The sequence below is a fragment of the Myiozetetes cayanensis genome, unplaced genomic scaffold, assembly GCF_022539395.1.
Source record: "Myiozetetes cayanensis isolate MyiCay16 unplaced genomic scaffold, myiCay2020 scf4, whole genome shotgun sequence".
NCBI classification, from domain to species: Eukaryota; Metazoa; Chordata; class Aves; order Passeriformes; family Tyrannidae; genus Myiozetetes; species Myiozetetes cayanensis.
In genome coordinates this window covers 26938472-27010560 of record NW_026087631.1, presented here as the reverse complement: position 1 = coordinate 27010560, position 72089 = coordinate 26938472, and the positions used below count along the sequence as shown (strand labels likewise).

The following is a 72089-nucleotide window of genomic DNA, read 5'->3' as shown; positions in this document are numbered from 1 at the left end:
ATTATATATATTTTATATAATATATAAAATCCCTATAATAGGGAAATTTGTAACTTTTAGCAATATAAAGGCTTTGAATTTACATGGAAAGAAAAACGAGGCTATTAAAATGTCTGGGACACATGTATGAGGAAAGCTAGCTCTGTGAAAAAATAAATGAGAAAACTTCATTTTGGAAAGTGATGAGGATATTTACTTCCTTAAAAAAAAACAAAACAAAAAAACTGAAGAGGGTGAAATGTGTATGTTTTGCTTTAAACCAGCCTGTTTAATCTGTCATTGAGATGCTCCCAGGTAACAAGTCTGATAGAATGAGTACATCAAATACTTAAACCTGTCTAATTAACTTAATTGTTATAAACATTTCGTAAAAGGGCAGTGCTTCTTAGCCTTATACTAACAGAGAAAGGCATCTCTCACTTATATTGTTCCTTCTCTTTCTCTTTTTGTTTCTCTGTCTTCCTGTAAATCTGTTCTCTAGCACAGCTGCTGACAATATGTCTCTTTAGGTGCTTTTAAGCAGCACTCTGTTGTCTGCTGATGATTTTATTTCTTAAAGGGATAAAGGGAGAAGTTTATAGTGTGAAAATAATAATAATAATCCCCAAAAACCTAAGGCACTCGAATATTTTCCTTTTCTTTACTTCCATTATCTTTTCAGCTAAAACTAACAACACACAGAACAAACAAACAAACAAATGAAATAACCCTTTTCAAGCCCCCAAAACTTAAGTGTAGTTTAAAATTACCTATTGAGTTTTGAAAACATTGAATTCAACTCTAATCATTATCTGATTTATTTCCACAGTTGTCTGACTGACAATATCTGCTTGGTCTAACACATGTTTAGTAATAGTCACATTCAATTAATTGAGTACACATCAAGTAGAGAATCATATTGACCAATGATTTGGTAAAACCAAGAAATGGCTTGATTGCAGTCTGTTGAAAAAAGAAGGGAAACACTCATGAAGAGCAGAAATAACTAATTTCTGCTCTTCAGATAGAAAAAGGAAACATACCTTGATTATCATTGCCTTTTTCACTGTTTTTTCCCACTTCATTTTGGAATTACCTCCACTCACTTAATTTTCTCTGATCAAAAAGCAGGCAGCAGAAATGGTAACTAAAAGCATGAAGAAAAGAGGCAGAAAAGGGCAATTGATTAAAATATGGGGAGAAATGAAGGCAGTTTCTGTATATATTTTCACATTTGATAGAAAATCAGCTAGGAAAGCTTTAGAAGGAACTTTTTGCTGGAAAGAGAGTTTCATTCAAAATCCTGCAGCTACCCATCCAATGGCAGAATGCAACAGATAGGTCTGTGAAGCTGTAATTTGATAAGGCAATCTTAACTGACTACCATCTGTCTTCCTTGTGAACTTTTTTGAACTGCTAATTCATTTGATGAAATATCAGCACTCCATGCAGAGCAGGGTTTGTTAATGTGGGCTCCCCTCTGTTGCACAGTTAGGAAGATATTTATTATTGTTAAATCTCACATAAGCAATTGGCTGTTAGTTGCTAACAAAATCTTGTTTGCAAAGTGATGGATTGGGAAAAAAGGTCTCAAATTTAAGGACGTGACAGCACTGAACAGGAATACATTCAGCACATTCAGGTAACCCTGTTCAATTATGTTTCCTGGGCTATGAACTTTGTATGATCCAATGAGAAAATGCGCTGTTGTTGTTAGCATGATTGCTAGAAGTAGGTATATCTATTTTCAAGTGTGTCCAAGCACTTTTTAGTCATACAAATAGGTGGTATGTATGGTTCAGCAATGCTTTCAAATGCAATGAGGTCTAACTTAATTGCCTTGCAGCCAAAACTCTAAACACAGTCTTCCACAGTGAGCTGATATTAACTCATCTCAGAAAAATGCAGTAGTTGCTAGATTGTCTCTCAGCTCTACATGACCTGTACCTTTAATTGATTTGGGAAATGAAAGGTGGTTGTGCACCCACTAAAAGGGGAAATCCACAGAGATCACAAAATGCCTATGCTTTGGGGCCTGCACTGCTAGCAGATGGCTGGGAAGTCCTGTGTGTAAATTGCCTTTCTTAATAGATTTGCCATAATCAGAATTCCACTAGTGCAACTAGGAAGGGGTAGTAGGCAGAGCTCTGTAAGTGCCCCAGGACTTCCTAATGCCCTCCATCCCTGCCCTGAAACAGTTTTGGTTTAATATCAGGGCATGCCAATGGGTAGGTGTCTTCACATAACTTACTCTTCCTGAAAAGGGGAAAGTAAGATGAAAAACTGACAATCACCTAATTTTTGCTTTTATGAATGTTTCTTGGAGGAAAAAGAATGAAGATGAGATGAGACTTCCATTCCATTCTGTAATCCTGGTTAGGTGGCAGATACTGAGAGACTTAATTTTCTTTTTCTGAACTCAGACAAATTTAACAAAGACAATAAAAACAAGCTGAAGATCAGATTGGATGCCTAAGTTTGTGTCTCATCTAGTTTTATTGATATGTAATGGTGGTGAGTTGACTTTGGCTGGCTATCAGATGCCCCCAATCAGCTGGTCTCTACCTGCCATTCCTCAATAGGACAGGGCAGAGGCAGTAAGATGAAAAAACTTTTTTGTAGAGTTAAAGTCAGGGAGATCATTCACCAATTGCTGTCATGGGCAAACCAAACTACACTTGGAGAAAATTAATTTTATTTATTACTGATTAAAAGAGTTTTAGATGGTGATAAACAAAGGGGATAGGGAATGCAGGCTGGGGTCAGCTACTTGGTGCTCCTTTTTCCTCTATGTTGTTTCTCTGCTTCAACATGGGTCCTCTCCATGGAGTGCAGGGAAATCTCTCCCTGGAGCACCTCATCTCCTCCTTCTTGCCTGACCTTAGTGTTTGCAGGGCTGTTTCTCACACTTGTTTTCTGTCCCCCCTCTTGTGTGCTGACAGCACTTTTTCCCTTTTCTTACATGCGCTTTCCCAGAGGCAGCATCACCTTGGCTGCTCAGCTGTGCCCTACAGTGGATCACTTGGAGCTGGCTGGAATTAACTGGGTCCAGGACAGGGCAGCCTGGCCTCTCCTCTCAAAGATGCCTCTGCAATCAATCCTGTACCTGGGCACGTGCAACCGGTACAGTAATACTGTAATAATGTATATCAGGTTTGCATTGAAATACACTGGCCCTGGAGTATAAATATTGTTGCTTGAATTAATGACAATGACCAAAACCCCCAAACTGGAAAAATACATTTAGTCATTGATAAAATTGCTTTCTGAAGGGTGAACAAATGAGCTTTTTTCAAGAGGTACATAGGCAATTCTGTGTAAGTCGAAGTGTTCTTTCACACAGCAGAGAAACATATTGTGCTGAGATACTGGGAAGCATGAAGTAACTTAGAGAAAAAAAGCTGCAAAGGATGATGCACTTTACAGCTGAGCAAGGACAAAGGGTTGGAGTTCTGTCCTGGAGTTCTGGGGAAAGAAAACAAATTTTTTGAAAAACAGTATTTTCTGTGAAGAGTGATTGAAAAATTGGAATTGTGTGCCTACTTAGAATCTTAATGTGCCATTAGAGCTAAGGTTGAAAAAAGGGAAATTAGGACTTTCAGTATATTTAGTAGTGGATCAGAAAGAAATCAGTTATGTTGCATTTTACTGCTTGCTAGCAAATCAGACATTTTCTTTCTAATTAGAAACCTATGAATAAATTTTGTTAGTGACAAAAGCAGGAAATTTACAAGCAGAATCAGCATTTTGGTTTATATTCTTGGTTTTATCTTGTTCTTCTACATATATAAGAAGGGAAGTAGTTGCACTGTTTCCAATGACATATACAAATGAGTATTGTTTGCAAACTGAGTTGATGGTCATATGTTCTTTGTATTCCTTCCAGCCATAGTTTTATCCCCTTTAGACACAGTGGTTTTTCATAAGAAGATGGAGTAGACTGCATGCCAGATTAGCATTTTTACAATCTTTGACTCTTCCCCTGCTTCAGCTGCTGCCATTGGCAAAATGTTTGGTGAATGAAATGAGACTAGTATCTGAATTTTTTTTTTGATTGATTTGTGAACATTATGCCCTTAACAGATTGCTTTTCTTTAAAGTCTTTGCTAGGAGGAGTTAAGGGGAAGAAATTACAGGGAGAATGATATTGTTTCTGCCTCAGAAGGACCAGAAGGCCACCTTCCAGCTCCACAGAGTACACAGGTAAACTAAACCATTCATATATTGTGGTTCATGTTTTCATCAGCTCACTGTTCCTTGTGAGTTCATGTATTTTGACGGCAGAGTTAACATCAAAAACATTCCAGTGCAGTTGAGCCTTTGGACTGCTTCCCTGCTGCCATGTGAGAGACAGCACAGTTTAAAAATGGAGCTATAGAAAAAAAAAATAAATATGGGAGGGTTTAGATTTTATAAAGATCTCTAAGAAAGAGATATGTTTATAATTTCAGTAATCCTTTATTTGGAGGGGCAAATGCTTCATTCTCTGTCAGATACATCATCTATCACAATTTAGAAAAAACCCAAAACAAACCAGTGTAATGAACTGGTAAGATATTTCTAAAATAAAATATCGTTCATGAATAGAAATTATGGTTTGTATAATTTAAAATATACTTTTACATATTCCACTTCATGCATGATTTGTAGGAGCTGCCATACGTCAGGTAATGGTCAAATGACATGCAAATATGAAAGTATCAAAACAGATCTTGGCTTTGCTTGTAGCTTGTGCCAGTATTTTTTTCCTTTCTTTCTCTGGAAAGGAATTATCCTGTTGTGCCTTCTGGGAATTATAATATACTGGTGCAGCAGAACTGGAAGAATTACTACTGTAATTTCTACTGGAATTACTACTGTAATCTATATTACCTTGTATTTGCTGGTATTGCTCATGATGTGTCAGGTACTGTACAACATAAAGGTACTTTTTTCACCCACTACAAAAGAAATACGAACACTGTGGAAATGCATAATTAAAAGCACAGTAACGACACAATCTTATATGTCTTGTCAGATTGTATATATTTTCATGTAGCTGCAATATTTAGGTAGAAGGACAGGTAGGCAAATCAAGACAAAGAACAAAAATATTGTTGTTAGGTAGTGCTTTAGAACTATGAGATATGAATGTCTTAGAGAGGTCACCCTGCAGAAGTTCAAAACAAAAGTTGTTCACTTATTGAACCAGAAATTTCATATACCAGTCCTGAAAGATGGAAGAAAAGGGGAGTGGATTTCCAGACTTCCCCTTAAACTTTTCAGCAGAACTACTTTCCATAAGCTCACAGATGGTAAAAAAAATATTTTGCCATTGTTACTGATAGGCATTAATCGCTTGGAAATATGTATTTAAATAGCTCATATTTTAGAACAGTTGAGAGATCAGAGGACTTTAAACAGCTTCCACTTCAGATTAAGATGGCAGCAGTAGCAAGGCTAGCAAAGTGTGATGTGAAATATTCCATATGTTAGACTGAAATAATCACAATTGAAAGCCATTACATAATCAGAGCTGCTTTGGCTGAGGTTGACTGACAGTGCTTACTATTCAATTAAGAAGCATGTTATTGGGCTCAAATGCTGATGCAAATCTAAAAGAAAGCTTAATTTGTTTGACCTTTGTAACCCACCAGCTTTGATTTTATTTGAGGCTATGCCTAATGCATTTTATGTATCCAAGGAACACATTATTTCATCATAAGAAGGAGATTTCCAATTGCTATTCTAAAATCCGACTTAAGTTTTGTTAGCATAATGATTTATTAATAATAATAAAAAAAAAAGGAAACAGGCTTAGAGAACCTTTAACCTTCATTTAATCTTTTTTTTATTTGCTAACCTAAACAGGAACTAATCATTGGTGCAAAGGATTAACAGACACAGGAGACCAGATTATACATTTTTAAGTTTTGCTTTCATGTCTTGAGGGAATCCTATAGTGTGGAATTGGATTAACCTTTCTGACACTTTTTATAATAACCCAAAAGCTACAGTATAAGGCTTATTCTCCTGACGATCAGCATGGTTGCTTTGCTTACTGTGTAGAGTCTATATTCAGGTGTGTGAAGATGTATACTATCAAATACAATGCGAAAAATGAGAAATATTTGGAGTTTGCAGTGAATATTCATCCTCTATAAATTAGTCACAGTATTTGTAATTGATGTTCAGGTACAAAAAGATGCTAGTAATAACAATATTGATAGGATTTGAGTGATCTCTCATGCTTTGATAATGACCTTTGTTTTATCAGCTCTGTGACTGACCTATCTGAGTGAATATGGTTGCCTATAAATTTCATTATTTCTCTTGGGGGTCCAGTGTCCTCAGTTTCTCTCAAAGCAAATGACACTTATTTATCCTGAACTCACTTTTAAATATATTCTTTTTTAATTTTAAAAGGTACATAAATTTTAAAAAGATACATCAGAGCAGTCACATACATCAGAGCAGTCACACTTCTGATGAATCTGAAGTCTGAGACATGAGTTTACAGAGACTGTGTGAAAAGTCATACCCTTGTTATGATACCTTTATCCATTAAATTAGTAGAAAAGTAAGAGCTGAGGATTGTTTTCCCCAGTGCAAACAAATATTGCTACTGTAATTAAAACTGCTGTATATAAAATTTACCCTAGGTATGTCTCCTCCTTTTCCTTCTGGAAATCACATCTGGGTAAAAAAAAAAAAACAACCCACAACAAAAGAGTGGAATTATGTTGTTCTTGAAATCTGCACAAATCTGGCAGTCTGTAGCTTTCATGGCTGTCACCATCAGGCTTTGGGCATAATCCATCTTGTTCTGAGTGGGAGATATCAAAGAGGCTTGCAAGTAAGCTGCTTATGCTCAGATAGGTTGAGACTATTTTCCAGCCCTCGCTGTAATAGAGTGCTGTGAAGAGTTTAGAACATAGCCCTATTCTCCTTGAGTATTCACCTTCCGTTTAAATCAATATGAGGAGCTCCTAGCTACAATATCTTCTTTAAAACAGTAGCAATCCTGTATGAAAGGAAAAAAAAAAATATTTGTGTGTATAATTGTAGCATATTTATATATTTGCACAGTTGAAAAAATCTGATGGGAATTCTTCTGCATAGAGCAGTACTGTAAATTTTCAGGATACCTTTTTATATTTAGAGTGTTATTTTTGTTATGCATGACCAGTCTAGAAGAGTTAGACTAGACTCTCCCTATAGATCGTCTTAGGCATTAATGCGTTTGAAATGCTGAAATATAAATATTTGCCCCAGGGATGGAAAGAGGTCCATATGATGTTTCTCACTTGTTTTTTTTTTGTCATTCATTCGCCATTTGTTTTTCATGTTTTCTTTTACTCTGTTGCTCTTCTCTCTACCTAAGACACTGTAAAGTTTTGTAGGGTGTTGTGGCAAAAAAAAGTACTGCCTAAAAGCGACTGTTGCACAACCTTTAATCTAATCTTTGGGGATAGTCAATAGCTTTGGTTGAAATAGTTATAGCAGCACATCCTAAAGATTTTTCCTCTTCCATTTCATCCTGCCCACAACAAATCATTCAAGCCAGAACTTGCAGACTTGGGAGGTGGGAGAAGACCTCCTAAAGGTCTGGATATTACTCTTTTATCTTTCCTTGTCACTGTGCATCTTTGTGTTATATTTTTTAGTTACTGCTTAATTAACATATTTCTAGCTTTTTCACATGATTTCTAAATTTTTTCAACTTTTGGGTGGGTGACATTATTTCTTATGTTTGGTAAGGACCATATATCTTAGAGGTAGATGAAAAATGATATAAAAAGAGCAATGGACTGTCATAATAGTGAAACTAATATTTTAAACTATTTTCAGAAATCTCCTGTGTTGTAGACAAAGGGAATGATTACAGGAGAACTAATGACAGTTAACTAGGTAATCCCTAGGATTTCTTTTATTTGCCAAATCTCTCAATACAAAGCATAACCATTCCCATATGTATGTGCTAATAAAGGCATTTTAAGGAGTTTTATGCTTCCTGGTGATATTTTATAAATTCACAATTTGTAAAGAAATTTAAAAAACCTCTTTACCCTAAAATAATGTTTGTTTGCCTGTGAGATGAAGAAATGCTTTCAAATGACAAAAACCTGTTTATAATTTTATTTCTATGTGGCATTAATTGCATAGTGTTTGGTGGAAAGCTGCAATACTAGCCCTGGAAAGCTGTATAGCCATTCTTATTCTAAGGCAGACATTTCAAATGACGTTTAATGGAATCTCCTAGTACACTCACAAACTCAGTTAGATAGCATGCTTAACGTATTATGTTTTTGTATAAGGAAACAAGGAGAAGTGTTTCATTTTAGTAAAATATGAAAGAATGACTACTTTATTCTGTCAAAAAGAGGGTAGAAATGTACATAGCTTGACATTTCAACACACAAGTTACACTTAAACTAGCAGCTGTTTCTAGTCTACCATATCTTCCATGTAGTGACAGCGTCAAGATAAACCACAGCATTTGCTTCCCAAAGGAGATTCTACCTTCAGATTGCTCTTGAAGTGACACAAGAAATATGTACAAGAAAGCCCTACCAAGACCAGCAAGATCCTAACAAAAGTGTTGCATAATGTTATATGTACAAATTCTAAGTTCAGTGAGTTTTGTTTATAAAAAATTTATGAAGAAATGAAAGAAGAAAAAGCACTAGCAGCTTCCAAGGGGAGTTTATTCAGGCAGAGCTCCCACAGTTTTCAGTGGGGATTTTCCCTGCTTGTGGCCTTATTTAATAACCATTGATATTAATGGCAGTAATTCCTTTGATTCTAATGGGCTTTGGATCATGGATTTTGGTTCTAATAGGGTCTGGTCTGTATTTAGAAATAGTCATATGTGTTTTAAATAGGAAAAAATGCTCAGCCAAATTTGTTTACCAACTTATTTTCAAATATCAGTCTTCATAAAAGCTGCCTGTGCTTGAGCACACTGTTCAGGTAAATGAAAGGACTTTTCACCTCCATATCTTGTCAGTTCTGGGAAAAATAAGGGAAAAAGGTGCATTAGCATTTTGTAGGTATCTCTTTCTGGAAATTTTTTTTGCTAATTTTATCTAATTCACTAGAGTTTACACAGAGCTAACTGTAACGCGGTTTGGTGGGATTTACTGTAGCTTTAATGAGTTAGGGGTGGATCAAAAGCTCCCCTGACCTGTTATATAATCTACTGACTACTGCTTTATAAAGATTTCCATTACCTTCTCAGCTAATCCACTAAGTTGACTATCCATTCAAGCAGAATCCAGGTGGATTTGTGCCCATAACAAAGCTTTCTGAACACACCAAAGTATTCAAATATTGCATTGGCTGATACCTGAGGAGAAATTAAATCTAAAGTCCTCCCAGCCCAACACCAACAATGGATTCAATTAGTAAAAATCCTGCACCAATACTGTTTAAAAAGGAAAGCTTTCAGAGGTTTTGTTTCAGTTTGGGAGTTTAGAAAATTTTAACACTTTTCATACTAATTTGAAATATTTGACCACATCACTAGCTCAGCTGAATTAGCCATGAGTAGGGTTTCATGAATATATGCAAGGATATTTTAATAGCCTGTGTCCATAAAATTGTTCAGCATTGGTCTCTGGCAATTTCATTTGCTTTGTGGCATTCAGCCGTGAACTAAAAAAAAAAAAGGCAGCTAATATTACTATATTGTTATGATTTGGTGGCTAAGTCAGGTTTCTAGTTGTTTGAAAATTATCTTCTCCAATGGAAAATAGAAGCAGTTAAGGATAGATACATTTTAAGGAGGAATCTTCTGTTAGCTTGCTTATGAATTTCATTATTTGCAATGTTTGCCTAGTGCTGGATCATCCACATACTTAAAAACATTTAATATCCTTTTTCATATGCTTTTATATTTGTATCAAGATGGTAAATCATCAACATCACAATATAATAGACATAGTAACACCAGAGAAAGTTTGTTCTTCTGAGATGAAGTGGGTAAGGATTAGTACACGGTAATTCATAGAATTATAGAGTCATAGAGTCATAGAATCATAGAATCAGCCTAGTTGGAAAGGACCTCTGAGATCATCAAGTCCAACCTTTGATCCACTACCACTGTTGTTACTAGATCATGGTACTAAGTGCCTTAACCAGTCTCAACTTAAATGCCTCCAGAGATGGAGAATCCACCACTTACCTGGACAGCCCATTCCAATTTCTGATTATCCTCTCTGTGAAGAATTTCTTCCTCATATCTAACCTAAACCTGCCCAGGCAGAGCTTAAGACCGTGCCCTCTTGTCTTACTGGTAGTTGCCTGGGAGAAGAGACCACTCCCCACCTGGCTACAACCTCCTTTCAGCTACAACCTCCTTTCAGGGAGTTGTAGAGAGTGATGAGGTCTCCCCTGAGCCTCCTCCAGGCTAAACAACCCCAGTCTCTCCTCACAGGACTTGTGCTCAAGTCCCTTCACCAGCCTGGTTGCTCTTCTCTGGACCTGCTCCAGCACCTCAATATCCTTCCTGAACTGAGGGGCCCAGAACTGGACACAGCACTCTGGGTGTAGCCTCACCAGCGCTGAGTACAGGGGAAGAATCACTTCCCTGCTCCTGCTGGCCACAGTCTTCCAGGCCAGGATGGCACTGGCTTTCTTGGCCACCTGGGCACACTGCTGGCTCATGTTCAGCTTCCTGTCAATCCAGACTCCCAGATCTCTTTCTGCCCAGCACTTGGCCTTGTTGAACCTCATCCTACCAGAATCAGACCATCTCTGCAGCTTGTCCAGGTCCCTCTGCAGAGCCCTCCTGCCTTCCAGCTGATCAACACTCCCCTCCAGAATCCTCCAGAAATGGACACTCACTTTCTCGTGAAAGTTGGTGCATTGACAAGTTCCTTTGCTTGAGTGCTTTCAAGAGCTACAGGAGTTTTGGACAAATGTATTTTAAATGTATTTTAAATGTATTTAGTAATGAAATAAAATTGCAATGACAGAGTTTATCTCCCCTGAGACATTCTCTACAGAAGAGGACATTCTTTTACCTCTCTAGCACATTGAAAACTGTGCCAAAAATGCTGTATAGTATGAAGGCCTAGGCAAAGTGACCATGTCAGCTACTATCCCACAAAGGTCTGCTGAGACACAGAACAGAATTGAAAAAACAGGCTAACTGGGACCTTAGAAAAATACTGACACTGTGTCCCAGAGTTCTCAGTTTGACTGGTGAAGTGGATAAATCAATGAAATACATGTGCTGAGATTTTCTACTTAGTTGTCAATTAAAATCCCTATTACAGATGAAAATTCAGCTTATTTTGAGCAAAGCTGGGACTGGACTTTTTTTGTATTGGCAGAAATAGCGTGGAGGAAAGATGATTATGTGGTTATGACTCAAATGAGAGTTGACTACTGTTTGCAGTTCTCAATGTCAAACGAGGACAGTGCTATGTGGGTTCATTCTAATCAGAAAAAAGAAACAATAAAATTGATGTATCTTCCTATTCCCCTAACTTCACTGATCTGCAAGGAAATCTCTGTGGGGTATCTGGGAAGAATCTCATTTCAACCAAAATTTTTTTTTGCTTCTCTTGGACGGTTCAGGCTTGCACATGACACAGAAACTGATCCTTAGCCTGCCTGTATTTTAATTTCCTTATGTATAAAATGCAAATAATAACTGTGTAAAATGTTCTGAGATGAAAGAGACTGTATAAAGGAAAATACAGGAAAAATATTATGTTGATGTTGTTAATTGACAAGAAACTTGTGTAAAGAAGTGGAGAACTTGATTTTCCTTGCAAAAAAATGGATTGAGTATATATTAGCAGAAATCAAAAGAATCTGGGAGTTTTCTTTCATCATTCAGACCTTGCTGGTTACCATCTCCTGTTCATAGCTGTGCTAAAAGCCTATTCAACAGCTACAGTGATGGAGTAAATTCATTTTGGCAGCTGAAAACCTCATTTGAATTTGTGAATCTGACTTTCTTCTCTCCCTCAAAACTGTTGAAGTGAAGGAAAGAAATTGATGCTCATTGTGAATCTTGCCCAGTATCTCTCAGTCTCCTTGATGAATCCTATTATCTGGAAAGCAACCTTTACAGTTCATATCTCTTTTGTGGCTAATGCAGTTATTCTCCATTCTGTTATAATGAAAGTATTACATGGATAACTATTGAGCATTATCTTCCAGAAGAGAACTAATTTGGGAAAGAAATTACGTACTTTGACATGAAACCCAATTTTTTTTTTTTTAACCTTGTAGATACTTGAGAGCACACAGTGAGTACACAGACATGGTAAATACACTGAACAACTTACTTACCGTAAGAGATATTTTCCATTTCATAATTTATAGACAGCTAAATCAATTCCTGTTCTTCAATTACAGTACTTGGATGAATAGTTTGTGCTGCTGTCTGAAGACAGACATATTTGACTTTTTGAAGTACTTAACTGCAGTTTATATCTGTATACACATTTTCCTCAGCTGTATACCCCTTTACAAACCATTTCTGAACATCATCAAAGAAATTAGTCCTGGCTATAATTAGCAATTTTATACCTGTTTTAGTTTCAGATGTCTTTGAAGTAGCTGTACCGTACAGTGTAATTTGGAGCTGTGACTCAGGTAAAACTTGTGCTGTGCAGGTTTGTGCTAGTAGAGCTGCTAAGTTTTAATTTGACTTCAGCTGGTTGTCTTTGGACAGAGTGTCTGTCTTCCCATAGGATTTACTCATCTGTGATGATAATTAATAATGTCCAGTAATTTCTAGGGAGGGATGAGCCATTTCCAATTGAGATAAATATGTATGATAGCATGAGTACTACACAGAATGTGTAATTATGCAAAGTCAGATGGCATGAGATCCTCTAAAGCAGTGAATGACTTGGGTCATACTTTGCTAAATAATCATTTACTCATTATTTTTCTCTTGGAATAGAGCTCTGAAAAAGGAAAAAAAAAAAACAAACCCTGAGTCAGATTTTAGCATTTGATACAAAAATGTAGTTTATGCATCTCCTACAATTTTCTCATCTTAAGCACAATATATTTGCTGTTAATTGCTAAAATGGTAGCATTACCCATCCAAAAATTTGGATTTCTCAGAAGGTGATGAAAGAAGTCAAGAAATAGATGTCAATGGGTAATAAGTCAGTGTGGAGTCTGCTTTTATTTTTCTGCTAATATGGTAAAATAAATAAGGAAACAAAAATAACAGTGGTTCATATTTAATGGAAATAGATGAAAGAAAAAAATGCAGACAGCCACTCAGTAGGAGACAAGGTTGTGTAAGATTCTACTTTCTGGAAAAGTTTTATTTCACTGCAGTTTGTAAAAGGCAGTAGCATAACCAAATTCCATATACTGACATGTCTGCTTGGAAAAAATGCTGAAATTATCACGTTTCTCCCTATGATCTTCTGCAGAGAATCACTTGTTTGTTCATGAACTGTGTTGAATCTTCCAATCTACTGCTATACCTAATTTCAAAAGCTGGAAAAAAGTTTCACCAATCCTTCTGTGAGACCGTCAAACTTTTGCTTCCAGTAACAAAACCATACAAGAAAAGAAACAATACATCAAGTTGGTATTAAGTCCCTATAATTGGTATTTTCTGAATTGTAAGGCTCTGTAAATAATGGTTTTGGTTTTTTTTGGCAATCAAACAAGAATTAAACCAAAACTATTTGTGTTTGCCTGATCAAAATGTTAATTTAATTTGTAGACATTTGGAAAGAAAAAGAGATAAAATTGTAATTTTAAAATACTGCTAGAAAATTCAGGACCATTTCTTCTGGAAACCCTGTCTTTAGGGCTCTTGGCCAGGTTGCAGGAAAGCCAAGTTCCTTCTACCTGAGCAGACTTGAACCCCCCAAAGTGCTCTAGCAGTCAGGTCACTGCATAATCTGTGCCAGGGATGCTCTCCATCTCTTGTTGATTTTCTCTTTGGTATAAACAATAAACCTGTGAGAGACCAGAAATCCTCTCTGGAGTGATATGTTCCCCACTGGAAAAGCAGAAGGAGAAGAGTAGTGACTGAACGAGATGTTCTCCCGGTGGTAAATTATTGTCTGAGAAGGGCTTGCGCTTCAGGAAGAGGAGAGAAGAGCTGAGAGTTACTCTGGCAGCTCAGGCACTTTCCAGCACAGCAGGAAGCTTGGATTAAGTCACCACAGCTCAGTGACGGGAATGAATTTTGGTAGTGCCTCACTGGCAAAGGTCTATACCCCTGAATTACTCTGTCAGTGAAACATTATGGTTTTTTCTTCTGGGTGCTTTTTTCACTGCTCATTTCTTTGTCTCAGTTAGAACAGGTTGATGAATTTACAAAGACAATGTTATGTCCAAGATATTTTTTTAGTACCTAAGTGACTCAGCAGAAAAATAAAATATTATCTTGCTCTACCATACCAACTTATTAGGGGCCAGAGGAGACCATATGTTGTTTTGCAGTGACTGTGTGTTCTGTTTCCATACAGGAATTTTGCAGATTCTCCATATTGTCTCGCAGTCTCCCTGAGGGACCACCCTTACTCCCTAACAAGGAATGTGTGACAAACGAGAGCTGAGAACTGCAAATATTTTCATCTCTGCAACCTTCTGCTACATGCTACCCTGCCATGGGATATGACTTTCCCCCCTCCCATTATTAAGGTGAGAGATAGGAAGAGGATGACAATAGCTACCTTCTTTCCACTCCCATTAGACTTACATCTTCCTCTCATGTATTGTTACATTCCCAGATTTTTATAGTGCCAGAGCTCTGAGCAGCATAAGAAGAAATATGCTGTGTTTTCCAGTTGGTACAGCAATTTTCAGGCACTGCAGGACATGTGTTTTCATTGAAGGTAAATTGACCCTTAAGTGTAACTCAGTCACATAAAAAGAATTATAATTAGCTTTAATTCTACTCTTAAATTTGGTTAAATTTTGGTTAGTTCTAGCATATAATTTGCCTTTTTTTCTATTTCATATATAAAATTAGGGGAAGGAATGAAAGTTTTCTTTGATGGATAGTTTTAGTGGAGCATGGATACTTTTTGTTTTCTACATTTAATTGACTTCCACATCTTCACCAACCCTGAATAATTTAATGATCCTAAGAATATTTTGAAAAGGATCTTATCTCTTCTATGATAACCTTTTATTCCTTTCCGTTTGCATTCACGTTCTCATTCTTCTCTTGCTCTTATATTCCTCAGGGATAAAACTGTATTTTTTGCAATTTTCAGGGAGAAATCCTCTTCCAATCAGTACAAAGGATGCATGCACTATCTTCTACATGTAGTTAGGAGTCAGCTGTTAAGTTCACTCAAGTGCCTACTGGTAGCCTTGGTACAACTGTTATTCCCTCTGCACCACCTCTACTTTGTTTTCTCCAAAGCAACTTAATCCACTAGGAAGTAAAGTGTTTGAAATATATATAAAATAGAGGTTTTCCTGCTGCACTGGTTAAATTTCTCATGTTAGCGTATAGTATTCTGTGACCTTGTCAATCATTTCTCGTGCATTCTCTTGACTCTGTGTATTCTCTTCTCCTCAAAGATTTATTTTGCCTTTTTCCTGAAGAATTTGCTTGTACATCTCTTTTGTCTTTCTACTCTTAAGATTCTTCATGCTTAAGGAAAGCAAGCAGGTTCTGTTTCACTGTCTATTTCTCATTTGATCAAAATTTACATTATGTGAGTGGTTTCAGATTAACTTTGATTTTAATCCATTTTTTCCATTCAAAAAGTGAGAGTTTTAAGAAGCAGAGTAGTAGCTATCTGGGAAAAAGTTGGGGTACTGACATCATACTTTGATGAAGTCAAGAAGAGATTGTACAAACTTAATAAAAATAGGAAAATGTCTCTATAATAGGAATTAGGCCTGATACTATGCACAAAAGGATATCGGAAGTTATGGCAGTGGCAATCTCTTTCTTTTAAATTTTTTTCTTTTTTTTTTCTTTTCTTTTTTTTTTTTTTTTTGTCTTTTTCAGGGCATAGACATTTTTAAAATTGTTTAGGATAAACAACTAGTGAACTTTCTCACAAATTATGCTATTAAGTTATTAAGCTATTAAGCTAATGCAGATATTGACCTAAAGAGTTTAATACGAAATTGAAATCTATCTGAAGTGTGGTTTAATGCATATAGCAACCTGATACTTTTGAAAAGAAAATGATCTGATACTGTACTTTGTCTTGTTTACGTAGTTTAATACTTCATAGAAAAGGTTCCTCTATTTTTATTGTGGTGAACCTAGTGCTAAATTTTCCCATTTACAAGAGCATAGGGAAGTTTCTTAGATGGAGAGAAGCATTTTAACTCTGTTTTACTCAATACATGTGACAACTTGCAGAAATTAAGGTGTTGGACCAGTAAATTAATCAGGTTTTCAGAAGAAAGAGATAACTAACTCAAAATTTGGTCAAAAGATTACCTTTTAAAGGATCTTTACATTAAAGGTGGACAAAATGAACTGAGAGACTTATGAAACCTTCAATTGCATCTAAAATAGACCCTAGAAAAGCAAATGGTTGGAAAGAAATGAGCTGATAGGTGAGTTATCTAAATGATCTCTAAATGAATTTTAAATGAGGCCTAGGGCTTCTAGCTTGGAATTAGAATGAATGATCTGACCTATGTATCTGTTTGCATGTCATAAACTAGAAGAAGCTTGTGCTGAGGAATCATGGTTATTAAATGCCATGAGACTGTGTAGATTTTTCAGAATTAAAACTGTTTAAACTCAAGATACCAAACTTGACACACACCAGTGATCACCAAATGTACAGTACTCATCATTTTGAGTGTAATATGTATAAGCAGAGTTGATGTTGCCCAAGGATATATGAAGTATATACCAAAGGGAAAAGAGAACGTTCGATTTTTATGTAGAGGAACTTACAAGGTAAACTAGACATGACACAGCTGGTAGTGTAACACAGAGGTAAGATTTACATTACCTGTGGCAAGATTTGTGGTATAACATGAGAAAGCTTTTTCTTGCGGCTTTTTTCAAAGGCTAGATCAAATAGATACTCTAGTTTCTAAATGTGCTAAAATTCTAGCAGGAATCATTTTTAAAATGAAATTAAATCACTTTAGGAAGTGTATTCCTTGAATATGTTTAAATTTCTTGAATTGAAAGAAGGTACACAAACTCTTTGCTGCTTCTGCTGCAACTGGGAGAAAAAGGCCAGAAGCTTGAGAAACCAGTGAGACATGAATACGACAAGACATAAAGTGAATACAGAAAAGTAGAAGTACATTGAAACTTGCTAGCAAAAATCCTTCCTCTCCAGGTACCTGATGATATTTTCTGAAGTTGGAAGATCTATGATGACATAATGTAGTCACTGAACTCCATATCTGAATTGTCTCCGGACTTGCTTGATAAAGTTAGTTTGGAGCTCTTTGTTTTATGGAAAAAAGTTTGAAAAAGTCATTCTTAGGTAGAATGAAGTTTGAAGCTAAGTAAAAGCTGTTGCAGAGTTCATCCCAGCAGAATTTATCTGAAAGCTAGTTCATCAGCTGGAAAAGGCAACTCTGAGGAACAAGGACCTTAGCTTTTGAGTGTCAGATAGATAAGACTCAAGATTTATGCCTAATATTTATTGCTATTTGGTGTCTGTAATAAGGAAGTGAATAGTACAGAGTAGGTTTAATAAGAAATAACAATAAGTTTAGTAAGGAGTGGAAAGACAAACTGTATAAAAGAGATAGAGTGACACATCTCACCAATTTTTACATACTCCCCACTTCCAACCTGTTCTTCTGTTTATTGAAGTGAAATAGTCAGTCCAGACACTAAAAGTCAAAAATGGAGACTGAAGAGGAGGTAGGAGCATGGTACAAAGATATTTTAATGCTTACAACAAGGAGAACTGTTTTCTAAGTCTCATTGGAGAACACAGCTGTTTGAAGTCTGGCATTCTGTTCCTTTGGTCCATATCATTCTCACTTTGAAGACCAGAACTTTGTGTTTCTTTCTTTTTTAAAATTTGTTTTGTTTGTTTGTTTTCATTTTTATTAGCAAATAACTTAATTTTAGAAAGAGTCAAACTATCCAAATAATGTGGTTTTAATTTGTTTTTACCAGTGCAGCTTGAATTCAATGTATTTATAAAGTGTTTCATGTAGGGCAAACTGTTTTTAAGCAAAAAGACAGAAGAAATCATTGATTCTACCAGTGAAGGCAAAATTGTTATTTTTTAATGCCCTTTTCATCCAAAAGGTTTGGGTTCCTCTTGGCTGGAGGATCAAAGTAATTGCAGCATGATGGGTAGGGTAAAGGTTAGGAGAACATATGTGAATGAAAGCAAACTCTGGAAGTGCTAGTGGGATTTATTCTTGCTAATATAAAAACTAAGACACCTGTACACTTGCAGCTGCACTATGTATTTCTTCTGAAAATGATTGAATTATTTGAGCATTAATATCCTTAAAATTTTTCTCATTCTACTGCAGTAATTGTGGGTGCAGTATTTTCTAACTATAAGCAAGAAGCAATATTAATTGTAGCTTTATATAACGGGGACACGACTGGAACTCAGAACTCCTAAATTCCTTTGCCCCATTGATTTATGAAACTGCTGTACAGAAATTTGCATCTTATTGACTTTTCTGGGCTAACCATGAACTCTCATTATGGGAGATGCAGTCAGAAGGACCCAGGAAAAAATAATTTTTTTTAGTTGTTTTTGAAATAATTGTCTAAATATCTACATGATAAATATTTTAAAATCTGGCATCTGAAGCTATATGATGAAAAACAAAGATTCGAAGAAACTTTTGCAAAAAACAAAGCTCTTTCAAAACCACAATTTTGCTATAAATTGATATATCTTTGCACCTGAGAATTTACATTTGTCACTGCATGATTGATTTAAAAACATGGGAAAAGTAGTAGTGAGTTAATATTTCCTTTGTAGGGCAAGAGAATTCAAAACATTTTTTAATACTGGTAGCATACTGACTATTGTGTAATTAAACATGCATCCTGAGTGCTTTAATTAAAAAATGCAGTTCCTTTGTGCCGTATAGCAATAGTACAGACATCCAGAGTCCAGCTGTAGAGAAAGAAACTACTATAAAATTCATGGCAAATAACTGGGTCTTATTACTCAGAAAAAGTTATGAAGAAGTACAAAATTATGAGATGCAAGCTTGAAAAGGTACCCAAAAACCACTGTAAAGATTTCAACACTCCAAAAGTTAAGCCTGTTTCCTATTTGTTATAGTAAAATTGCTTTCAATACCCTTACAAGTTTAGTCCTGACAATGACCTCCTTGAAATATTTCCTGGATATGAAACTCTATCACAATTAATTCTGCTCCTGTAACAGTTCTGCAGCAGACAGCTGAGCTGGCCTGGAGAATAATATCACTGATTGCTTTGAAAACACCAAGAATCCTTGTTATGAGCGCTGGCTTGCTTGTTAATAGTTGAAGCTGTACTTGCATGAGCATTTCTAACCTTATATATATATATCCATCAATTTACTAGGCTGGTGTTCTGGAAGGGTAAGATTTCTTTATCTGTATAGAACAGGTTTCTGTCTTTGGAAAGAGATTTTGGGTATTTGTGCATGTGTGGAAGAGGTGAGAGCCTTAAGGTGTTCTGGAGTTTGCTGAAAATCCATACCAGAGAAATAAGTTACTCTCATTAGGTGCAGTCTCACTCCTTCCTTTGCTGTCCTTGGCCCATGTCTGCAAACACTTAATTTCATACTGGCTTTTTTTGGACTCTTCCACCAACATCAACCTTCTCTTCAAAGAGGATGTAACATTCGACCTAACTCTTAAAAAGCTGGCAAATAAAAACATTTTATGTCCAACTGCTGAAGTAGGTGACAGAGTTAAAGTGGTTTTTAGAGTCATCCAAATATTTAACTCGGTAGTGGCCCAGGCTGAGAAACCCAAAGGAGAAACTGTGCAAAAGGTCTATTTAGTGCCAAGAAGCTTTCAGAAGTTTTGAACCTCTGGCCCAGATCTCCACCTGGTGTTAATTCCACTGAAATCAAAGGAGTTATGCAAGGATCTGGGACTGCATGTGAGAAAGGTTTATAATTGTATTTTTGAAAATGAGCATGAGTTCACAGAAATAGAGCATGTCTAGACAAATAGATAACTATAAGCAGCTAGCTATTGTGCTGTACTATAGTGTTTAGTGTTGCTTGATGTTGTCAAGGTAACTGCTTTAATTACCTCTGAATTCCCTCTAATCTTTACCTTATTCTCTCCTAGATGGAGATAAACCTTCCATTATTGTGTATGTGTCAATCCTTGGAGGTATACAAGAGAAGAAACTGCTACCTAAATCACCTGTGAGTGTATCAGGAGTTTCACTGTATATTAGAGCTATGCTAGGTCTTTGCAAGTGGCTATTAATTTATCCAAGGGAACATGTGGAAATTAATACATGAAACTGATGACTAATATGAACAAAAATATGCAACTGAACTTTCCCAGATTTGTGTTATTTACTGAATATTTTAAATTTTTTGTTGTATTTTTTCTCTCTTGTTGGCTTTTCTTAGAATGTATAGCAAAGAGAACACACCCTGTTACCTTTATAACAAGAATTTGTACTGGTATTGTTATACTCTACAAACAACTTAGGTGGTCGGTTGTTTCTATTGTGGTCTAATCCCTGTTGCAGCTAATTAATTAAATAAATGGTGTTTTCCACACTATTCACATTACAGTTTGACAAGTCCATTCTGTGAATGCCTTCTATAACTTGTTTTGAATCTTGACTTCGTCTTGCCTATTACTGGGTCTTTTTGTATGCTCTTTCTCTTTTTCTACACTGTGTGTAATACGTTCAAATGCATTCTAGATTAATACTATACAAGTTAAAATGTTTATATACACGAAAACTTCACCTTCTAGTGTAGGTGAAATTTGTTTACTAAGAATGTCATAATTGAATTCTGCTGATGTGTTTTTCTAAATTCTTTTGATTCTTGATAGTAAGAAAGTTGTAAATAGAAACACTATCATTAAATTTTTGTAAAGGCCTGTTTTCTCCAGGCTGGAATGCTATCAGAAATCATGCTATACTTCCAGCGTGATTGTCAACCTTAATCATTCCATTAACTTATTGCTAATAGATGAGTCATATCTCCATTCTTCTCATCTTGTATCACACAGAAACAATGAGACAAGGCCTGTGCTACAGTCAGAAAATGGGAAAATTTGACTAAACTGAAAATTGACCTAACTGCTCAACTCTTTGATAAAGCTGGGAAATAAAAAACGGGATTTAAATTCCCAAGCCTGATGCAGTATTGAAATATTCTTCTGCTTTAGGCATCTCTAGTGTTTGTGATGAAATTATGTGTTATTACTGCTGAGCAAACAAGCACTCACTATATTTGTTTTATCTACACTTTTAAACTTTTGCAGAGTGAGTGATTCAAGTGTCAGTCAGAGATGTTTAAGTGCTGCTTCTGACAGCTGATAATAGCAGAAACTCCTATGATGCTTATTTGTGTATGTAAAAAACAGAAGTTATGTGGTCCTTCAAGGAAGCAGGGGCTGGGACAGATACATGGATTTCCTAGGGGCTTCCAGATAAACAGACAGACTTGACTAAAAATCTGGATTGAAGCAGCATACCTGGTTGTGATTCTTGTGATCATGCCAGGGCTGCATCGTGGAGGTGGTGGAAAGACAGGTGCTGTGTGAGCAGCAGAGCGGGTCCCTGAAGGATGTGTGTTGCTTGTTGCAAAAGTTTTAAGCATCTCTATAAGCAGCAGACAACTTTTTATACTCTACAACAACAGTATTTTTGTTGTTGCATCTTGGAATGCCAGTTCACATAGGTCAGAATGCAGATAATCAGTCTAGGCTGTCATTCTTTGAACAGAAGGTAGTCAGGCTTCGATTTTTAGGACATAAACGCTGGAGAATTTCACCTTTGGCACTGTGGAGCCAAAGGGGAAACATTTCAACTACATGTGTAACTATATTGCTAGCTCTTCTATCTGCTGATGTCTCTCATTCTTAGCACTGCAGTTTGATAAAAGCTCAAATATTATAACAGCTGCGGGAATTGAAGAAAAGTGCGATGAACTGTGCACAGTTTAAAAGAAGAAGAACAGAGCATATTTATAATATGTTCTGTCAGAATAATATCAGTCCATATTTATATGTTTTGTTCTTTTTTGGATTTTGTGTAAATTAAACCTTATAAATAAAAAAGTGATTTTAAAAGTTAAGTGGGAAAATAATGGAGCTCTTTGAGATTAGAAAGATCCCTCTTCTCTATATAATCATGCACTTTATTTATTTGGTCATCTTCAGTAAGACCTGTTTTTTAGATCTTTAGAACTAGTGTCATTATTGTTTCACTGGACAGGGTACAAGATACCATGTCTTGCAAATAATTTGCAGGAGAGTTAATATATGGCTACATATAATTTATCTTCTTGTGCTAAAAACATACAGTGCTCCCACCAATACTGAACTTATCTATATTAGAAGATAATTTTCTGAAGGTCAGTATCTCTACATGCACGTTTGTGTGCATATAAATACGTACTGTGACTGGAGGTTTTGGAATACTCAGCTGAGAATTAATCCTTCATGTCTAGAACACCAAACTGAGGTAAAAAATGAAAACTTTTAATTGTTTCAGCTTGAGATTATACAAGTTAACCTTGCTATAGAAGACCAAGACGCTGTCTGACTATCTGAGGCATTGTATTATTATAGGTGAAAACCCCTAAATAAATGTGTAAAAGTCATTATCTAGCTAGAAAGACCAGCTGTTTTCTATGTCCTTTTCCCATCAGCAGCAATGGACAAGCTCTGGAGAAAAGACTCACACTATAACCTGTACTCTTCCTTCTCAAAAAACTCTGAAATTTATAATTTTGAAGACCTTGTTGTTATAACCTGAAGGACTTGCATTACCAAAATGTAAAAGATATCTGAAGGCTCAGCAAAGTGGCATTAAGATTTTTCTGTAAAGTAGGAATTTAAAATTACAGAAGTCAATGTTTCAAGGAGCTGGGCATGTTTAAAAACAGCCACCCTTTAGTGCAGTGTTGGATATTCTAAGTATGTAAACCTGTCAAGGTTTGTGTTTGTGTTGGTGTTTTACATAAGTCTTCTAAAGTATCCCAAGGTTTGGACCATGCACAAAACACATTTTCTCAGGCACTGCCAAACAAAGAAATAGGTTGCTGACTTTTCTACTGTATATCACAATACTTGACAATATTTTTTAATGGAAGTTACTTTAGAATGTAACAAACCCCAATGTAACAAACCATGAAAGTTTGATATAAGACATTTCTTTCTGAGACATTACTAAAACGGTAAAAGTTTACATAACTTTCTCCAAGTGCAGAGTCATCCTAAAAGAAGCACCATCACAGGGTAAATTCAGAAAGCCAACACAGAACACTCTAGAGGCGGTCTTTATAATAAACTTTGTAGAAGGTTGCAAATCTCAGCAAAAATATTGCACAACTTTTGACAGTTTGACTTTCCCTGACCCTTTCCCTTTCTGTCAACTAATATTTGCAAAGAATGTACTCTGGAATTATTCTTGCTGTTCAGTTTTGCACCCTCTAGGGAATTAGAAGTGCTATTAAAAACAAAGGTAAAGGACTGGGTAGTCTTCTTATTGGGTAAAATTTAGCTAGGTTTCATTAGAACAAGATGATCTATCCTGATGATGGCGTACCACTAAAAATATAAAGGCATGTGTTAGTGAATATGATCTTCCACAAGTATTTTCTTTCATAAGCCATTGCTTAGTCTGGAGTAGTTCTTCGGTATATTCATATACACTACAGAACTGTGTTTGGAAATGAAATAGTACAACCAATATGACTGTGGGTAGAGATGTGGGGAAATGCTGATTCTGAGGGCATTGAGACCATTCTGTTTTTCTGTGCTTACTCTTTGCAGCCTCTGGATGTTATTTTTCCAGCACCCATTCTCTTGTTTTGGTTCCTGCTACGGACTTGCAGCTCCTTCTTCCAGAATAATAGAAAGGTGTGTTTGCAGCTGTTGAGTATGTCTTGCTTTCCACTAGTTATAAGGCTATCTGAAAAGTCGACCTTACAAGAACAAATCAGATGAATTATGGTTTTCAAGTGTAGTGACAGTGTGTACACAGGTGAAAGGAGAGTTGGAATGGGCAGAGGAAAGAGGAAGGGCAGGGAGTGAACATGGGACAGCAATTGCAATGAAAGCTGCACTGGCTGTGATAATAATTGGTATTGACACAGAAAGGGGAACACTGGCACTGTGTAAGTTTATGCTGGAAATGGATATAAAGGTTCCATAATTAAGATTAAGCTCCTTGAATGGTGTTCTGATAAAAATATCTGGGCAATAGGTAAGTTCTAAGATGACGCTTAGTAAGTGTATGAAAGGGATTAGGTGATAATGGGAGAGTGGAGTTGATGACCCAAGAGATTAATTCATTCCCATTGCCCCTCACGCTTTTTTCCAAGGGACAGTTTGACAGATTTAGTGCATCGCTGAATCTCATTTTGTTTTGAAGAGTAAATGTCCTGTTCAGCCAATGGCACAGTAGATTATCTTAAAAATACTCTTGGAAGGGAGAAGTGGTTTAAATGCCTTAAAATACTCTTGCTATAGTGCAGATTAATCTGATATTGATTAATCACATGCTTTGTACTCCCTAGAAAGTTATCAGAGAGAAGGCAAACATAGATAAATTGAAAGAGCCATTTTCACCACTAATTTCCCATGTATATAGAGAAATTAGTGGTACCTACCGGCCTCAGTAAGGAGGTCAGTTATAAAACAATAGAACATACTTTTATTTTCTTTTTGAGGCATCATTCTGAACAAGAATAAACTGTTTCATGCCAGCAACTGAGATAGCAGGATTCCTTTCATGTAATGTTATTTCATTTCTAGTGTTGGACATTCCACTAGTAAAACATAGGAGTCTGCTCATGCAACTTTTCAAGGAGCAAAACTCCTTGTGTCTCAAGCTGTTTTGACAACTTAGGAAAGAGAGCAAAGTATGTTTAAACAGCTTGCAATGATTATGATACTTGCAATTGTCAGGAATAATGGGAAAACTTTGATAATTTTTCATTTATTCTGTGCATCTTGCGAAGATTATATAAGCCAACTACCCCACCTTATTCCTTATGGCTCTTCACATGTATCTGCAATGTCTTGAGATCAAATGCAGTTCTTTTTTAGTCAAATCAGAATGTAACCCTTTCATACCATTCAACTCCACAGTGGAGAGATGCAGAGTAAGGAGGTTTCTAAACAAAGCACCAAAATATGTAGTAACAAATTCTCAGATTAATCGAATACATAAGTCTCTGTGGCTGGAGCAATGACATATTTGTGTTTGATTGGAAGCTGAAGACATGTATCACAGTCTGCATTGTAAAACCAAATAATATTCCCGACTCAGTGGGGTGTTCAGTAGTAAGAATATACGTAAGAAATATAAAAACATAAACTCCCTTATTATGTAAAAGCCTTCATATCTTCTGCCTACACCTTTTTACTCTATGGTTACCCTCTCTTTGAGCATACTGAATTAAGATAGGAATCCCGTGTGTCACTGTTTTATATTTTCATTGTATGGTAATCTACTTATCTGTTATTTGCAGTTAACTGAAATCTGCTGGGAGTTAGACACACATACCCAACTTTTGGAGTGGAATATGGATTTTTTTCCAAGTCCATATATTTTTACTCTGATTGTTAGACAGGGAAGACAATGAGCAGGGTTGGATGAAAGGATCACTTTTAAAAGTGCTTACAACACAGAAGATGAATACATTGTAACTAAATGGATGCATATCTAACAAACTAAAATAGCATGTTTTTTCAACAAACTTTTTTTCCATGATGATTTATTCACAAAAATACACATACAGTTGAAGGGGGTGGGAATTAATGGAGTTACAACCGCCCTCTATTTGTTAGAAATTACTAACTTGATTTACATTAATGGAGAGAAAGTTCCAGAAGTATCTGTCTGCTTGACTGAAACTGTATAATTTAGATTCTCTCTAATTGTTTCTGCCAACTGTTTATGGGGTAATATTTTTTTCATTTTGAAGAACTGACTTTGTACAGACTACCTTTTTGAGAACTTCAAGGTCTTCAGTCTTTGCAACAGCTCAGTTTATGCCATAAAGATAATTTATTTTGTTTTTCTTTTTAACACGCGCACACACAAACACACACACACACACACACACTGCTTTGCACATCATAGCTATAAAACGTTTCTGATAAGAACTATTTCACAAGAAGATCTTCAGGATTATGAATCTTCCTTGACATTCTGCTGATTCTTTTTCAAGTTTTTTTCAGCTCTTACATTCAAAATTTGATTTACTGTCATGTTATGTGTGTCACTATGGGCTATAGTATTTCTGTTTATGTTGTGTGTATCACTGTACTGTATTTCTGTTTAAGGATGTTGACCTCGCTGAGCTGTCTATGAATGAGCTACTTCTGGATATTGTTTAACCAGAGCACTGAAGAGCTTGGTCCAAGCCGGTGAACCTTAATTTCTTTGATTATACACACTACATCTCCTTTGAATGCTTCAGTGAACAGATATCATAATTTCTTATTATTGTAACATAAAGCAGTGACAGCTAGAAGATGTTACAGAGTTATAGAGGAATTTTGAACACTTTTGATTAGCTTACCTCTCCTCCTTACCTGCTTGTAAGTAACAAGCCTGAAAAGCTTGTGAGAAGTCCAAACATTTCCTTGTACTGATGTTTAGAGGCCTGCAAGCCTTGCCCTTCTTATATGACATGCATTGAGGAGGGTGCTGAAGAACAGGCATCACTCATGGTCTCTCTGCACCTGGAGACAGCCCAGATGGGACTGACCATCTGGATTGTGGAAACAGCATGGCTGTGTTAGTGCAGTTCTCTACAAGACTTACTAACACAGCCTGCTTGCAGCACCTTATTGTCTGTTATCTCTAACTCTGCTTTAACAGAGAAATGTGTGGGGTTTATTCTGGGTTTGCCTGGAGATGCACTGGTAGATTCATTTTAGCCCTTTGAGGTACAGAATCCACTTTGTTTGTGGATTTATATAGGGCCTGATCCAACAGCCCAAAGAAGGTAAGGCTGCTTCAGCTCTGTTCCCTGGTTCAAGTAGTAGTGTGGCTGAAAATACCTTCGCACTGGGTGCATGCACACAGAATAATGTACACAACACACATATACAGATATAGATGTCTGGCCACATGTGTCACAGACGTGCACACTCAGCACCCACATGAACTCAAACAGCATCATTGCCCTCTCAGGCTGAGCAGGATGAAGGACCCTTGGTGAGAATATATATAGATTCAGTGTGGACCTCTCCACAAGCTGACCCTGGATCCCAGTCTTCCCAGCTGCTGGCACCCAGGCACACAAGACTGAGGCCACAGACCCATTCCTGTTGCTGACACAGATCATCTGATTCACTCACTGCCTTGTCCCACCATGACCAGGACTCCCTTTGTTTACCCATGAGTGAGTTCCTCTCCTGGAACAATCCTGGAGGGATCTGGCCAAGGTGTCCTTTCTTCAGGGAACTTTGGGTTCCCACCTGTCTTTGTGTCTCTGCGTTCCCTTGGGCTTCTGCAGAGAGACCTTTCAGGGGCTGATGGCTCCTGTGCAGATGGGTCTGTGATTAACCTGGCAGGTTTCTGCTGGAGACACCATTGTGTCTGTGCTACTTTGTGGCCACATGGACTAGCTTTTGTCACATAACTTCACAGTCTGTCCTGGTCATTTCCCCAACATTTTCCACTACTAAGCGATCTCTTAGTGCTCCAGTATACTAACTTCCAAGTTTCTGGAAGAAACTGAGCCCAAGTTAGTTAAATATGACAATTCTGAGAGCAGCAGCTCTAGGTATGGACCATGTTCAGTTTAGTTTCTCCTGCTTTGGAAGCAGGAAGCTCTAGGGTGGAAGGACAGGAACTCTGGCTGAATGTAACCATTGAAGATAAACGTATGTGTGAATAAATTAATTACGCATTGAGGAATGCTGATAAGGGATCAGAATAAAAAAAAACTTTTTTTCTAGCCAAGGTATGGATGCTCTCACACCGATGTAAGGCCACTTCAGCCTCCATCCATCTGGGGACCATTGTCCCACTGCAGTAGTTTGAAAAGGTACTGGAGCACGGAGACATTTTTTTCCAGTTTGGGTGCCAGTGGAGAAGACTAACTGGTAAAAAAAATTTCCCCACAGCAGTGTGAGGGGACAAAGCATGCCAAGCCTTTCTGATGGGACCTCTGTATGCTAACCAAAGTGGGCTCACGAATGAGTGGAGCTGACAGTAGAATATGTGATGTCAGTGCTTTTACTGGCTGTGATTACTTGGTCTACAATATCCCCTCTTATTATCCACTTATGTGCTTTCTATTTCAATCCTCCCCTTCAGTGTATGGCATTCATTGTGTTTACTAATGTCTGGTCAAATTAAATTGATTCAAAAAATTAGTGGCAACTAAACTTTTTGGTTGTGGTTGGTTTTTTTTTTAAGTTAGAACTGTGTCTTTAGGCAAAAAGAATCCCAACAGCTACTGTCACTGTTAAGGCCCTTCTCCGCCATCTATGGCTTTTAGCTTACGCAATAATGCATTTACACTGCCTTTCCCATCTCCTCTTTTTGTCAAAAACATGTCACTTTTTATCTCCAGAGGTAGAATTTTGTCTATAACTACGTCAAGCTCCTCTTTGGGTAGCTGAAGCAGGAGAAGCTCTGTGAAGCTTTCATGACAGATGAAAGTTGCAGTTCCTGGTCCTAGGTGCAGCATATCACACTACATGAATGATCTTGAGAAACACCTATTCACTTTTATTCATAGTTGTGTGTTTTTTTGTGGCTTTTATCTTTTTCCTGTTACTTATCATATACATTGTGTAATCTGAAACATAACTTTGTCTGATTAATATATGTATTCCAGAGGGAAAAATCGATACTGCTTTTTTATTTGAATTCTCCTGCAGTGTCCTTAAATTAAATAATGATCAGCACAATTAGAGTCATGGGATTTATGTCTTCTCTACAATAACAAACAGCAAATATTAGAGGAATATGTTAAAAAAAAAATTATCTCTAACACTTTTCTGTAGTCCTATGAAATACTGTCTTTTTTCTTGGTCATGCTTTGGAGCCGTTTTAGTTTCCATATTGTACCTGCAGATAGGTAATGTACGTCTCTTAATGGGATGTGTTGATGGAATTCCAGTGCATAAGTCTTCCTTCCTTATCAGCTTTATAGCTGCACAGAAGTATTACATTTCACAGTGATGCACTTATCCCCACATTCATAAAAGCCAAAGGAGATCCATACCTGAAGCCATCATTTCATGAGGGGTCTGAGTAGGAAGACATTCATATGGGATCAGGTACAAAGAGCATTCACAGAAAGTCAGATCAAATCATTACAGACTTTTGAGTAATAAGACAAAAGGGTTTTGAACTTCATGATAATTCTGAGTTCCATGAGTACTTTTTAGAGCTTAATCTGGTTTCTTTAGTAATAGATAAAACCACAGAAGGTGAGGAAGTCTTGCAAGAGAAGCACATTTAAACTCATGATCTTGCTCTGTCATTTCTATATGAAAAACATGGAGAGAATGTTTAACTTCACAGCAACAAATTTTTAAAAACAATTCCTAGTTTCCCTTTTGATGGGAATAAGCAATATTTTGCTGGGTTTATTTTTATTTTTCACTATGATATAGTGGCTGCTAATAAGTAGGTATAAAGGAAATCAGGAAAAGCATTTTTGAATATATAATAATAATGATGTTATTCCAACAGTAAAGCTGCTTTTCCTCTGAAGAACGGCATATAATGAGGAAAATCTTTTCGTGTGTTTTTAGGGACACATATGTGACTACAGCTCATTATGAAGACAAAATTATCCATTTTTTGATCAGAAACTCTTATCCAGATTTTCATACCAACTTTTTCATTTCTTCTCTCATTGTTGAAGATGATTTCCTTATCATCCTCATATGACACAGATCAACAGGGAATTCAGCTCTATTAAAGGAGATCCTTAGAATGAAATCAGCTGTGCAATGTTTTACAAATGTGGTTCAGTAAATTCCATATAATTTCAAAAAGAAAATAGTTCATACGGGAGTATCTGGGGAATTACCATAAATAGAGTGTTTCACTTGGATTCATACAAGAAGTACCTCTGGGAGAGTAAGACACTTTTAAATAACCTATGAAAAAAACCCATATTTTTTCCTTGAGTCCTAAAGAACAAAATTTGCATATTAATAGAAGATTAAAATGCCCATCAAGTATTCTTTAGTTGTTTCTTTTTCTTTGTGTTTTGCTCTTCACATAAACATTCTTCATAATAAAAAGAGACTCCCGCAACTCTGGTTATTGCATTGAATCACTGACGTTTCATATCACAATAGCACATAGAATTTTTTTATTTGAACACTTTTGAGAAATGCTGCTCCCTGGATTCTCTGTTAACTGTTTTTCCCCTTTCTTTGCACTCTTTTCCTCTTCAAGTTTTACCTGACCTATTTAACAGGGTCTGAGCATCTTTTAAAGTCTAATTTCTAAGTTGTTTTCTATCCCTTCACAGCCACACATTACATATGAATCTTAAAAGTTTATTTGACTTTAAATTTTATACTTAACTACTAAAAGTTGTTTATCACTTCTTGTGATATATTTGTCTACATGATATGTGATATGGCTGTGTCTGAAAGGTATGTGCTGTTCCAGAGAGCCCAACTAACAGTAAAAAGCATAGTGTTTAAGCAAGCTAAGGTAAAGAAGTGTGGACTAGATTAGTAGAACTTTAAAATTGGCCATTTAAATGTACAACAGATAATATTTTCAAAGTACACTGAATTTTAGAAGGCTGCTAATGTTGCTGTGCACTTCACTTTGAATAAGGCAATTATATACAAAGGCACTTAAAAGATTATTTACTGTCATTAATGTGGGTTTAGGTGCTGCTACAATTAAAACTTTTCCTTAAAGAAATATGTCAATGAGAAAGAGGTCATGGTAGTGTTGTTCTTTATGGATCTCTGTATGCAAGATGACAGAGCTGTTTAGACAGACCTACCTTTTCTTAATGCATATATTAATTAAAAAGCACTTTAAATTTATCAGTAAACACTTTTGCTCAAACAAAACCAGAAATTTCCAAATCTTTGAATTCTAAGTGAAGTGACTGATAATTCCTTAAATCTTAATTCTTATTGTATTCTTAAAATATGTTAAGTGCATATTTCTTGTTAGCAAGACAATCTAAAACTGAATTTCTTTAAATGAGAACATCTATGTATATTAAAGTTATTTGTTGTCCAATATGATGCAGTTTCATGGGTATCTATCTCTTACTGCACACTGTTAAAATGATCTTTGGGATGGCAGGAAGTCTTTCAATTTATGCAAGTACAGAATACAGTGCAGCTCTAATAGTTTGAACTTCATTATGGCATCAAAATGTTTCCCAGTCTTGCCCAGTTGTGCAAGCCAGAACAGTCTCTTGTTGCCTCCTGATGTTGGCTTTCTACAGTAGTTGCACTTTCATTTACACAATCAGTGCACTTTTCTCTTCCCCTGGTACTTTGCTAATTCCCTTTTGCAGCTGTTCCTATGGGCTCCACAAGCCTTGTGATCACCCTTTACCTTTGCATTGACTCTTCCTTCCTCTAAGTGAGAAGGGCACTGTTTTTGCTGTTTTTTTCACTAAGCTCACTTGCTCAGCTTTCTCACCAAAGGAGTCACAGTAGACATGGTGTACAGGCATAAATTGTTTCCAGCAACTCTCATAGTCCCATGAGTGCAGTTGCAGGCATGATAGATGAATGGAAGCACAAAGTCAGGAATTTTACAGCAAGACTAGGATGGCTTGTTCTCTGGGGACTGTGTCTGTGATGAAGGGCATTATGCAACTCTAGCTATTTTGTGGGATTTTGGAAGTCATCAGTGCAATTTCTGTCACATTGATGCCAGTTCCACAAATTAGATGGTAAAGGAACAACACACCAAGCAAAGGCAGCATCAGTTGTTTTCTAGCTAGTTGTACTTCCTTGTCTGAATTAAATTGAGGTCAACACCTCAGAGACAGAATGTGAAAAAAGTGTGCAGAAAATTTCCAATAACAATCTCTTGAATTTAATGACAACAGAGATTCTTGAAATAAATTACAATAAAGCCAACTCTGAACCCTTCACTTTGCAGCTGTACTTTTAGTGGAAACTGAGTACCCTTAGAGCTTTTTGGTGGAGTCCTGTTTTGCTTTGAAGTAGATGGAAGCTTTGTGAGAGGCTAATATACACTTAATTGGCATATGCATGCCAACAGTATGTGCTAGAGGGGAGACTGTGTGTTCTGCCAAGACAGCTGTTTATGTCATACATTTGGCTCTATGATCAGTCATCAAATCTGTGGGTACTGGATGTATTTACTAACCTTTCTTTTTCCTTTTTATTGAAAGGATTTGCAAGCTGGGCTCTGAGGCAAAGTTACAAACTGGCCTTTTTCTTCTTCCCAGACAATGAAACTGTGGTATCTCAGAAAATGTCTTATAGCTAATGAGGTGACATTCCTTAAAGAGGTAAGCTGCTATGAATTTCTGCAGTAATAAAAGTGTATTTGTTCCTCATAGGATTATTTAAGGTTTTGTTGCTTTAATGAAAATAAATTTCTGTTGCTATTTGTTCTTGAGAAGGCATTAGTCTGATTTTTGTCATAATCCACATAGCTACCAAAGGTCAGCTGCAAGAAAAAACCCCAAAGTGCTTTATCAGAAAAGTTGTATGGGATTGTTGTGTGAGTATATGATAAAGAATCACAGATAGATTTCTACAACTCTTTTGTTTCTCTTTGAATTCTCTTTAGATTCCAAAGAATAGTGATGAAAAATCCTGATAGGAAGGTATTTCCAAATTTCCAAAGGAGGTCCACCCATTCAAGCCAAGACAGACTGTCTGACACATCAGCACATCCTGTCTCAACAAGCATCTAAGCTTTCTGTTTGTGCTGCTTGTAAACTGCAGGGCATTTGGGTAGATGAATCCTACTCCTACTAACAAACATCCCTGCTGTTTGTTGCTGCTGTATTTACACAACAACATTATTTTTAATCAAACACCATAGGCTTTCTTGGAAAATTTCTCATTAACCAGACCAGAAAAGAATCCCAGCTACATGGAACTGCCAATCTGACTGCTCTTTTTGTGTAAAGATGTTGGCATAAACGTTCTAGAGAAGTCATTATGAATGAAGATCTATTATTGGACTTTTAATCAGGGAACTAGTAGATCAGTCAAGGAAAGGAAAGAATAAAGGCAGTGTGAGATAATGAAAGCTACAATATTCAGATTACAAAGGAATTTTGCTTCTGTGTTTGTTTGTCCCTTAAATATGCAGTAGTTTTTAAAGCTAATGAGTAATTTTTACAAATATGTATTTTATTACTTCAGTTTACTCCAAATAATATGGTTGAGATCAAAGGAGAAAGATAGTACATGAATTAGTAATAATAGTAATCAACAACTACCTTGACATAAAGACAGCCTCTATTTTAATGAGATTTTGGTACAAAAAGTAAATTCTCTGGAGTTTGTTGAGTAAAGGCTTCTGCTAAATTCAAGTTTATATAATCTATGGTGAAGCTCTCATTTATGACACAATAGTTTCTAGTAGATGACCACAATGTGAAAGAGGCTTCTCTTGTCTGTTGTCACCGCTGACCTGTGCATAATCACAGCATTTGCATCCCTTGAAAGTTGCCCTGTCCTGCCCCTTAGAATGATAACCTCCTGGCTAAGCTGGAGCTCGCTGGTGACAAGAAGGCCATCCTTAATTTTCTTTTGTTTATTCCTGCAGCAGTGGAGGCGTTCCACCTTTGCTGGTGAGTATGCTAGAAAAGAAAAGCTGTGGAAAAGCATAATTTTGGGCAGGGTGGCTTTGTATTTTCATTAGGCAGGCTTGCTTTTTACACCCTGATTTCAGGCTACAACTTTATCCGTATGTCGGCATTTTCTGACAGAATCTGTCTTTATGGGCATTCTGATGTTTCTAAGCACAGGCTTTAGCAAAAAGGTAGATGAAGCTCTGATCTGAATGAAGGAATCCTTAGGCAGGAGCACTGCTGTGATCACACTGCTTGATACAGATGCATGAGCCATAGCAGCTGTTGGTAATGGGAGAGAAAGTAACCAGAAGACATCCACACCTCTGGGGTAATCAACTGTTGCAGTTTTGTGAAGACCGAGAGTTTTAATTTGCACATCTTCAGTGAAAAGTTGATAATGATAGATCTTCACCAAAACAGAACATATCTGGTGAACTCATGTTACCTGCATCATGTGAGGTGTAATAACTTAGTAATATATTCTAAATTTGTTATTTAATCTTTGTGAATGCTAGAAACCATTATATTATAATAATTTTGTCAATTCTCAACAATAAACAAAGACCCCAAAATCAAAAATAAACTTCAGTTTATGTCAGAACTTTTATGATTCAAAAAGATTTTTGAGAAAATTACTGTGGAATTTTATTCAAGAATATTGAGTGGGTAGATTTAGCTCTATGTTTCAAAAAACTGAACAAATAAGGGTCAGACAAGAAGTCAGACTCCTATCTACTATTACCTGTATGGTGCTAAATATAACTAGATTTGTTGTCTTTAATGTTAAAATAGAAAGAATCTGAATAAATTCAACTCATAAGTAGAGTAGCTCAGAGTACCTTGTAGGCTTTATTTAATTAAACTTTACAATATCCTTAAGATAAGGGATAAGAGGAATTTTTATCTCCTGTACAACCACTTCAGAATGGCCTTCATGTTTTCTTTTTGTGTTAAACAGCACCTAACATTATAAAAAATTACTGAAGGCATAATCCATGTGTACAATCACTTTAGTATTGGCTTCTTATGGAGTGTCTTGAGAAAACTGGAGACCAAACACATACAAATATATTGCAAAAGAATTCTACTGCAGTTAGAATTTGAAGATTTTCTTTAAATTTTTTTCCCTAGAAACAACTGTATAACCAGGCTCTTGACTCCCAAGGACAAACTTAGCAGCTACGCTCGTTAAGCAAAGCATGTATTGGGTAGAGACAGACTACATGAAAATCTTTAACTAAAGTTAAGGTACTTTAACTACTTACAGAATTACTTACTTGACTTAAATAAAAAATATTAATGGTTCATCATGGTATTTTAAGATGCACCATCCAGCTAGATTTTAATAATTATTTAAGTGTATGCTGCATCAAAGTTCTATCAGAAATATCTCAATGTAGTTGTACTACCTTAGGGAACAAAGACATACTCTTTAGATGTAGATCACTTTCCAATAGAAGCTGTTATTTTCGATTTATACAGCCTCTGATGATAGGTCTGTTAAAGATTCTGAGTAACCCAATTAAGATTATAAGTAGTTGACTCTTTATATTTCCTTCAGTAGTTTTACATAAAGGTCTTTATTTACAACTCAGGAAATGGATTAAAAGATTCTTTGGTTCATGTCTGTTCACCATTTGTTTAGTGATATTAATAGTCTCTTGCATTTTAATAATGTAAACAGTAAATCTAAAGAAATACTGTAATGATTTCTGTGGATCCAGAAGTTTTTTCTATCCAGAGCTCTCTGTGAAGCCATTGTTAAACTTAGATTCTTCTTTAGATCCCATACTGTTGTCTATGATTTTTTCTAACTAAGCTACCACAGTAATGAATATTAGTGTTTGAGGTAGCTCCAGTGTTCTCCAGCATGTTTAAAATAAAATACTGAAAGTTCAAGGGCACAAAACACACATAAAGGTTTCACTTTTGATGAATTCGTTGAAATATTTGCTGAAATATACATTATGCTATATATTTAGTTTCACAGATCTGTATGATTTATTTAGACTTATCTCTTTGTACATTATTTTTAATTAGTAGTTCTGCCATAACATATTTTCACTGAAAGAGTTTTTAAGATTTTGATTTTTGGAAAATACTCCACTGCAATTTTAGTATACAATAAGGACTCTGTGTATGATGTGCACATTTCACATTGAGAACTCAAAAACGAGAAAGCTGAAATTTCATGTCACACAAAACAGAAGAGCCAGATAACCTTGTTCTAATTGTATTTTTCTCAATTTTACTTTCCCTCTCCTGCTAACAAGCTAATCTCTAATATAGCACACATTGCAATGACACTACACTGGCAAATACCTCAGAGGGAGGCCATCTATTTTTGCACATACCAAATCCATTTGATATTGATGTAACAAGATGTAACAAGAGAGCAAGTCTGAGTCATAAAAGAGACTTTCACCATAGAGACATAAATTTGAATTTAGCAGAGGCATTCACTTAACAGCTCCAGGGAATTTATTTTTTTCTGACCATCTTCTTTCTACCCTGGAAGAAAAAGGTTTCTAAGTTTAAAAGTTCCTGATGGATGCAATGAGCAAAGAATGATTTCGAAATGTAAATGTAGGTTAACTGCTGTCTAATACTTAGCTTTGCTGTGCATGAACCTTCTCATCGGGGATATATGTCTCATTCTTTGTTGCAACATAAATGCATTCATGCTAGAAGCAAATTTTTTCTGCCTCTTGAATTAACTCTCTCTCTGAAATGGAAGAATATGATAGAATGCCTGATATTTCTGCAATAATCACGTATTACAAGGAGTGTATCAGCTTCATAAAGTGTATCTTATGCTTTAAGAGGGATAGTGTTTTCCAGTGGAATTTTAACTTACTAATCAGATATAAATTATAACTCCCAGGCCCTTTAAATTTTCATCATTTTGTTGAAATTAGTAATTCATTGACATGATACGATAGATAGATAACTAACTCCGTGTAGTCACGTATCCTACTTCATCTGTTGTGACCAACAAGTTTATGTGTTGTGAAAAAACACAGTTTAGTACAATGGGATTCCTTTAATAACAAAGGGAATAACGGAAAAGTGACAGAGAAGCCTGTGAATGATCTTTTGTGACTGTACTGACAAGTAAATACTAGAATTTACTTGTAAATACAAGTAAATACTTTTTCTCATTGAAAGATTTGAGAAGATCTATTCAGTGATACAATCTGTGAGATTAAAAATGCCATGGGTAAACTGATATCAGTAAAATATTGCACCAAATGTAACTCATTTCTTAAGATTCTAGGTAAATTGGCAAATGATTTTAGATAAAGTAGCTTTTATGAAAGCTTTTTAATGAAGTACAGGATTTACAGAGTTAAGATGAACTGTAAGGTGCTGGGATATGTCAAACTACAGGATAAAATAAAAAGTATGTGTACCAGAAAAAAAACCCAAACAACCTTCTTCCTTGCTTCTTGTAGATACTTGGAGGAACCCTATCTTACCTACCACTTTATAGGTTTCTTTTTAAAATAGTATATATCTTTTCATATATCTCAGGGCCATAGAGAGGTGTTTTAGGCACTGGAGGATCAAGACATTTTGTTTTCCCTAGTTTGGCTTGTTCCCAGACCTATTTAATGGCTAATATGGAAATTCTGTGGAAGTGGCTGGATGGGTAGAAAAACGATAGAAAAGAATGGAGTATTGGACTTGTGCCTGGGAATAGCACAGCTAGTGGTGTGAAGATCCTCTGGGCCATCTAATGACATCAAGTTCCACAGAAATTGTATAATCCCTCTTTCCTCCCTGTCTTTGTCATCCTGTTACCAGCATAGGACCAGATACGGAATAAAATTGCTTGTCTGGATGTAGAGTCACTTCAAAGTTACTGCTTTGTGTTTGCAGAGTATTGAGATACTACTTGACCTGTCTGTGATAAGGACTTTTTCCAAATTTAAATATTATAAAGACTTACTAAACACCCTGTGACAGCAAATATTGTGCAATTTGAACCAAAAAGTGATAAAAGATTCAGATTAGGAACATTAAATATACAGAGTTGTGGCAATGGGTTTAAGGCAATCTAGGCAATACTGAGAAAGTTCCAGGGAAAAGTGTTAATATTTCAAAAAGTAAATAAGAAGCATAGAATTGTTTGACAACACAAGTTTTCTTATATAAAAATCATTGTACAAAACCTAAACATGTTTTCAAACAAAGATCTAATTTTTTTGTTCTGAGAAAAAACCCCACTTGTGTTACAAAGTGGGAAAGAGGATGACCATGAAACGGAGGTAAAGACAGGCTGAGTGACTGCAGTCCTATTACAAAGTGAAAATGTAAAAGTAGAGTATTGATTAAGAAAGGGTAGTACCTCTGAATATGACACTTATAAGAATATGAATAAAATTCTGTGCCCATTCCCGATGCCAGATTCTAGAAGGTTAACTGTAAGAGGTGTCGCTCATAAGCTAAAGAAGATCAATCTACTTGACTTAATTGAGAAATGACTAACCTACAGGCAGTAGAGAATACATATCTGATAATGGAGAACTTGCCAAAAAAAGCAGCAGAGGCATTCAACTAGTGGAAAAACTTATCTGAAAATATAGTGGTCTGTACCAATTAATGAAAATATACTCAAACATAATAGGAAGTTAAGACTTGATGGCAAAATTAGTGGGTCTGTTTCTGTATCTTGTGTTGTGAAGGTCATCAGGTAGCTTGATTTTCTTGCAGCTTAAAAGTGTATTGACCCAAATAAAGGCAAGTAATTTCCACCCACAAACTAAGGTTTTTAATAAAACAACAGGTTCTCCCATTTACGTTTTGAATTAAAGTTTTTGGAAGCCTTGGGAATCATTGAAAATCCTCCATGGGAAGGGCTTATTTTTTACCCCCCAAAACAAAACACTTCCTGTTCATAACTAAAAAGAAGGATTAAAAAAAACTTTTATCTGGTATAAAAACCTTTTGATTCCTTGTGTAACAACGCATTGTTGAGATACACAACAATTTTAGTGCTACTTTAATTGCTTTAATCGTTAGCAACCTAGACATAAATTACTCTTTTTCTAAGTAAAGTCTTCTTAAAGGTGTAAAAAAAAAAAAAAAAATCTCACCTACTAGCTTGCCTTCCATGGTGTTTAGAGAATCTGGCACACTGCTTTTGAAAAAGATCTCCACTATATGGATGGAGACAGTGCTGCAAAGAGGGTGTGGGAAAGGAGGAAGAAGGAACATGGGTGATCATAGTGGTTCTACTTAAAATAGTATGAAACTAATGAGAATGTTGGCTCTAAGGAGTATCATAGTATATATGTCTATTTAGACACAGACAAGTAGGCTGACATTTTTAACTTCTGAGTACATAAATTTATATGTCAGGTTCTGCTTGAAGTTAATAAATGCTGATAATTTATAATACAACTACAGGTTTCCCAGAATCTCATCACTTTTATTTAGCAGCTGGCAGACCCAAGGCCTTAGGAACACAGATGTCACAATACAGTGGTCAAAAGTTGTCCTTTACTGTAGGGTGTTTGTCAAGTGTTTATGCTTTGTACAGAGAGACCAAATGATCAGCCTGATCTCAGTAACTGAAATTTCACATACAGACTCTTATAGATGAACAGAGTTTAAAAAAAGGAAAGGTCTACTTCTGAATGTTCTAAAACAATGTATTTCTTTAAATGCAAATATTAATTATTATGCAATTAATTTTGTGAATGAGAAAGCAGACTTTTTGAATTTGTCTGGCTGAGCTAGAATATGTTTTAGTATTTCAGCTATTGGAGCCTAAATTAACCAAAAGATCTTTCACATAAGAGCCCATTTCTATGGCAACTAGAGAGATACGATGTGAACAATATTAGCAAGTGTATGTATAAGGAAAAAGATAACCAACAATCTTGGTCTTCATAACATTAAAGTTAAGTGTAGTTTTTCAGTTGAATTAGAGGGAATTAGCTCAGAGTTTTAATTTTGTACAATACAGATTTTAGGCATAATCTGAAAAACTGCTTTAAATTCATAAGGAAATTTTAATATTTGAGATCTTAAGCAGTTAGCAGAAAATTAGAAGGCATTTACCTGGGTGAGGAAGTCAGTGTTTTCTTATGTCTCTTTTTAAAACTGTTTTTGAGCTCTTTTACAGGAACAGTGTATCCAAATCCAAAAATCCAAACTGAAAAATAGAGGCAGAACCATAGGAAGATAACTTACTCATTTTATGAGGAAATATTAAATAACCAATTCAGTCAGTTTTTTGAATTTATAATGAATTAAGAAGAAATTGCTGGAATTAAAAGGTTGACTGGCAGAGGGAAATCATACTTCGTTAGTTTTGCTGTGTACGGGATGATAGGTCTAACTTCAGAATGTAGTGCCAAGGGATATTCTGGAAGGCTGAAATAAGACAGGGCAACACATATATCAAGGCAAATTTAGAGGTTAAGGAATTGAAACTGTCAATGGCTAAGAAATATAGTGAATCATTCTTCACTGAGCCAGAGGCTAGAAGACCTAATGAGCTAATAATAGCCCACATTTCACACCCACAGGACAAGGGAGACATCAGAATGACACAGTAAGATAAAGAGGATTGAAAGAGTAACATGATTGGGATCATATGTGATTAAAATATCTTGTCATTAATTGTGGGAAATGATAGAAATGTTTTCCATGATAGAAACAATATGAAAACGTGATAGTGTTTCAAAACACTGTATTCCCAGATACAGATCGTAAAAAGATTTTATCACTTTGTTTTGGTGCCGTTTTCATTTTTCTCCTCAGAAAGAGAAAATTGCAGGAAGAAATGCTTCCTGAATAGAAATAAGTAACATAGTACCGACTTCCAATATAGAACACTCTCGTGTGAAGCAATTGTAAACTGAAAGACTAACAAAATAAGTAGTAGCAAACCATCAAGAAAGAAAACTGAGGAAATTTTGGGGGTTACATTAAGTGTTAGTTGTATTCATGTCAGACTCAGCAGATGTTAACTGGCTTTTGACTTTATTGAGGCCTCTACCAAGTAACCATAGCAAAGTCTGGTCTATGTTTCAGTGGTATCTATTTCAAATATTCTTCTGGACATTAATTTTTCTGGTAGACCTTGGATGTGATGGGAACAGCAGCAATGGCACTAAGTATTTTCAGCCTGACAGCCGACCCACTGACTGAAAGAAGACATGGTCAATTCTTGCCTTATATAAGGTCACTCAGAGGGAGCCATGACCTCAGCTGGGCTGTCAACAGCAGAATACACAAAATTCAGAATACACAAAATTTACCCACTTCTGGGGAATGGAGGTAGTTAACAGTAGAAAAATGTTGGTTTGGGTTTGTTTTTCATTTAATAGAGTGAGAAAAGTAGGGCTCTGAAGGCATGTGAAAAATATATTTGTTATGAGAATAGTAATTTCAGGCAGTCATTTTTCATAGTAGAATAAGTTCATAATCAGTTCAAAGCAGAAAGAATTAATAATCTCGGACTACTTCAGTTTCCAAGACGATGTGAAATGTCAGCAAAACTGTCTTGATGTGATTGCAATGCACTTTTTTTTGTCTGTGTTTTCCCTCCACACCTTCTGCTCTCTGAGCCCTATCAACCTCTCTTAGACTTCCTAAATGGAGGATTAGTAAGAGAGTCAGGTGTTCTTGCTGGAAGTAGTTTCACTTCAGGATGACTGAACTGTTTTCTGCATGTAACAAGTTTACAAATATGAAGGTGTTAAGTATTTTAATAATAAGACACTATGCACTATGTTTTTTATATATTGAAAAATATGTACCACACAATAATTTAAAACCATTTCACATAGGAACCATCTTCATTACCTATGTCAATTCCTCACTTTACAAAGCACCAGCTTTCATAAAATTGGCCAACAGTTTACTAGTTCATGCAGGCAAAAGTTTCGGAATGTTTCATCCTGATCCCCCACCACTTTATGAACTGGCATCAGATAGTTTTAAATTATGAAAACAATCTCATCTATTTGCTGATTTGCCTGGTGACATTTTGTTACCAAATCTCTCTGACTTGTAACGTTGCTCATCTCACAGATGTTCTTATACCAGAGATCTCAGTGGAAATTTTTTTTCTTTTTAATTTTCAGCAAACTGAACTATCTGTCAGTAGGAAATAAGGATTACAATTGTTTATTTAGTGGCAGTGAAATGCAGGAAGGCTAGGTATTCCCAGCAAGGGCAACTGTGATACTGAAAAACATTCAAGAACTCTTAGTGACAGGCTTGAACATTACTTTCTGAGGATCTGTTCTGTCGGGTAACTTTGCAACCACATCTTTAGGGAAATATTTATATTGAGGTGATGAAACAGAGACTCCCATGGGCAGCTGTAGTCAATTGTCTATTTTCCGATCTAGTTTTTAAGTGCGTGTTGTTGTTCTGTTTGTATCTTGTCGTTTACACTATTCCCAGTTCGTATTTTCATATTATATGTCCTTGTTGCCTGTCTGAAAAATAGTTCCTATGTCCAATTTTTACAAGTTCTGTTTTTTTTCCCCCAGTTGAGTTTTATCCAATACTTTCTTTTTTCTTCTTTTTTTTTTTTTCAGAGAAAACATACACAACCTAATCTCCTTTCCCTCCTTCCCTTCTTTCACTTTCTTCCTTCTTGTTTCCTTACTTCTCCTCAACTTCTTTTAATGTAAAACTACTTTAAATATAAAACTACTAACTAATCTAACATAATAAATTCTATCTAGTCTGATGAGTATTATTGATTCATACAATTTTAGTCAAGGGTAGGCAAAATAAATGATGATGTTCTTCTATATGACATAGTTCAGCACTAAACCACGGATGTCAGAAATCTGTGCTTATTATTTTCCCTGTTTGAGGGATTTTTGAACTTATATTTCCACCTCAGGGACATTACCTTAACCACCAGTCAACAGACTTTTGGAGGACAGGAAATACCCTGCTGGCATCATATAAACAGTGGACTTTACATAAACGAGGATCCACTGGCTGGAATATGGTACCTTCTTATATTACTGTGTAATGAATAGTGCATATTACTCTTCGTTCAAGAAAATGTGGGGTATGATAGATGTGAGTCTGTCAGGATCATCTAGGTATAATGCCTCAGAGCAAAGAGGTGGAAAAAGTGACCTCTTAAAGTTCTTTCTGTTTCTGTGGTATGCTGACCTTTTACAAAACAGTGATTTCATCCCTAGGTACAACCTTTGACCCTGATTTCCTTTTTGAATTGTATGCAGATACTGTCCTGACTATGTAGGTAACCCAGACGATATTCAGTCTGTTTTAAAATATTTGTACAGATCCTTTATTTTTACCTCTTTAAGCAGTTTTCTTACTGGTATTTTTCTTTGCTGAAAAGAAAAATGTTCAACCCTTTACTTTTAACTTCAATGACTGTATATTTCTACATTTTTATAAGAAGTAATAAACAAACAAAGAGAATGAGATTTAGCTGCTTTCCTTCTCTGTAAACAAATCAACCTTTTATGCTGTGAAGAATTCCTCTGATACTTTGCTGGACCAAGATGTGAAGCAAAGGGTCCAATGACAAAGTTGTGAATTTGTTTTTGGGAACCAAAAAAGACTAGACTCCTTCTGCTGAAATAATTACAGGAAGAAAGAAACACTTTATCACTTCTAAGAAATTAAAATATAAATTAAAAGTTTCACAGTACAATTTCAATTAGTGCTCAAAAGTTCTGGGCATCATTCTGAGGCTGAATCTTGTCTGGTGTAGCTTCATTGAAACTGGTGGAATAATGCTGGTCTCCTGCTCAATGAGAATATGGTGAATTTGCCCTATAATTTTTTCTTTCTAATTCTCTATGGGACTTGATTGACTAAATTAATACAAAAATAAATTGCTTGCAATTTAACTGTGCAGTGTTTGATTGGTCAGGGAATTTAGAGAATTCACAGGAGAACAATTTATATTTTCAGTCCTGTTTATAGCCAGTTCATTCTTTGTACAGTTGCTACAATTTTTCATGGTAGAAGAGTTTTTTTTTCAGGTCACATTTTTCTTTTTAATATGCAAGTAATGTGTTTCAGTAGATCATTTAAGTAAGTTTGAGACCAGTTTTTGTTATGTACTTGAGAAATACTTAAAACAAACGTATGTTGGATTTACTGTGGAGGCTGTTTGACTGTTTAATAACAGCAGTAGTGAAGATCGTGAAGGTTTAATAACACCGAGTTCAAAGGGCTGCACCTGGGTCAGGACAACTCCAGCACAAGTCTGGGGGATGAACAGATCAAGAGCAGCCCTGCTGAGAAGGACTTGGGTGTGCTTGTGGATGAGAGGCTGGACATGAGCCATCAATGTGCACTCATAGCCCAGAAACCACAAGAAAGATTGAAAGAAATGTTTTATAAGAGCAAGTAGTGACAGGACAAGGGGGAATGGCTTCAAACTGAAAGAGGGTAGAAGAAATTCTTTACTGTGTGAGTGGTGATGTATGGAAGCAGGTTGCCCGGAGAAGCTGTGGCTGCCCCATCCCTGGAAGTGTTCAAGGCCAGGCTGGATGGATCTTTGAGCAACGTGATCTAATGGAAGGTGTCTACACTCAAGGAGGTGGATTGGAGCTTGGTGATGTTTAAGGTCCCTTCCAAGCCAACCATTCTATAATTCCGTGATTCTTTGTTTAAGTCCTTTCACAGTCACCAGTAACAGTTCTTAGGTGTAACCACATTCAAATTGGAGTCAAAACACATTCATCTGATTTAGCACTATTCATTTTGAGTAACTTCGGAAAGTTACTTACTAGGCCTAGGCAAAACCTTGAATTGTGCTAGCACTATAGTGAAAAGATGCAACTATTAAACATAATCTGCTGCATTAATTTTCCATAAATAAAGTTGGAAACCTGAGCAAATATTTTATAAGAGGAAAACACACAAGGAAACACATAAAAATTTATATATTCATTATGTGCATACAGATATTGTTTTTGGCAAAGAAAAACATATGTCTATTTTATATTTACAACTGTCACCACTTCCTAAATACCTTTCTTACTACATCTCAGATACTAATGATTTTAATGCAAAATTGAACAACTTAATGGCTTGAATATGTTTAATGAAATCACTTTAATTGTGACTTTCATTATGTCTCCTGTAGACACTGAAGACTCTGTATAACAACAGGAGCATTTTACAGAGACTAATGATTCAAATTCTTACTTTTGGACTGTTTCCAAGACATTTAAAAAAAATTTTCTGCATCTTTTGGAAAAAAAAGGAATTTTTTTAATTGAGGTAGGAAAGCGGTAGTGAAACCTCCAAAAATTATTAGAAGTTTTTCAGTTTATAAGTCAACCTCTACCTGCTTCATATCTCAGGAAAAAAATCCATTAACTTTGATTTTTTCTTCCAAAGCATTCCTTTTCCACCTTTTATTACTGAGACAAATTACTGAAGAACATGGAGATAATCTGTTAATTTAACAGTACCATGATAGTGTTAACAATGTATTAATCCAGAAACTACTTCCTCAGCAGAGATTATATTTACTCTTCAATTAAGAACAGATTGTACAATGGGCTTTCTTATGTAGATATTTAATTTTCAGCTTCTTGTTTCGTCAGTCCAGTTAGATATGTAAGTGTCTAGAGGTAGATAAATAGAAACAATTGGTATCTATTGATGACTGTGATGTGGGTGATAGTTAATCTTTGATGGTAGGATCTAGATAATTTGAAAGTGCCCATAAAAAAGAAAGAAGTTGAAAATCTGGAGAGGAAAAAAAGGAGTTGTTCGAGAAGGAAAATTATGTATTTATGAAAAATTACTCAGAATACAGTTGTATTCTTTTCATTTCATGTAAGAGAGATTTTTATGTGCCTAATTAATATGTAAATCTTTGAAAAATTGGAGCTACTTTTTCCTGAGTATTTTTTTTCTAACAGTTGTCATAGTATATTTAATGAAGATAGTGTTGAGGGTTCAATGATAGTCTGAAAAACAATTTCTTTTTACAGTTAGATTCTATTAAAACTTTCTGTGAACACTTTTAAGTTTTGAAAATGGTTCTCTCTGATTGTTCATGAAAACTCTGTATAAAAAAATTAAATTATTCACAAAATGGTTGTAAAAAATGGCAAAGTATCCAAAATAGACAGGCACTGTTGGAAAAATGCAGCTGATGGCAAATTTAATTTGGTTTTACAGCACAACCTATAGATCTATTGAAAGTCATGAAAGCTCCAGAAGTAGGTCAGGTGCACTGGTGATATAGGGAACAGCATGGAAAATGTGTGCCCGCTCCAGAAGGCTATGGGAGATCATTTTACCCAGGATATGAAGGTACTCTATGACATTTTTGTCCTGTTCCATCCACATTGCCCAAGTCACAGAAGGCAAAGGCAGGGACTGGGAGAATGAAGAACTGTCCATGGTAGGAGAAGGTCAGGTTTGACAAAATCTAAAGACCTGAAAATGCAGGAGTCCATGGGACCTGATGAGACGCGTTCGTGAGTCCTGAGTATCTCTAAGCTCTTGCTCTGTTGTAGGCACTGACTTCAGTTAAAGACCTAAAAGGCCTTCTGTCCAGAAACTTGTACTACTAAAAATGTTTTTCTTCCTGAAATAGAACATTTTGTGCCACCTAAAGAAACAGGCGGATGTGCCTGATAAATCTATCTTGTGACATGGACTATTTGTGCAGTCGAGTCCATACTATCTAGAGTTGGTGTGGTGGAGTATTTGTTATTAGAGAGACCAGGAAGTTACGTAAAGTCCAAATAACTCTCCAATACTGAGCAGTGGTAGTGATTGATCCATCTGTGAAGAAAATACATATAATCTAAAATGTTCTCATTTGTTCTATTGATGTCAAATGGGTAAACACTTAAAATTTCCACTGTTACTACATCTTGACTATTATGTTTTGTTAAATAAAAAACTTCCTTAAATCTATATTACACCAAAAAAAAAAAAAAAGCTAGCTTTCTAGCTACTTTGTCCTGTAATAAAATAATTCAGTACCAAAATTAACACCTGAATGATTCTTAAAAATGATAGGTTTTTTCATGGTCTTGCATATCAAAATTAGTCTAACAAAAGAAGATGATATGCTCTAATGATAGAATAAGATAAATGTGATCAGAAAAGCAACATTTTAATTTATTGTTGAAACTATAGAGCATGAGATATCCTCCATTATTTCTCAGATATTAACCTTACATTTGCTGAAGATAATAATAATAATAATAATAATAATAATAATAATAATAATAATAATAATAATGGCCAGTCTTCGCGAGCGAAGATCCGGGGAAGGTCTTTACACCTTCCAGCCTGCGCATTGGATTTTTTAGGTGAGACACAGTGTGCGCGGAACTGAGCCCACCCTTTAATCCTAAGGTTCATCTACCGGGGCCAAGCGAGCTTGGACGGTGGCAGCGAGGTCTTCAGGACGTAGATGGGTTGCCTTTAAGGGCTAACGAGCTCCATCTGCCCAGGGAGTGGCCCTGATCAGGAATCGAACCCAGGTCTCGGCAGTGACAGCGCCGCGCCCTTAACCACTAGACCACCAGGGGCTCCTGCTGAAGATAGAGCTGTTGAAAAAAGCTGGAGATGTTCATGATACAGTTATGCTTATGAAATCTTTCAAGTGTAAGCATCATTTTACATGCAGCAAAGAGATGAAGGACCAGGTTTTTTTTTTTTTTTTTTTTTTAATTGTGGGGACATACTGACGTGCTGATACTCTCCTCGTATAGAATTCTTTGAATGAAAAAGACTTTTGAACATCATCTTTTCATTGATCTAAATGTGCATTGAAGAATTAATGTGACTTTGCTGTCTAGAATAGAATCAGGAAGTCTTCTCTGCAGCTGAGGTTAAGCAAAGGTTGTGATATTACAAATTAGAACTAAATAGGAGACTGATATTGAGAAACTGGAACCTTGTTAGCTATACTAATAATGAATCAAGTCTCTGAGACAAAGGGTCCCCGAAGGTGAGTTAGCTGGAGTTTGAATACAAATGGCTGTATTATTATTAACACATCCATTCATGAAAGCAGGTTTGTAATACATATTTGAAGCTGAACTCTCAGGGAGATTAAGCAGAGCCTATGTAGATAAAGCATATAGGGAGGCTGAAATGTATTTCTTTGGCTATAGCTATTTTAATTAAATAACCTGACATAAATATACTTCTCCATGACAAAATCTGAAAGGACATTGTTAAGGTTGAAAAGTCGAATGCTGAAAAACTAGGAAAAGCAAGAAAATAGTATCACTCTAACACATTTACAAAATGGAGCAGATGATTGTTATGTTAAGTACTGCTATTTGTTCTGTTCAAAGGGTGTGTGATGTCACTCAGTGGTCAACTATTCAATTTTTATCTACATATGTGATGTAAAACTACATGTTCTCCAAATTCTGCTTTCTAGACACTTTTTTTACTTCCCTCTTTTCTACTGTGTAAAATATTTTGTTGGCTGAAGACTTCACAGGTATGTTTATGAACTTTGGTTGAGACTTCTTCTGAAAGATCTTTCTATTCATATCTGAAGAGTAGAGGCATAATAATAATGGCCAGTCTTCGCGAGCGAAGATCCAGAGGAAGGTCTTTACACCTTCCAGCCTGCGCATTGGATTTTTTAGGTGAGACACAGTGTGCGCGGGACTGAGCCCACCCTTTAATCCTAAGGTTCATCTACCGGGGCCAAGCGAGCTTGGACGGTGGCAGCGAGGTCCTTAGGACGTAGATGGATTGCCTTTAAGGGCTAACGAGCTCCACCTGCCCGGGAGTGGCCCTGACCGGGAATCAAACCCGGGTCTCGGCGGTGACAGCGCCACGCCCTTACCACTAGACCACCAGGGGCTCCAGTAGAGGCATAGACACATTAAAAAAATTTTATCTGCTGATTTTAGAGCATTTAAAAGTGTTGTTGGGTTTTGTTTGTTTTTCTTCCCTTAGTATTGTCATCAGTATTATCCAGCACTTCAGATATTTAAAACACAGTTCTCTGGGACTTCACTTGCAGTTCTTGCACTTCTGAAGATTTGAGGAGGCACAGTTTTATTTGTGTTACTTGGTCTGGGTTCCAGTGGAAGGTGATCAGGTAATCACAGGAGAAGAAAACACAGATGTTTCCCTGCACTACCTTTTTTTTTTTAACATTTACTTATTTATTTATTTGATTTTTTTCTGAGTGTCAGTGTTTATTTTCCAGAGAACTTGGTCCAGTTTTGTCCTCTCTACCTGTTTCCTTCCTGGACTATTTCCAAAGCTGATTAATGAATCCAAATTTTCCCTTTGAAGCAATTTCAGCTCTTTTATAAATCCTTTATTCACCATCACATAAATGTTTTAAAGTGTCCCACTTTTAGTTCACATACCTTATGTGGTCTATAGCAACTTATATGTGAATCAATACAATAAATATCTGTTTTCAAAACAGTAAGATGACATAGTTGTCCCAAGTTGAAAGCTACACTTCAAGCACTTTACCTCCAACACTTTACTTCAAGTTAACATTTGTTGTTGGCAGTGCTACTAAGTAGTATTCTACAAAAAATTTTTCTTCTGGTCCTGTACTTTTCAAGTTCTGCCTGTTGGTTTAACTGTGTAATAAGATTTAAGAATGAGCTCTTGGGCACATGAAAACTTATAAGTGTAGAGCTGGACACACCTGACCAGTTACTTTATCCCACCCAAGCTCACAAATAAACATTGCTGATTACAAGGGGGCACTTAAGATCCTTCCTGGGATCCTTGCTTCTGTCATGTGAAAATGTGTTTCTCTAAAGAAAGGAACACAAAGTTCACCAGGTAAGAGAGAGTATAGAGGGAACATGAACTGGTAGGATGGGGCTACATCTCTTCTGAGTGAGCTAGTCCTGCCCTCTTGGCACTTACATGTGGCAGAAATATCATCATCTTTGCTACCTCCTTTAATATAATATGCTGGCTCTTTTCCTAAATTTGTGTGAAGTTTTCCTGAACTCTATTAAGAACATCTCTAAGTATACACTGGCCTATGCACAGGCCTACAACTGTAAGTGACTTCATTTTCAGTTTTGTCATGGTAAAGTAAAGCTTTTAGAATAACTTTCCAACAGGAGCAATGTGATATGATATTGATGTTTTGTGATAGGGAGTAGTGTCTGCCTGTGATAGGAGGAGACTGAACTTGGTGACTGTAAATTCTGTCCTAATCTGTGCTCTTCTGAATGGAATTCTTTGTGAATATTTCCTAGATGAGGGAAATATTCAAAGAAGAAGGTCTGGCAGGACTTTCCTTTTAAGACCTGAATTGGCAAAACTGACAAAACAGAACATATAGAAGGGTTAAATTGAGCTGGGTATGGTATGTTGGTGTTTCTAGTGCTAAGTGGCTACTGTCTGTAGAAGGGCTTTGGTTTTCAATTTTTCAGCTTTAATGTTTGTATCAGGTCTGTCTGGAGTGAAGTTACAAGGTAGTTTTTTTCGTGGCAGCTTGTATGGTGCTCTGCTTTGCTTTTGTGGCTAAAATAGTGTTTTGGCTAATACTGAAGAGTGCTTAATGTCAAGCATTCTCTCTTTCCACTGTCCAACCCAAACAGGAATAGGCCGGGTGTGAGAAGAGGCTGAGACAAGGCACAATCAAGACAGCTTAGGGATATTCCATACCATGTGACACTATACTCAAGCAATAAAGGCTCAGGGAAAATGAGAAGAAAGGGGGGAATATTTGTCGTTATGGTATTTTTCTTCCCGTTTTTGTGCTGAGGTGCTGCTTTCCTGGAAGTGGCTGAACATCTGCCTGCCAGTGGGAACTAGTGAATTAATTCCTCTATTTGGCTCCACTTACATGCATGGCTTTTGTCCTCCTTATCAAACTGTCATTACTTTGATTGATGGGTCTTTTTGCTTTTCTTCTCTTTTTGCCCCCACCCCTTGGAGAGGGATGTGAGTGAAAGGAAGAGTATGTGTCTGACTACCATCTGGTCTCAATCCAGTGTAGTGTTTGAGATAGAATTTTAGCAAAATTTAGCCATCATAATAATTTTTGGTATTGTTTTCGAGATGAAGTATTTTTTTATAGTGTCAGCTTCTCACTTTTCCTCACTTAGGTAGAAGATTTAATCAGTGTAAGTTAGATCTCTAGATTCCATTCAAACTTAGATCTGTTAATTGAAAACTTTATTTTTGAGTTTCATATTACCTGAACTGAATCTTACCACGGCCACAAGTAGAAGACCAACAATTCTCACCACACTTGAGAGCTCTTTTTCCTGATGAAGAGTGAAAGTGAGAACATGATTATGTGATGGTATAAATTTAAAATGGCAACAAGTGATAGGGAGAAAATATTTCACTGGAGAGAAAAATAATTTATACATGCTCCAAGCAAAAGGTGATATGTGTATGTGAGCATGTATATTTTAACAAAGGCTCTTTCTTTACAGGCTGTGTAGGCAATCTCTCTTCAAATCCTTGTGGAACTGTTTAATCACAAAACCAACCTTATTACCATATGTTCTCAACTTACTTGACCTAGATATTCTAAGTAACTTCATACTTGTATAGGTTTTTCAATAGTTTCATTTTATATTATTGTTGCCTTAAAATAATCAGTGGTACTTATGTCTCAAGAGGTCAAACCTTGCTCTGAGTGGCAGTGTCAAAATATTCCTCCCAATAATATATATTATTGAAATACGAATTTCAGTATAGAGTATTTGATTTCTTTAATGTTCTAACACTGTCACTGCTGTGATTCAAGTAAACTAATTCAAATTGACAATATTCTGCTTTATTGAACACTATTTAAAATGCATATCCACTAAGTTTTTCCTTCAAGCATTCATTTAGTACTTTAGTCATGCTTTATCAGAAGATCTGTGACCCTTGTGTGAATTTTAATCTTCTATTTATTAATGTTATTTTCATTGTTTTTACTCTGTAAACACTGCAAATCCTCACAATATTTAGGTTAGTAATTATATCACTGTGGGATGTTAAGATTCTATGTAGTGCATGCTGTAGTCATATATCATGGTTATACCATTGGCATTATGCAATTTGGAATGAAAGTTGCATTGTCATTCTGCCCATTAGGACTACCAGGAGAAGTTTTTGCATGCAAATTGTACATGTTTACTGAGTCTACTCAAAATAAATAGTTTCTTTCATTCATAGGATTGCATAGATTTTTTTCTTAAGCATTTAGCTCTAGTTTGGTGTGAGAGTGAGGAGATCTGCAAGGGTAAAAGATACATTTTTTCTTTGTTGACTTGCTTTTTTTTTCTTTGCTTCTCCACTTCCTTTATAATTTGCCTAGAGTCATCATCATGGCTAGGCTTCGCGAACGAAGATTTGAGAAGGGCTCTACCCACGCTTGCTACAAGCACGCTGATGGCTAAAAAGGCCAATGCAAGATAGACAAGTCCAGTTGCAGAAGGCACAGCAGAAAGACTCCCCAGGTGACATTGACGAGACGCGATTCTTTGTGCGTTGTCTTTTCTTCTCTTCTCGAGAGTGATCCTGCGTGTGTTCTCAAAAGCAGCAGCAGTGTCACAGTTTAAATGGGACAAGGGTCTTTTGCTGAGGATGAATTAGGAAGAAAAGACCCAAACTTCTTTTTCTAAGCAATTATAAATCTGAAATTAAGAGGTTCCGACTGAAGGAAAACAAATTATGGAAAAGGGAAAACAAAAAAATAACAGCCTTTTATTAAAAGGTATGTGTGTATTAACAGAAACACGAAAAAAACTAAGTAAAACATCCAAGCAATACTCCTATACCCACCAATAATCCCCTTCAAGAACAAAACTGATAAACTGGCAAAAGGAAAATTTAAAATAGTTCAATTTTTAGCACCCTTTGGTGCAGTTCCAGCCACAGTCAGCAGGGGGAGCTGTCGGGTCACTGGAGATGCAAAATTTGTAATGCCCTGTACCATTCACCAGGTGGCGCTGTTGGGTCACTGGAGGAGTAGAACTTGTAATGTTCAGTGCCCGTCACCAGGCAGCGCTGTGAGATCCTTGGCTGCCGCCAGGTGGGGGGGGTTGGGGGGGAAGAAGGGGAGGGAAAAACAACAGCAATAAAACAGAAAGTTCTCCCAATGGAAGAAAACTCACAAACTTCAGCTGATTAGGGTCCGTTGTAAGCAGGGCCTGCAGCCAGCCACAGCTGAGCCGAGAGCAGCAGCAAAAACTCCCCTCCGACAGGAAAGAGACAAAGAAACCCAGTAGTGTCTCCAGCCTGCAACAGGCTCCCCTCAGCGCAGAGAGACTGAGCTCCCCCCCAACCTCCACCCCCTTCCAGTCACACACCCCAGTAGCCCCCCCCCAACTCCTCCCCCTTCATTGCTAGGAGACTAATCTCTCGGCCATTAGTGACCAGGCCTACTCTTTTGTTCACCTGATGGCTCATCCACAGACCACACACGCAGGGGGGAAGGGAAAGAAAAATTCCTTCCTGAAATAAGAACTATGACAAGCAGCGTTATAGATGGTGTGTCTCCAGGCCTCCCGATTGGAGGCCAGGGTAGACCAATGGTGGTGATCAATATGGTCAAGGCTGAGAGATTTTTTCAGGCAGTCCTTGTATCTCTTCTTCGGTGCTCTTTTCTTGTGGCAGCCAGTGGCAAGTTCCCCAAAGAGTACAATCTTAGGGAGGCAGTAGTCCTGCATCCTGGAGACGTGCCCTGCCCAGCGCAGCTGTGTTCTCAGCAGCATGGCCTCAATGCTCGTGACTGCTGCCTGTTCAAGGACAGACGTGTTGGTCACATAGTCAGTCCAGTGGATGCTTAAAATTGTACGGAGGCAGCGCTGATGGAAGCGTTCTAAGAGACGCAAGTGGTGGCGGTAAATGACCCATAATTCAGACCCCTATAAAAGAGTAGACAGTACAATGGCTCTGTAAACGCTGATCTTTGTACTTTTCTTCAGGTGTTTGTTTCGCCACACTCTTTTATGGAGTTTACCGAAAGCTCTGTATGCCTTAGCTAACCTACTGTCTATTTCTGCATCAATCTTACCGTCTGAGGAGATGATGCTACCCAGGTAATTAAACTACTGCACTGATTTGAGTTCTGTTTCACCAATGGTGATATGGGGATGATGGGAGACTTCCTGAGGTGCAGGCTGATATAAAACTTCTGTCTTCTTCAAGCTGACTTCCAGTCCAAACACCTCAGCAGCCTCTGCAAAGCAGGATGTTAGACGCTGCAGAGCTACTTCTGTGTGGGCGACAGGGGTGGCATCATCAACATAAAGTAGCTCATGGATAAGATGATTTAAGGTCTTAGTGTGAACCTTCAGTCACCTTAGGTTGAAAAGGCTCCCATCCGTACGATATCAAATGTAGACACCATTTTCATCATTGAGGTCTGCTGTGGCCCTTTGGAGCATCATGCTGAAGAAGACTTTGAATAAAGTTGGTGCGAGAACGCAGCCTTGCTTCACACCACTGACTATTGGAAAGGGCTCAGAAAGTGCATCGCCATATCTGACTTGACCGCACTGGTCCTCATGAAGCAAGATGATCATTTTGAGGAACTTGGGAGGACATCCTAAACGTTCCAAAATCTGCCACAGACCTTTTCTGCTCACAGTGTTGAAAGCCTTGGTGAGATCAACAAAGGTAACATAGAGTCCTTTGCTCCATTCCCTGCACCTCTCTTGCAGTTGTCTGAGAACAAATACCATGTCTGTGGTACCTCTGTTGGCTTGGAAACCACACTGGCTTTCAGGCAGAAGATCTTCTGCTATAGCGGGTATTAATCTGTTCAAAAGAATTCTTGCAAGGATTTTACCAGCAATGGAGAGTAGAAGCAAGGAATTAACTTACCTTTTCACAGTTTACCTGTGTAGTTAACAGATGAGTAGAGCGAACAGGGATCATCTTACATGTTTTCCAAATCTCTCAAGCCCATGAATCTTCCAGTGCAGACATGTAAGACACATCAAACTGCACGCTTCACTCTCTCTGCGTGTATGGTAGAATTATGAACCTTAAAGCAATTCACCTGGCATTTCATATATCCTTTTATTTAGGAGGGAGGATGATATTTATTCAAACACTTGATTGCTGCATACATTGTCTTCTATAGCTTACAGTTTACTATTCTGGTATGCATAACTTTGCCAGCAAATCGCTGCTGTAGCTGCTAACCTCTGTAGACAAATTATTTGCATCTTGCCTTATTTTTTGTCCAAAAATAGTTCTGAAAAACTTAAAACCAGGTTCCAGGATTTATTTATTTCTCTATAAAAACAGCTTCAGGTACATAAATTGGTTTACTTTAACTGTCCTGTCTTTATAATTGTACATGTGTGAGGGAAGTGTTAACTCAGACAAAATCGGTAAACAATTATGGATCAGATAGAGGAAGACCATTTTATCTTAATATTAAGTTTCTACATGCAGTCTATTACCAACTAATCTAAACAAAACCACCTACAAAAAGTTTTACATCCACTGCTACAGTTTAACAAGGTGTTCTAGTAATTTATGCTCCAAGGGCAGCTGAAAACAGCCCAGTCATACATTTACATTGGCAAATTACAGTGACATGAAGGTTACAGGTTGATTCAAAATTGCATAGTCTGAAATCGTTCCTTTTTCAAATGAAGTATGACTCAGATTTCAAGTCAAGTAATTTATTACAAGTTTGTATCTGTCTGAGATCACAGGTCAGATCTAAAAGGTGGAAGGCTAAAATGGGCACAGGAAAACTTGGTCTACCTTTTCCTTGATGCATGGAAAATGTACCCAGGATGAGCTCAGCATCAGCAATTCTAATTGTTGTCACACTTAATCACTTTGCTGTGACTGTCAAAAATGCAGAAAACTTAGCATACTTGTTAAAAATAAAGGCTATTTCAATGGGAATAAGCATAATGAGTCTTGATTTGTTCGTATAGCAGCCGTGATTGAGGAATACCATAAGAGTGGACGTAGGTCCAAACGGATTATTCAAATTATTGTTCTTTTCTATTTGTTAGCTATATAGGGTAAATAATATATGCAAAATATATAAAAAAAATATTAGTTCTGTATCTATTTGTGCAATCTTATGTCAACTTTCCTTATTACTTTTAACTTAATTCCAGTGTTCCTTGGCAGCAATGGACATATTCCAGGATGAAATGCTGAATAATATATTTGTATCTATATGGTATGGTTTATGACTGCAGATAAGATTTCATGACAGAATTCAGTTAAAGAGATTTACTAGAAGTTCTTTCTTCACTTTACACTGGAAGACTTTCTGATATTGCATTTTGTTTCTGGAATAATCCTATTCACATTTTTTTTACTGTTCTGAAGAACTATGCATCTAGAAGTCCATACAATTTTAAAGATCACTATGTTGATTGGACAAAGTCATCTGTACCTACATGTTCCTGAATCAGGAAGTTGTAGTCTGGTATCAAATAATCTATAAGGTGCTTTAAAATCATTAGGTAAAACATATCAAATGGCTTGCATCTGTTAAGTTGTTTGAGCTATTTCTGTGCCTGGCACCCATTAGAATGTAATTTGTGCCCATTTTTAGTTCTGAAGATGTAAGAATTTAATTATAGTAGGGAGTATATCATTAGTCTTGAGCATCTGCCAGACATTAAGTTCTTTAGTGTCCAGCATTCTTACAGAGCTTTGAAACACAGTTTTTGAGTTCACTAATAATTTGATATCATTTTACTGCAGAAGTCTGCAAATAAAAATATTTGTAAACATTAAAATTTGCTTTATGTCAGCAAAGCATTCTGAATAAAATATGAAGAAATATGCATCAAGGCAAATAGATCTCCCTGTTTCCTTTTTTTTTATTCTTTTTTTTTTTTCTTTCGTAAATTACAAGCAAATGGACTTCTGTACATTATATATATGTCTTGTATATTATTCATATTAAAATGAATTCTACAAGGGAGACACCATATGGAAAATTACTTCATGCATTTTTGTGTTTAAATGATACCAACATGATTTATTTCCCGGTGTCACAGAAGACATGATATTCCAGATGGAACTACACAAAATTTGGAGCCCCTGGTGGTCTAGTGGTAAAGGCGCGGCGAGACCCGGGTTCGATTCCCGGTCAGGGCCACTCCTGGGCAGATGGAGCTCGTTAGCCCTTAAAGGCAACCCACCTACGTCCTGAGGACCTCGCTGCCACCGTCCAAGCTCGCTTGGCCCTGGCAGATGAACCTTAGGATTAAAGGGTGGGCTCAGTTCCGCGCACACTGTGTCTCACCTAAAAAATCCAATGCGCAGGCTGGAAGGTGTAAAGACCTTCCCCGGATCTTCACTCGTGAAGACTGGCCATTATACACAAAATTTATACTGAAAGCACAGCTATTGATACTTTTAGAAGAAGAATATGCATCAAATCTCTGTCTGGTAGAGGGTTTGTTCACTTCAATAGAGGAATTTTCAAGCAGCACAAATCTGAAACACATTCTATGTAAAAGAGTTCTTGTGGACCAATTCTGGACTATATGTAGAAGCATGCTCTTCATGGTCCTCCTGTAAGTAACAGTCAAAAAGAAAGAAAAAATAAATGTGAAATGATTCATACAATAGAACAAAACCAAGATATTGCTTCCTGCATTATATTTCATTTTGGGCTACGACATACTACTCAAAAGGTCAGGGAATATATCTAGTATTTTCAGAAAAATGGAAATGAATCTTTCAAGAGGCAATTTCCTAGTGCTGCATGATGTAATTAAGTTGTAATGACTTAAGGTAATTATTTGCTTACTTCCAGGGCAAAATATGTTTTATCATAAAGTATTCATTATCTACACAAACTAATGACATTACTTTGCTCAGACTTTCTGGTGTCAATTTAATAATTTTTAAATAATTTAAAAGCAGATTTTTTTAAAAAATAAGTTTGAAAATTATGGCACTTCTTTATGAGAAGTTCACCTTTGGGTTGCCTTGCATAACCCCTGTCTATTACTGAGGTTCAGAGAATCATAAAATTATTGAATAGCTTGTGTTGAAATGAACCTTAAAGGTACCTAGTTCCAACTCCCAGTCACAGGCAGGACACCTTCCACTAGATCAGGTTGTGCAATGTCCTGTCTGACAGGACCTTGAGCACTTGGGGTAGTTATACTTTCCCTGGACAATCTGTTCCAATGCCCCACCACTCTCACATTAATTTCACACTAATATTCAATCTAAATCTCTCATCTTTCACTTTATAACCACTTTCCTTTGTCTTATCGCTATCTGCCCATGCAAAGAGTTGTTATCCCTCTCTTTTATAATCCTGCTGGAAGGCCACATTGGGATCTCCCCAAAACCTTTTCTTCTCCATGCTGAACAATCCCAGCTCTCTCAACCTGTCTTCATATGAGACGTGTTCCAACCCTCTGATCAATTCTGTGGCCCTCCTCTTGGCCCACTCTAACAAGTCCAAGTTTGTTTTGTGCTGGAGACCCCAGAGCTGGACACAGCACTCCAGGTGGGTCTCATAAGGGCAGAGTAGAAGTGCAGAGTCACCTCCCTAGAGCTGCTGGACATGCTGCTTTTGATGCAACCTGGGATATAAGGGACTTTCTGGCATGTACTGTTGGCTTATGTCAGCTTTTCATCCACAAGAAACCTCAAGTCCTTCTCTGCAGGGTTACTTTTGGTGTCTTCTTCTCCCAGTCTGTACTGGCATTGTCCTGACCTGCATGGAAGACTTTGCTCTTGGACTTGAGGCTTGCACAGGCCCCTCTCTCAAGCCCACCAAGGTCCCTCTAGATGGTATCACTTCCTTCCAGGATGTCATCCATTCATAAACCCTACATTTCCTGTGGAAGTCAGGAAATTGCCCTTTTAAACATACTGTTGGCTATCCAGAAGTTACTGCTTATATACTCTAATAGCGCAAAGTATTGTAAGTGACAAATTAAGTTAAAAATCAGAAACAATAGCACTATTTGGTAAAAAACCTGTCATCTTTCTCTTCATGTGCTGTAATTAGCATTAACTCTTGCTGTTTTATGTATTATATATGAGATACAAAATTGTACATGGTAATAAATTGGTAACAGGATGGACCTCTTTGATCTAAGGAAAAAGGCCATAGAACATTCTTATCACAGCTAATGATTTAGGAAGAGATATAATAGAATCCTGTTTCTTCTTTTTGTGAATTATGAAGTCTTTTAATTATTGCAGCAAACTTCTTCAGTCAAATATTTTTTAGTTATTGTAAAATTCTAAAGTACTCTTCTTGAGAATTGCCTCATGTGTTTAGAGGTATCAGAATAATACAGTGCAGAAACCAAAACTCAGCTGACTGTGAATTACTGAGACTTCTTTCAACCTTAGTATGGAAAATACAAGTTGGGAAATGCCAAGTGATCTTTCAGTCTTCTCTTTCTCTATTGCTTCCTAGGATGTCCTGGCCTCCCTCCAAACAAATTACTTTGTGTTTAATATACAAATTGCTGGTGATGGTGTTTGTACTTCTCATTCTTGCTCATCACTTTCTGATTGATTTATATCTAACCTGAATTGTAATGCCAAAATCAAGATGTATATACCATATGTGCTCTTACTACACACAGCCACCACAGAACCCAAATATTACTTCACAGATTTCATATATGTTTTTGCAGGTTTTGCGTTGCAGTATGAAATTAGTTTGTTTGTTCGTTTGTTTGTTTTTGGTTTTTGGTTTTGTTTGTTTTTGTTTGTTTTTGTTGAGGTTTTTGTTTGTTTGTTTGTTTGTTTTTCCCTTAAACAGTAGCATAACTGTGGTTCATGTTCAGGCAATGATGCCCTCTAACTTCCAGAACAATTTTTGTAGAACTATGTCCAAGTCATGCTAGCTGCTTGTTGTTCATTCAGTTTCGTTACTGATCATATAATTACAGAACTATAGGCATTTCAGACTATTTCTTTAATTTTTTCAAGGTGATTTTAATGTTATTTAATTTGGCAAGTAGTTGTATCCATTATAGTGTATCTGCAAATGTGATACGGGAATACCACAGTTTATCATCCATTTTGTAAACAAAAAATTCAGATAGGCCTGAACTGAGAACATATTCCTAGGGAGTCCTTATTTTATTTATCCTTGTAGTTAAAAAAAAAATTTGAAGCTAGTTTTGCACTTACCTTACACTGTAGTTTATATTTTGCCATTATAGTTGGTAATGAACCCCTGGAACAATGCTAGACTTTGAGATGACTGCTAGAGAAACTTAAACTTTGTGAGATATTGAAATTGTACTTCCAGCTACATAGACAACAGTGACAACAGTAACTCAGTTTCTGTACCCTCTAGAATATTCTTTCTCATCTTCCGGAAAATGATGTAAGACCATAAAAAATTAGGTTTAGTAGTCTATAATTCATGATCCACTTTAGCATTTTTCTTAAGATATGCACTATTAACCTAATCTATGTTATAAGCTAAGTATGTTTGGACAGAACTACCTTCCTTGTCTTATCAGTGGAGAGGGACATTATATCGCATGGAAACCCTGGACCACCTGAATTAGGTAAATGAACCCAATTTGGGAGTGAACATTCCTTTCCCCCTATTTTCCTTCTCATTATTTCACTTTAATTCCCTTCATTTCTTTTTTCTATCTTCCAGGTTCCTAGCCAGCCTCAAAGGCAATTGGAAGTCACTTCAGGCAGTATTCACATAATTTGAGGTGAATTTCATTAGAAACAGGTAGATGGAGAACAGTGAAACACTTTCTGGATCTGTTTTCCTTCTTACTGCCTTCTGTCATTGATAATTAATTGTCTGATTAAAGTTAACCTTTCCAGTGAAAACTAAAACAAAAGAGGGCATTAAACATGTCAGACTTCTCAATGTTGTTTGTCATTAGCCTCCGGTTTCCACTGTGGCATGGACTGATTCTTTGCTTGGGTTTCCTCCTAATCTAATTGTAATATGGTTTGTTCTTGCCCTTTATGCTCCCTGCTAGTTGTATCTCGTTTTGAGGCTTGACCTTTCTAATTTTGGGTCTATGTGCTTCTGATTTTTTTTCCTGCTTGTCCTTAAATATTTGTGTTTTTTGATACTCTCTTGGTGCTTCTTACTTGAGTTTCAGGACATTGAACAGTTTATTGGGAAAATCTATTAAACTTCCTGTCTTCTTTTGCCTTAAGAAAATTTACATTTGATGCTGAATATATAAGACTTTTTTTTTTTAACTGCCAACCTCTTCTGAGGAATTTTTTTTTCTCTATTAGGTTCACTTCTCCTGTGATCCTTCCTAGAGGACACCTTCCTGTTTTAAGGTACATTTTTCATGAGTCAATCTAGTCTCATTTCTTGCTTTTGAGCTAATAACTACTGGTAAGAATCACACTTGGAGAAAGTCTTCCTGCAGTCTTTTTCTCTGTCTTTCTTTTGGTCTAAAGAACACATACAAAAATGCTGCTGACCTATTCCTTATCCGCATCTGTGTTTCCCAAGAAGTGTGTAAACAGGACTAATTTTAAAATCAGTCATTATGTTTCTGATCTTCTTCATAGTTATCAGGGTTCTATTTTTAAAAACAATTAATAATTAACTTTACCTCATTTGATGTCCTGCAGCAGACATTCTAAAATGTTTTTCTTCCTTTTTATCATCACATAGAGACACTTAACATTTATTATCTATGGCAGTCTGGACTTAGGACTGCCCCGTTTGTCTCTCTTGAACTTTTAGTTCTCAGTTCCTCGCTTACAGTGCACTAAGGAGAGAACTGTTAAGTAAGGATAATTAAAAGTCATTACACACACACTTGATAGTCTTATTCTTATAGATATTTAGGTTCTGGTCTTCTTCTGTTTGTGTTATCATTGTCTTATAATGAAACTGTGTCTCAGACAGTGGGAATAGACATAAATATCAACCCAGTGGAGGATGACTAAAGCTCAACCCTCACCTTTTCCATCTTCTTCACCTAACTTACCGTGCTTCATTCTTCCCTTACAGCCTTCAGGTTCTAAAAAAAAGACTTCATTCAGGTGACCATAACAAGATGTCTATTTTCTTCCCTGTCACATTATTCAACTTTTTGACCTTTCTTGTTTTTTCTTCAAGCAATAATTCCTTTTGGAATAAACAAATAATTTTGAACTAAATATGTAAAATTTAAGATCTCTGAGAGCACATCAGTAAAACATCTAAAAATTTAAAGCTGTCTACTTGGGACATATGAAGCAGAGAAATCAGTCACAGCACAATAATTAATATATAGATGTCATTACTGAGTAATAATAAGGTACTAGTGACTGGATGAATGATTTCAGTGACTTAAATACCCAAAAAATGAGTTAGCAGTTGTCAGATGGAGACTGTGGAGTACCACTGTGTTCTGATTAGCTGATAAAATTTTAAGTTTAGAACAGGCTATTAGTAGATGTAGTCTCATGACACCATGGTAAACTTGACTGAGCTTTCTCAAACATAGAAAAATTAATGAAAACTCCATAGCTTGGGAGTTAACATGATAAAGCACCACCATAATTCAGAAATGAAACACAGTTTAGACATTAGTTCAGTGGTTTACAAACATTCTATCAAGAAAAGGATTGGCATTTTGATATAGAACCTCGAGATTAGAAACATGAAGCCTTCTTTAAGTATTAAAGAAACATTCCTTTTTTTAAAAAAGTATGTTTTCAATTTAGAAGAAGCCTTCAATATCTGAAACTCTTATCTCATATGCCTTTTTAATATCACAACATATTTTATTCATCTCCTTAAACACTGCAGTGAGATGATACAGAAGTTTAACGAAGAATCTAAGAAAAAAAAATACAATCTTTCTTTGCAGTACTGTAGTCTTATTAGTTAACACATTTATTTGAACTCATAATGTGCATTCTAAATTATTTGGAAAACTGAAAACGTGAGGAAGTGTCATTTGCTTATAAAAATGTGTTATGTTATACACAGAAACCACTTTAAACACTGCAGGAGGCATTCATGTCTTACAATCATTACAATGACACTGAAAGTCTAAGAAGGCTATTAGGGAGAGAAACTGCTGGATCCATCATAAAATGAAATTATGATATTATTATAGTCTGTTACCAATGAAAGAAAGAATGCACCAAAACAGAAAGAGTTTTAGTTGCTGTAAAACTGGAAAAGCAAAATAAATTGTTTTGCAATGGCTTTCTATTTCCCACAAGAATGAATGTATTCCTTCATCCTGGAAAACTGAGTGAGTTTTGCGTTCTGCATTGATACCTGAATAGCCAATGCAGAAAAATTGCATTTACTTTTGTGAACCTGCTAAAAACATCTAAAATTATATTATGAACTTGAGAATTCATTACTAATTTTCATCATAAAATTGTTTAACTTCTAGGTAAGCAAGATTGATTTCACATATCTAAGTAAATTTCTTCAGTGATTCAGAAAGAACAAGGAGATGTAGTATGATCCTTACATAACATGCACAAATCTACACATCAGTATGTCAGATTATGATGAATAAAATAACTTTCAAAGGTAGTCAAACATCTTGACTTAAATAAATACTAGCAACTTCAGAGCAGAAATGAGTTTATTATAGTCGATACCCATAGAAGGAACTTTTTTGGAGTGACTCATGATTGACTTAAACCTTGAGGTTTATTAGCACTCATTCATATTTTAAAAAAAAGTACCCAAAATAAATGTGTTGGTTTTTTTTTTTTTTCTCAGTAATAAATCTAGAGATGTATAATCTTCTGAATCCTATTGAGTTCCTTGCCCAGGTGATATATTGTGTTGGGAGTTGCACACATGTAAAAGAGTGCATCCTGGATTATTTCAATCATAGTGATATATTTTCCCAACACTTAAGGTTTTATATATGTAACATAAAGCAATATTTTGGATATGTTTAGAAAGGAAAAATAAAAAGACAAAAGAAACAACCATTCTATGAAGTTTCATTTCTAATAAGGGGGTACCTTAAGAACTGTTTCACAGGGAAATATATTATGATCATATTAGTATAATTGTACTATGGCAGTTAAGCTGAAGCAGTTTGTCATCAAGGCATCCTTATTTTGAAATAAAAATACTTTTTCAAAGTTAATGAAAAGATACCTTCCCCCTGGACAAAAGGGGACATAGCTTTTAATTTTTGCTGACATCTTAGTTATAAAGGTTAACAGAACACTGTTGATATTAATGACAAGATTGTAACTGATTTATATATTGTTCTGTGTTTGTAATTTTAAATATTTTGTAAGTATTTTAAGCAGTATTTCCTACTATATTTTAAAAATCTCAAGTATGATGTGAAAGATTGAGTGGAGCCTATACAGGTGTGAATACAAGTACCTGATTATATCTGACACAGTTTGCCTGTTCTTGTTCAAGGATACAGAAACCGGTGTATACAAAAGTTTCAAAGGATTTATTTCTGCATGATGGATTTAAACTTGAAAATTTTGTATGGTTAAATAGATCAGCATGTGAAAATAACATATTTTGTAACAGAAGTTATGTTTTTTGTCAGCATGGTGGGGTGCTGTCAGAATTCAAATCCTAAATGACACATGGAACAGCGTTAGAAGATTTGATGTGGCAGGAGTTTTATGTGTGCTTCAAAATAATGAAAAACACTTATTGGGAAAATGTCATGTACTTACAGTTTGTTCTTCATACTGCATCTAATCTTATTTGTACAATTATGTGAAAAAATCCACTAACACCACAGATCATCTTCTCTGTTGTTAAGATATAGTATTAATCTCTGCAACTCAAGGTTAATAGGGAAACCCAGAATGGCTTTAGTTACAAGCATACAAAAATAATTGGTGAAGTGACCAAAGCAGTATGTAACTCTCTACTCTTTTAATATTGCAGTAGAAGAACAGCAATAATAAGGATGTCAGTGAATGTTGTTACAAATATATCTTGAATTTAAAATATTTCAATTTTGCATTCTTTATTCTTACACTTTAAAAAAAAAAAAAATTATTGTGCCACTTGCTTTTATCTTATGCTTCTATCCATAGCAGTAGATTGTTTACACTGTTACTGTTCATTAGAGAAAAGTAAATTGATTTCCCATATCATTTGTTATCAAAGGGATTATTTTCACAAGAGAAGAAGGGGGAAAATAATTATCCCAAAAGTTTATTCAGTGTTGCCCTTTGGAAAAAATTAGGAAAAATGAAAATACAGAATTAAACCATGGATTTTTTGAATAAGATGAGAATCTTTGTTTGCAATAACAAGCAACCACTTCATTGTACTCTAAAACGGCCTTTATCATCTTAAATACATAGGGTTTAAAGAATAACACACTGCATCTCTGAGTCAATGGTATGTCTGAAATTTGTCACTCAGCAAAGAGTGAAAAAGTTCAGAAGTTATTCTGAGTAAAGTGGCCTTGACTGTGTTCTGAGGTGTATTAACTGTCAGCAAAAAGTTCTTGGTTAATAGCTATAGGACAATGCAATTCAATAATTCAAAGACATTAGCTTATATTTGAAATAACAAGCTTTTAAAATTTTATTCGTATTTTAGTCATTCAGTTGTCATTGTTTTTTATCAAATGAAGGAAATCCCAGACAGAAAGTAGCATGTTTTTCTCCTTAGAAAGACAAGACAAAAGAAGCACAAATAGAACTGTGCCTTCTTTCATCCGTCTTGGTTTTAATTAAAAAATAAGGAAGTAAAAATCAGGAGAGACAGAAAGAGACAAGTACAACAAGTAAACACATATACAAAGTCAAAGGTAGGACTAACACTTTGAGTCTACTGTACTGAGTAGAATGGGAAGTTTATACGTATGCATATGTTAAAGGAAGGAAATAGTTGTCAGAAATAAATTACAGTGTGAGACAAAAAAACTGAAGCCTACTCCATAGAAGCAGTAAAATGTCCCAGTTGCCACAATTAGACAAATAAGCAGAGTCCAGTTATAAAATAGTAAAGAGTCTTGACCACGAAGCTGTTTTTGACTCAGTCTGCCATTTGTGAGAAAATACTAAAAGTGAAGAGCTGCTCTAGAACTACCCCAAATACCTGAAATCATGGAATCCTAGAACTTCCTTAGTTGGAAGAGACACACAAGGATCACTTAGTCCAACCTTTGGCCCTGCACAGGACCATCGCCAAGAGTCACACCACGCGCCTGAGAGCTGTCCAAATGTTTCTTGAACTCTGCCAGGTTTGGTGCTGTGACCACTTACCTGGGGAACCTATTCCAGCACTCAACCACTCTCTGGGTGAAGAATCTTTTCCAAATATCTAAAGTAAACCTCACTAGACGCATCTTCATGCCATTCATTTGAGTCCTATTATTGGTCACCAGAGGGATGAGATCAGTGCCTGCCCCTTGTGAGTTATTACAACTTCATACAGTCAGTGATTGCCATCTCTTTAATTTGTCAAGATGCATGCAGTCAAATTAAAGATGCAACAGTGAAAAATTTAAGAAGATCTATGGGTTAATGTTGAGGTGTTAGAAAGACAGCTTCTTGAAAAAAGAAGCTTTAAAAGATATTAAAAGATACAGCAAAAAAGGGTTAATTACTTGAAAGTGCTAAAAGTGTAATGTTAGAGTTTACAGGCCATAGGGATTATATATGTCAAAAGAAGATTCCACATCAGAGGCATAACGATTTAGCAATTATTAGGAATAGTAGAAATAGTAGAGACTATTAGAAAATCTTAAAAATGTGGTAGTAATTTTCAAACACAAAAAAGGGCATATGCTTTGGCAAGTAAATGTTAAACTATGTTTACATAAAATGAATATTAAAAAAAGTTGGTGACCAACTTGGTAAACCTTGAAGATCAGTGATGAATTCCTTTTTAACACAGTGGAAGCAAGAAGCCTACCAAAGAATATAGAAGTTCAAAGTCTTTCTGGATTCAGCGACCATGAAGTAGTGGAGTTGAAAAGCATGAGAACAGAGAGGAGGGATGCACAGGAAACTCACTACCCTGGACTTGATATCAGGGCAGCAGTCCCGGAAGCCAGGGTGGATGGGGCTTTGCGGGTTCTAGTGGACAGCATCCCTAACCATGGCATGAGGGTTGGATGTGATGATCTTTAAGGTCACTTCCAACCCAAACCTTTCTATGATTCTATGATTCTGTGAACGTGTAGAAAAAGTGATCTGGCTGATATAATTAACTTTCTAAAAATATTCTCAAACTGTCTCATGACAAAAGTCTAGTAGAAGGTTGTTGAAAAAGGACAATGCTCTTCTAATTTGAATAACTAGCTTAAAAATTAGGAAATGTCATATATGTTGGTATATAGTCTGCACTGACAATGAAAAGTATGACTTGGCTCTAAAAGAGTACTTACTTGGACCACTGGGGATAGATATCCCTAGATAAGACCTCAAAAGTTGATGTAATGTAAGTTAATGTAGCTGTACAATTTTAAGTGTGGTCCTTCTTTAAGAACTTAATGTAGGTTCTTTGAGTTATCTCAAAGATAATGTAAGTAAGTTAATGTAAGTTAACTTGAGTTATCTCAAATGTTGTTCGGCTCTTTAAATCAATGCTTTCAAGGAAAGACTCACTCAAAGGGCCAGATTTCACAGGAAGAGGGTTGCATTAGTGGCTAACCACTCAAGGCTTGTTCCCTCATGGAATTTACTTTGTCTCCCATAATGAGACAATTTTGTTGTTTATAATGAAGTTGGTAGAAGATCATGACAAAACAACCAGTCCTACTCAGCAAGTAAAGATTGTCAGAGAAATGCAGGGGGATTTCCTAGCAATTTAAATAAGATGTGCTTAAGTACTTTACAGTACAATTAGGGAGCTAAACTGACAACAAAATGAATTTTAGGCTGATGTTGTGCAACTGAAATTAAGGCTAAGCCATTAGGGATAAAACAAATGCAACATCATCAGTAACTACAAGACTGGGTTTGCAGCAGTATAAAAGCTTAGTATGGAAGTTTCTGTTAGAACTTTGTTGGTATTGAATGAATAAAAATAAGTTCCTGCTGAAATATTCTGAAATGTGTGGAAGCATTTTTACTTAATATCACAGCTATGGTGTATCCTTTGAAATGTCGTGACAGGAGTTATGATTATCATATTTTTTCAGATTACACTTACAAGGTTCATTTTATGCGATGTTGGGCTGTAGTTATACAGAACACTGAGCGGGCAAGCCCAACATACTTTTGACAAAGAGAGGAGAGGAGATTTGTACTTTTTGCTGGTAGAAGAAGGTATAACCTATCAAACTTTTTAAGGGTTTGCCAAGTCAAATGTCAGCAAAAGGAATTGTGCAAACCAAAGTTGCACTGAGGCTTTTGCAATGGGAAGGAGAAGATCTGGAACTTTTGGTGGGGAAATGGTGAGAGAGCCAGTGAAGAAACCTGAGGCCAAAGTCTGCAGTTCCTGCTGTCTGTAAAAACTGAGGGCACTAATTCCTTGTCCCAAAGAAAAAGGCCAACCCCTTCCTCAGTAATGGCTACTTCTCTGATGCCTCGAAAAAATCACAAAAATTAACATGCGCAAGTAAGAAACTGCAATTGTCTGAGTATCCTGTTACTCTGTAGTGTCAGAAAGATGGGTCAGTTTCTTTATCTATACATGGCCATGTTGAATAGCTTTCAAAATATTTCTGTGATGGCAACATTAGGAAATTTCTTGTTTAAACCATTTGAATAAGATATCAGCCTCAATGATACAAATACAAATGTCTGTGCATCAGACAAAAATGGCTTACAGCTTCATCAGTCTTTACATCAACCCAGGGGAATTTGTGACATTAATCACCTGGTAAGGAACATTTAATATTCTATAAATGGTTCAAATATATATGCAAAATATAAATGATAAAACATAAGCAGTTTCTTTGAAGTAAAATGTATTTTATTCACCAAAATATTGTAATCTGAAGCAGTTGTGCAGGAAAAATGTGGTAAATTTCAATAGCCTTCCTTATTAGTAATATTTGACCAAATACAAAAAAACTATTTTTGTAAACAGGATAGGAGATATTGGGATATACATGATTCTGGATCACAGAGGTATTCACAAATTATTAATAGACTGTCTTTAGACATTCATGTACACTGTTAAATAGCACCTGGAACACTTTGGACTGTGGAACTTACATATTTGTTTTGTTGAATGGGCTAAAAGAAAAAAATTGAAGCTGTTGAAATCAAAGCCTAAACATGGGGTTAAAGAAAATATATAGTGTAAAAGATGTGAATTTAAAAAAACAAACCAAAACAAAAGACAGCATAAATTTTTATACTATAGGCTTCTGTATCAGAGAATTAAAAAATATTTTGCTGTTGCATCAAAATGCACGTTGTAAGGAAAAACACTAAGACCTAGATGAACAGGGAAAGTTCCTATTCATCCTATGAAGGTAAAGATTTCAGTAAAGATTTTTTGTCTTTCTTTTGTATGGAAAATACATAAATTTAGAGATGAATGGACTAGATGATTCTTCTTGGCTGTGGCTTAAGGATTGTGGATTTACTTATATTTTTGAACTATATCTCAGCAGATAAACATTTATAATTTAAAGACAAAAGAAAACACTAATTCTAAATCACACAGAAGCTCTTTGTCTTAAGGATATGTTTGTTGTATTGTAGGCACTCATAATTTTAAGCCTCTAATTCCTTATTTGTGCCAAGAAAATACTGAAATATTTTCATAAGAAAATATTTTCTATTCAACTATGAATCATTTTTTGTACATATGTATCTATCTCCTGAATTTATGGGTGATTTTTAAAGTGTGATGTGTGGGTATTCTGACAAAGAAGATCTTTCCCATAACTCAATACTGTGATAGCGTGAATGAGATTGGTGAGAGGAGAATGTGTCAAACAAGTTAAGAATTTGAATATTGACAAATGCACAACAAATGGGACAAAAATAATAAATTCTGTTATATCACATCACATTTGTGGGGCCTTTTGTTGCTTGTTCATTAACATTATTCCTCATTTACAATAGCCTGAAATAAATATCAGACTTTGTGTACCTTTTTTTGAATGGCATCTTCTTTCTTCACAAAAATCTGTGTTGTAATCTCGAAGACTAGACCAAATGAAATTTACTGATGTGTGCCATATCGTGTGAAACTTATGTATTTGTTTTGTGAGGTGCCTTGTGAAAAGGGAAAAAGACCCCTAAAAAGACAAATTAGGTAAAAGTACTATCACTTTGCAAGTTGTGATAAGCTCAATAGTTTTAGGTTTACTAGAAAACTAGGTGAGACATACAAATTAACAAAAACCTGTCAACTGAAAGGCAAAGACTGTTTTAAAATATAATGAATAAGTAGTTATTACCTTTATGAACTCCAAGTAACTTCAGAAAAAAAATCTTTTAAAAAGAGAAAAGGCTTTAGAAATATTTTAATTTAAATATAAAAACCCATAGCAAGTCTAAAGATTACATTAGGAAAGGAATTATTATTATACTTATGGAGTTACATATCTAATACTTTTGGCATTTCTCATGGCAGAGTTTGTACATAAATGTGCACTGGTGATTACAACTGCAGTTAAAGAACAATCTGAATTTGGATTTTGAGGGACTGTACTTCTAGTCACAACTCCATGAATTTATTTATCCAGTGTAATAATTATTAAATAGTAGCAGAATGAACTTAGAATATAATTAATATATCTATTTAACCTATTAAGGATTCATACACTGGAATACTGTTCACATGTCAGTATTAAAGGATATGTCCACTTGATTTCACCTGAGAAATTCACAGAACAGTTCCTGCCATTCTCAGCTCAGGCACTCTTTGCTTGGTTCATATGATACAGTAATTAACTACTGTGTCTTATGGATAGTGGAAGGAAAATATTCTATGTTATTCAGTGAGTCCATTAAATAGGCCTTCTTAAAAATTCTTGATTTGTAATGGTAATTTGTTGATTCTCTCCCTCTTTTTTTCCCCTCCCAGTATTTACCTACATTCCCTACATTTATTTTCAGTATTCCAAGCTTATTATCTTGGATATTTCTTCAGATTTTCAGCTGGTTCAATTAAGCCTCTTTAAACAAACAGCCTTCATTACTCTACCCACCTGGTCCATTTTCCAGTCAATAGCCAGGACTAACAGGGTAATGTTACTGCAGGCTGAGTGGTCTAGCTTTGACTCAAATCTTAGAATAAATTTTCAAGGTTTTTTAGGATGGCTTTTAATGCAGGAGGCTCCAGTTGAGTGAATGTGATGCAGTGCCTCCCCTGGGCAAAGTGCCCTGGGACTCTGGAAGGACAGGGTAGCTCTGAATTTCCTTCAACCCACAGTTTGCTATCTTTGTCCAATCTGATACCTTAGTGAAGTGTTTAGTATTTTTAGGACTGTATTTTTATATGAATATGAGGAGATCCAGGGGAAATTCCTGACTAACTAAAATCACTAACATAATCCCCAGGATTGCTGCGAAGGGAGAAGTTATTCACTCATAGTCTCTAGTAAAAGGCAGTGTTCAAATTTTCTGTGCCAATAAATGCTATCAGATTGAGTTTCAAAATGTCTGAAACAGGTGTGAATACAAATTAAATTTCAAACAACCTCTCATCATTCCAGTTCTTTTTGTAGAAGAATGTAAAAGTGGATTGCAAAAAGGGTTGAGGAAAAAAATCAGTCCTTCATGAAATAACATCGTAGAAATCTTTTAAAAACTCCTCAAACACAGAAGTCTGGACACCGTGAAAGGAAATTAAACGAACAATTAAATTAATCTGCACAAATGTTTTCTGCTGTAAAATCCTAAAAGATCTCTTGGATACTGTCTCCTTTGTGATCTCATTCTCTTCAATTGGTTCTCTTTCACATAAAATAATTAAATCTGTAAGTATAAATAACCTTATTGTTAACTCGCAATTTAATTTTTCAACCCCAGTCTAATGCATGAACCAATGGTCTATATGAATATGTGCAAGGTCTGCCAATCCAGCCTAGTGAGTCTGACTGTAGCTGTAATTTGGATCCAGAATATATAATCAGAGAAAAGCATAATTCAGTAGATTACATATTTAAATGTACTATCATTTTGTATTTTCAACCAAGACACTACCTAGCCAAAAACTTTTCTGCTTACAAATATTCTTTTAGTTTTTGACAGTAGTCTAGAGTTCTGTTTTTCTGTTTGCAAAGAAATCCTTGGGGATAATCTGTTGGTCAACCCCAGTAATTCCTTATTTGTTAAAAAAATCTTCCCTTAAACCTTCAAACCCAGCCATGAATCAACATCAAAAACCCTACATAATGATGCAAGGAACATCCTGAAACCTCTACTGAGCTGTGGGTAGGGATAAACAGAGACCATAAATTTAGATGGATTTCAGTTGACCATGAA

At 36.1% G+C, this 72089-nt stretch overlaps 1 long non-coding RNA gene across 1 annotated transcript; it reads left to right on the top strand.

The window, feature by feature from the left end:
* Nucleotides 1-32447: 32447 nt before the first annotated feature.
* LOC126646835 (uncharacterized) lies at nucleotides 32448-52249 on the top strand. Its single transcript, XR_007630413.1, has 3 exons — nucleotides 32448-32543; nucleotides 33818-33842; nucleotides 52123-52249. It is a non-coding gene; the product is annotated as an uncharacterized LOC126646835 (long non-coding RNA).
* The last annotated feature ends 19840 nt before the right edge of the window (nucleotides 52250-72089 follow it).